Below are 72,089 nucleotides of genomic sequence, written 5' to 3' on the forward strand. Positions count from 1 at the left end.
GTGCAGGCAGATTACGGGCCTCACATAGCTGCTGCCAGGCCCCTAATCTGCCATGGGCCCCTATATACCGCCTCCTCATGCTGCTGCCAAGTCTAGAGTCTCTCATGGGTCCCTGTACGGCCTCCCATTGCTGCTGTCTCCATCGCCACACTCTGCTGCCATGTGCCACTTTCAGGTCTCTTCACACTGCTGGTGTGTTAAATTTTTTGACATAGGGTGCAGGCAGATTACGGGCCTCACATAGCTGCTGCCAGGCCCCTAATCTGCCATGGGCCCCTATATACCGCCTCCTCATGCTGCTGCCAAGTCTAGAGTCTGTCATGGGTCCCTGTACGGCCTCCCATTGCTGCTGTCTCCATCGCCACACTCTGCCATGTGCCACTTTCAGGTCTCTTCACACTGCTGGTGTGTTTAATTTTTTGACATAGGGTGCAGGCAGATTACGGGCCTCACATAGCTGCTGCCAGGCCCCTAATCTGCCATGGGCCCCTATATACCGCCTCCTCATGCTGCTGCCAAGTCCAGAGTCTCTCATGGGTCCCTGTACGGCCTCCCATTGTTGCTGTCTCCATCGCCACACTCTGCTGCCATGTGCCACTTTCAGGTCTCTTCACACTGCTGGTGTGTTTAATTTTTTGACATAGGGTGCAGGCAGATTACGGGCCTCACATAGCTGCTGCCAGGCCCCTAATCTGCCATGGGCCCCTATATACCGCCTCCTCATGCTGCTGCCAAGTCTAGAGTCTCTCATGGGTCCCTGTACGGCCTCCCATTGCTGCTGTCTCCATCGCCACACTCTGCTGCCATGTGCCACTTTCAGGTCTCTTCACACTGCTGGTGTGTTTAATTTTTTGACATAGGGTGCTGCAAGATAACGGGCCTCACATAGCTGCTGCCAGGCCCCTAATCTGCCATGGGCCCCTATATACCGCCTCCTCATGCTGCTGCCAAGTCCAGAGTCTCTCATGGGTCCCTGTACGGCCTCCCATTGCTGCTGTCTCCATCGCCACACTCTGCTGCCATGTGCCACTTTCAGGTCTCTTCACACTGCTGGTGTGTTAAATTTTTTGACATAGGGTGCAGGCAGATTACGGGCCTCACATAGCTGCTGCCAGGCCCCTAATCTGCCATGGGCCCCTATAAACCGCCTCCTCATGCTGCTGCCAAGTCTAGAGTCTGTCATGGGTCCCTGTACGGCCTCCCATTGCTGCTGTCTCCATCGCCACACTCTGCCATGTGCCACTTTCAGGTCTCTTCACACTGCTGGTGTGTTTAATTTTTTGACATAGGGTGCAGGCAGATTACGGGCCTCACATAGCTGCTGCCAGGCCCCTAATCTGCCATGGGCCCCTATATACCGCCTCCTCATGCTGCTGCCAAGTCTAGAGTCTGTCATGGGTCCCTGTACGGCCTCCCATTGCTGCTGTCTCCATCGCCACACTCTGCCATGTGCCACTTTCAGGTCTCTTCACACTGCTGGTGTGTTTAATTTTTTGACATAGGGTGCAGGCAGATTACGGGCCTCACATAGCTGCTGCCAGGCCCCTAATCTGCCATGGGCCCCTATATACCGCCTCCTCATGCTGCTGCCAAGTCCAGAGTCTCTCATGGGTCCCTGTACGGCCTCCCATTGTTGCTGTCTCCATCGCCACACTCTGCTGCCATGTGCCACTTTCAGGTCTCTTCACACTGCTGGTGTGTTTAATTTTTTGACATAGGGTGCAGGCAGATTACGGGCCTCACATAGCTGCTGCCAGGCCCCTAATCTGCCATGGGCCCCTATATACCGCCTCCTCATGCTGCTGCCAAGTCTAGAGTCTCTCATGGGTCCCTGTACGGCCTCCCATTGCTGCTGTCTCCATCGCCACACTCTGCTGCCATGTGCCACTTTCAGGTCTCTTCACACTGCTGGTGTGTTTAATTTTTTGACATAGGGTGCAGGCAGATTACGGGCCTCACATAGCTGCTGCCAGGCCCCTAATCTGCCATGGGCCCCTATATACCGCCTCCTCATGCTGCTGCCAAGTCTAGAGTCTGTCATGGGTCCCTGTACGGCCTCCCATTGCTGCTGTCTCCATCGCCACACTCTGCCATGTGCCACTTTCAGGTCTCTTCACACTGCTGGTGTGTTTAATTTTTTGACATAGGGTGCAGGCAGATTACGGGCCTCACATAGCTGCTGCCAGGCCCCTAATCTGCCATGGGCCCCTATATACCGCCTCCTCATGCTGCTGCCAAGTCCAGAGTCTCTCATGGGTCCCTGTACGGCCTCCCATTGTTGCTGTCTCCATCGCCACACTCTGCTGCCATGTGCCACTTTCAGGTCTCTTCACACTGCTGGTGTGTTTAATTTTTTGACATAGGGTGCAGGCAGATTACGGGCCTCACATAGCTGCTGCCAGGCCCCTAATCTGCCATGGGCCCCTATATACCGCCTCCTCATGCTGCTGCCAAGTCTAGAGTCTCTCATGGGTCCCTGTACGGCCTCCCATTGCTGCTGTCTCCATCGCCACACTCTGCTGCCATGTGCCACTTTCAGGTCTCTTCACACTGCTGGTGTGTTTAATTTTTTGACATAGGGTGCTGCAAGATAACGGGCCTCACATAGCTGCTGCCAGGCCCCTAATCTGCCATGGGCCCCTATATACCGCCTCCTCATGCTGCTGCCAAGTCCAGAGTCTCTCATGGGTCCCTGTACGGCCTCCCATTGCTGCTGTCTCCATCGCCACACTCTGCTGCCATGTGCCACTTTCAGGTCTCTTCACACTGCTGGTGTGTTTAATTTTTTGACATAGGGTGCAGGCAGATTACGGGCCTCACATAGCTGCTGCCAGGCCCCTAATCTGCCATGGGCCCCTATATACCGCCTCCTCATGCTGCTGCCAAGTCTAGAGTCTCTCATGGGTCCCTGTACGGCCTCCCATTGCTGCTGTCTCCATCGCCACACTCTGCTGCCATGTGCCACTTTCAGGTCTCTTCACACTGCTGGTGTGTTTAATTTTTTGACATAGGGTGCAGGCAGATTACGGGCCTCACATAGCTGCTGCCAGGCCCCTAATCTGCCATGGGCCCCTATATACCGCCTCCTCATGCTGCTGCCAAGTCCAGAGTCTCTCATGGGTCCCTGTACGGCCTCCCATTGCTGCTGTCTCCATCGCCACACTCTCCTGCCATGTGCCACTTTCAGGTCTCTTCACACTGCTGGTGTGTTAAATTTTTTGACATAGGGTGCTGGCAGATTACGGGCCTCCCATTGCTGCTGCCAGACATGTAATCTGCCATGGGCCCCCGTACCGACTCCTCATGCTGTGACGTTGCAACAAGGTGTAATTCAACCCTACATATGTTAGACCGCCTTTACGAACAGCTAAAGGCCATCACAGATTTCCTGATGTTAAAAGCGGATAAAGGTACTCCCTGTGTAACTTAGATGTCAGCCATTGTCAGCTCATGTGTGACACCTGCGCTTGCTCAGGCCCTTTGAGGAGGCCACGCTATTCGTGAGTCGGCAGGACTATGGGATGAATGAGGTCAAATCGGCCATGGGCCACCGTACCGCCTGTTCACGCTGATGCTGGTCCCACAGTGTGACCTGGGTCCCTGTACGGCCTCCCATTGCTTCCACTCTGCCATGTACCTCTTTGAAATCTCCTCACACTCCTGCGGTTGTCCATTTTGTCATAGGTTGCTGGCAGATTAGCGGCCTTCCATAGGTGCCGCCAGGCCCCATATCGACCATGGGCCCCCGTACCTCCTGGTCACGCTGCTGCTGAGCCCACAGTGTGACCTGGGTCCCTGTACGGCCTCCCATTGCTTCCACTCTGCCATGTGCCACTTTGAAATCTCCTCACACTCCTGCGGTTGTCCATTTTGTCATAGGTCGCTGGCAGATTACAGGCCTTCCATAGGTGCCACCAAGCCCCATATCGGCCATGGGCCCCCGTACCGCCTGGTCACGCTGCTGCTGGGCCCACAGTGTGACCTGGGTCCCTGTACCGCCTCCCATTGCTCCCACTCTGCCATGTGCCACTTTCAGGTCTCCTCACGCTCCTGCTGGTTTCCATTTTGTCATAGGTTGCTGTATGGCCTCCCATTGCTGCTGCCTCCACCGCCACACTGTGGCTCCAAACACTGGTTTTGGCCCCGTGACTGGCCAAAGGAGTGAAGTGTGCAGTGATTCTAAGATCGACGGCACTCATCTGCATGTCATACTGACAGACAGTATTATTTCTCTTCCCCAGCAGACTCCAAGGGCATTTAAATTAAAGGTACAGTGTTCTGCACTAATATTAAGTCTCTCTGAAGCCTAGAAACACCCTTTTTTAAGTTAAATTCACAGCGAATTTATTCGACTCGAATCGAATATTGTCCACGAATTCGCCGAATCAGTCGAATCGAATTTTTCATTTCTTCGCTCATCTCTAGTTGCAGCCATTGTTTTGTTGAATTACTTGTATGCTTTGGGTCATTGTCCTGTTGCATCACCCATCCTCTGCGGAGCTTCAGTTGGTGGACAGATGCAAAATGTCTTCTGATCGTAGGTCTTCTGAGAGCTCTTTTCTGCGAGGCATGGTTCACATCAGACAGTGCTTCTTGAAACCAGTAAACCCAAAACAGGTGTGTGTTTTTTAAGGGCAGGACAGCTGTCAGCAACACATCTAATATCATCACACTGATTGGAGTCAAGGTTGGCTCACTCCTGGCTCCAATTAGCTCTGGGAGAAGTCATTAAGCTAGGGCCTAACATACTTTTTCCTCCCTGCACTGTGAATGTTTACATGTTATGTGCAATTAAACCATGGCAACATCTAATGTTTGTGTAGTATTATGTTCAGCAGACTGTTCTATTGTTGTGACTTAGATGACGTTCAGAGCACATTTTATGCCCAATTCATGCAAAACTCCACGTAATCCCAAGGGGTTCACATACTTTTTCTTGCAACTGTATTTGCTGCTGCCCTTCATTTTCTAACCAAAAGCATGTAGTGAGGATGTGGCCAAAATTAATTGCTCAGTTGCAGAAGAGAAAAGTAAGGCTACGATCTGGCTAAGTCATTGGGTAAGGCTTTGCAAATTTCAGGATTGGCTAGATGAATCCCTTATTCAATTCTATGCCTAAATTAAACCATTAACCTAAATCTAAGTTCATTCCTTTTACAATGACAAACACTTCCTAAGAACAGATACTTATCTACAGTGCGAAAATTAAAACATTGAATTCCTACAGTCCTAGCAACAAGATCCTAAATTCTTACAGGATTTGTTTGGCAAGCCATATTATTCCTAAGATTTAGGCTACATTCACACCTGTGCATTTTCAGTACTTTGTGCTTTTTTACATGCATTACCACCATGTATTCCCATAGAAAATGTGTTTTATTAGATACCCCTGTAAAGGATAACCCAAGTGTGATTTTTGTAATGTACCACATTAAAGTGTAGAAATGTGAATGTAGTATAAAAAAACAACCTTTCTGCACATATCTATGATGATACTACCTTTGTAAAGTAATTTACTGATCTGTTAACTGTTCTTGATAAAAATTAGATAACATGCAATCCTGACTGGATAAAGTGATGAATTTGCTGTAAATACATTTCCTAAGGAACATATTAGTAATATCAGTATTTTGTTCTGCACCTGATGTCGGCCACTGGGATAAGGATTTTAATACCTTTCGTTATTGCGTGCACACCATCCGACCCTTGTGTATTTACAATAATTACAATTATACCAATATATTACAATTATTCCCATGGGCTCTGGGAATAATACCTTTGTATGAAAAAATTATAGGTCAGTAATTATACTGATTACCTTTAAATGCATGTTGGGGGAACATAGCTGTTGATAATGGAAGTGTTGAAGCATACCAGGAGGTATTGCGGAAATTCTCAGTGGAGCAGAGCCATAAAGGTCCTAAGTGACCATCCAAAATATAAATTCTACTCTGAACAGGACCCTGGATAGTTCATACTTTGATTGCACTGGAGGTTCGTTTTTCCTGTTGACGCGTGTTCCACAAGGCGAGTACTTTGTGTTCATTTTTTGTTTAGTTCCTAATGTCCAATAAACCTGTGGTAGATTAAAAAAAGGCAGTTATTATCAAGAATTATTACAACCTGCTTTGCTTTCCAAATAAGTATCTCTTCAAACAAGCGGTGTCCAGTCTACAAGTACAAATGTTCTAAATTGCACTCCAATTTTTTTCTTTTTTACAGGTTGAGAATACTGCTGCTGTGCCTTTGCCAGATTATCAACTATTAACACTGTAAGGACCAGGGACGAACTGACCATTTGGAAACTCGGGCACTGCCCGAGGGCCTGGGGTCAGTAGGGGGCCCCATAAGATGCCCCTGGTACCTTTTTCAGAGGCTTTTTTGAGTTTGGGCAAGGACACAGGGGCCCCATGTTCCCCTATTGCTCGGGGGCCCCATGAGTTGTCAGTCCGCCCCTGGTAAGGACTGAAAACAATGTATGGCTATGCTTTGGCATTGGTCTCTACAGAAACATCTACAACCACATGGTTGTTGGTGTACATACTTTACAGAAAACCTGTGCTGAGAGATATATGTTTAGGCTGTTATTATTGAATTCCTCCTACAAGTTATATTTGATAGCCTGTCTTGCTGATCCAGTGACTTCAGCACTTTCTAAAAACTCTCTCTTGGAACACATATGCAGATTCAGATTATGACTACCCTGAAAGAATACTTGTTTCTAGAGACAGTCAGAAACTAGAATTTTCAGAAGGGGGTCAGCATCCAATATTGCTCAAGAAAACAACATTAGAGCAATTGGGATTCTATAACTTAGAACTCAAGCCAAAGCTATTTTTTTTGTCCCTATTGGGGAGATCTACTTGTAAACCCTATTTGAAGAACATTTTGTTTGTGAGAGCCCTATGTAGCTTTAACAATGTCCTTTTTGTGTTAATAAAATACTTGTTCAGTAGGATCACCAGGTATTATTTTAAGGAAAGATGTGGAATTTAAAATATTGAAAATAACATTTAAAACTACATTAATATGCCAAAGCCAAAGTTTTTGTGATTTGTGTAAGTTTACAAGTACAATTTTGGTTGTTTCACCAGGACAGGAAGTGAGGACAATCTCCCGAGATCCAGAAACACCAGCAAAATTTTGACAAAAATGTTAATCCTTCAGAGCTATACAAATTATTAGTTTTGTATTGACAGGTAATGCAACCATAGACTTGGGGGGGGTTAAACTTTAGCAAAGGAAAATTTAAACCACAGATTTAACATAGCAATATTGTATAATTAATTAGAAAAAAATTGTACGTACCCAATGTACATGTCCAGGTGTAGCGATGACTTTGTGTGCAGTTTTATGTTGCGTTGGCTGACAAAGCTAGTGTGTGGAAGAAAGAGAATTGTAGCAAACCTCCTTGCAGGATCTTTAGTAGTTATAGGCACAAACTAGTGTAATTGCTGACAGTGCATACCCTAATTACAGGATCAGACCCTGTGTTGTTATAAAACAAAGTATATAATACCAGTGCACAGGTAGATCATCAACATTTAAACATTTATTTGAGAAGATCATATGCCTGACAAATGGGTTCTGCTTGGCCCTGAAACATTGCAACTTACTACTGTGATGTGATCTTCCCAAATACACGTTTGAACGTTGATGATCCACAGTGTGCTGGAGATCTATACATGATCTATGTTGTCACCAGTCTCCAGCTGGTATCTGCTTCAGCACCTGCTTACTCTACGCTTTTTCCAGGAACATGTGCCATTGGAATATTGCATGTTGACTGTGTTGTTATAGAAAAAATATTACTTTCATGTATCTTCAGCTCCTACATCCATCTAGCCCTTGAGCACCCTAGGCATAAATCTTGCCAAAGATGAGTGCAGTAAATCTATGGATGTTGCTGGGGATTCTTTAAATTATATCTCAAGCTCCGGGCAGGTACCTACCTAGGAAATCAATGAGCCATTCTCATGAGCAAGGAAGTCCTTTTTATGAGCAGAGCACAGTTGGCATGTTGATAAGGAAGATATTGCTGTTTATTTTTACAGCTATAGAAAATCACAGCCAAACCCTCTGTGTCTCTAACCCATTCTGTTCCTGAACACACAACCTTTAAACCAGGGGTCTTCTAACATTTAAAACAAATGGTCAGTTTACTGTCCTTCAAACATCAGGGAGGCCCGACTGTGGCAAGTAGGAGTAGAAAATGTCCTGGGCCCAATATCAGTGAGAATAAACATTGCCCCAGGGTTGAAGGTCAGATACATAGTGCCTGTGGTTAGTAGGAGGAGGAATAGTGCCCCATCATTGGTATCAGTGGGAGGAACAGTGCCCAATCATTGGTATCAGTGTAGGAACAGTGCCCCATCATTGGTATCAGTGTAGGAACAGTGCCCCATCATTAGTATCAGTGGAGGAACAGTGCCCCATCATTGGTATCATAGGAGGAACAGTGCCCCATCATTGGTATCAGTGGAGGAACAGTGCCCCATCATTGGTATCATAGGAGGAACAGTGCCCCATCATTGGTATCAGTGGAGGAACAGTGCCCCATCATTGGTATCAGTGGAGGAACAGTGCCCCATCATTGGCATCAGTGGAGGAACAGTGACCCATCATTGGCATCAGTGGAGGAACAGTGACCCATCATTGGTATCAGTGGAGGAACAGTGACCCATCATTGGTATCAGTGGAGGAACAGTGCCCCATCATTGGTATCAGTGGAGGAACAGTGCCCCATCATTGGTGTCCAAGGGAGGGATGATATTAGAATGATATTAGTGGAAGGAAAAGCTTCCCATCATTATTGCCAGTGGCAGGATTTATGCCTCACTGTTGGTGTCAGTGAGAGGAATAGTGTCTCATATCTGTGGGATGAATAGTGCTTCAAGGAGTGGATAAAGGCTATCAAAGGGGAGCATCTGGCCTTCGGGACACAGGTTGGAGATCACTACTTTAAACAAATGCCTAAGCTGTTATTCTTCCTTGGCCCCTAACACTTAAATCCCTAACTTAAAACTTAAATCTTAACCCCCCAACATTTAACTTTCACAATAACCCTAACACTAAATGGAAAGCTGTCATGAGATAAAAATGAAAGCTGACATTCCTGACCTCCTAGTCTGACTGTCATGCTGACCCATAGGATTTAGCTGTAAATGTTATGTCCCTATGTCATAAGACAGTTGAAGTTAACTCTGATGTATCCCATCACATTTTTTTTAACTTATTGTTTTAGCTGACCGTGGAAGACAGTACCAGCTTTTTTTCTACAAGATCAGCAAGGACACAAAAATAATTTTGCCATTGTAACCTGAAAGATAGAACACATTGAAGGGTAACTGGCCATTTTAATATTTTATTTATATATTTATTTAAAGGAAATCTGCTTAATGTAAAGTGTATCCATGCATGTTAATATTTTAAAATCCCTGTACAATTTGTATCTATATACTGTATGTACATGCAATGGAACAGAATAAAACAAATTTATAATTATGCATCTGTAAGAGTGAAACTTTGTCTCATCTTCAGTGATAAATCTATTGCATATGTTTGCAAATGTGTCCTAGTTGACTGCCCAGGGTTAAAGGCACAAGAATTGCAAATAATCAAGCAATAGTTGCAGAGGCCTTGCTACCCTTTAAATATTAGGGGGTCCAGACTGTGGCCAGTGGGAAAATGCCCCGGAAGTGGTGGGAGAAAACAATGCCATAGGCTTGGTGGTCAATGAGTTAAAAAATTACATTATTGGTATCAGTGGAAGAAATAGTATCCCTTCATTGGTGTCAGTTTGAGGAATAGTGTCCCATCGTTGGTGTCAGTTAGAGAATTAGTGCCCCATAACTGGTGACAGTGGGAGAATTAATTCCCCATTTCTGGTGTTCGTGGGAGGAATAATACACCATTGTTGGTGTCAGTGGGAGGACCCCATCATTGGTATTGGTTGGGAGGAATAGAGCTCCATCATTGGTGTCAGTGGGAGGAAAAGTGCCCCATCATTGGTGTCAGTGGGAGGAATAGTGCCCCATCATTGATGTCATTGGGAGGAATAGTTCTCCGACATTGGTGTCAGTGGGAGGACCCCATCATTGGTATTGGTTGGGAGGAATAGAGCTCCATCATTGGTGTCAGTGGGAGGAATAGTGCCCCATCATTGGTGTCAGTGGGAGGAATAGTGCCCCATCATTGATGTCATTGGGAGGAATAGTGCTCCGACATTGGTGTCAGTGGGAGGACCCCATCATTGGTATTGGTTGTGAGGAATAGAGCTCCATCATTGGTGTCAGTGAGAGGAATAGTGCCCCATCATTGGTGTCAGTGGGAGGAATAGTGCCCCGACATTGGCGTCAGCGGGGAAGAATAGTGCCCTATCTTTGCTGTCAGTGAAAGGAATTATGCCCCATCATTGGTGTCAGTGGAAGGAATAGTGCTTAGTATCAGTGAAAGGAATAGTGTCCCAAGGACCGGATAAGGGCAAGCAGAGGTCCACATCTAGTCCCCGGGCTACACTTTGGAGACTCCTGAGTTAGTGGAACTCAGTTTATGTGTTTTTTAAAATGAAAGAGAAAGGAACTTCTCTCAAAATAATATAGTGATTTTCTCTGTGCTCTGTTTTTTTGGGTCTATTTTCAGTTCAAGTGGGGAAAAAAGATTTACTTTTGGATAAAAACTTTGGCAAAAATCACAAAATCTCATGGGTGTTCTGTGCCAAAAGTGATAGTAACCTATTAGTAATTAGAGATCTATATCATACTTAATCCTATTTGTCAACTCAGAGCTTTTCATTGTATTATATATTTTTTGGAAGTTGTAATGTAAATGTATTAAATAGAATATTTTACTAGTCTGAACAGTGGGAAGAAAAGCGTGATAGCTACATAGTTACATAGCTAGTCTGGCTGAAAAAAGAGAAAAGTCCATGCAGTTCAACCATAGAAACCATAGAAAAAAAAAGTTATAATCCTATACCCACAGTTGATCCAGAGGAAGGCAAAAAACCCAGCAAAGCATGATCCAATTTGCTCCTCCTGGGAAAGAAAAATTCCTTCCTGATCCCCTGAGAGGCAATCAGATATTCCCTGGATCAACTTTACCTATAAATGTTAGTATCCAGTTATATTCTGTGTATCTAAGAAGCAATCCAGGTCTTTTTTAAGTAATCCACTGAATCCACATAGCGATTTGTCAGATAGTGACAACAAATCAATAGACTTTATATGAAGCTGGCTGCACACTTAAAACTGCCGGAAATTTTTTTTTTATGCTTCTGAGCACAGACACAGAAGGTGTTATTTACTAAAAACTGGGGAGTGCAAAATCAGATGCAACTTTGCATTGAAAAAAATCAGCTTCTGGGTTTTATTGCCAAATCTTAATTGAACAAGCTGAAATTAGAAATTGATGGGCTACCATGCACAGTTGTACCAGATTCTGAGTGCTCCAGTTTTAGACTGGATTCACACTAGCCCACATGCTGCAGGCTGGTTGCCGGTGTGGGAATCGATGCGATACCCATACCCTCAACCACCCACAGCTGCACCACGTTTCTCTTACGAGATGCGGGGGTGCCATTAATTTTGAACGGCATCCCCACTGTATCTCATCCCACAGCATGATTGTGGGTGGGGGAACAACACAGAAACTGCATGGTTTTTGAAAAGGTGCACCTTTTCCTTGCGTAAAACGCAGGCACAGCAGCACATTTAAATGAATGGGCCGTCATACCCGTGCAAACAAAGGCCGCACTAATGTGAACCAGGGGTAAGTAAATCTACCCTAAAGTATGAGGTGTTGTTTATTTAGCTGCAGAATAACTTCTCTCTATAACAGGGAAAAGAGGTAGCATTTTATCTTTATATTATTTAATTTTATCTCAATTGTTTCTGACAGGTTTATAATGGGACTATGGCTTGGGATGGTAACCATGGCTGCTCTTTTGTGCCGTGCAGGAGTCCGGTCTTCTGGCTGTCTCTTGTCCTCCTCTTCCATGTTAAATTATACCGAGGAAGGTCACATCTTATTAGGAATGATCGGCCCTGTAAATGCAGTTTCTGTTAAGTCTGTTATTACCTTCACTGATGAGCCACCTCCTCGTACATGTGACTTGTGAGTACCAATAAATACTGCCCTTCGTTTCCTTTATTTGTGAGTGGACAGATGACTGGCTCCCTACTAAAGGCTATCCATTAGGGATGGGATGTTGATTTTGTTGTAAATTTGCAGATATTGCATGTTGAGCGTCTTTGGCTGAAGATTCTTGAAACAAAAAGTTTATTTATTTATTTTAAGGATGTATTTATAAGCAGTTTGGTTTACATTATTTAGTGTTCTTTGTATTTGTGGTTTTTTTTTTACATTTTTGTGTATGTACCTCTAAAGTACATCTAAATGCTCATGTATCACTGTCTAAACATGTTCCAAATTCAGTTACTATGTGATGTACAAGCCTCAAAGTAAAACAAATACTTCTTCTACCCTGACTGAGCCAAATCCTCCTTCATTTGTGTCTGAGATGTCTCAATTGCTCGCCCTACCAGACACTGCAGCTCACAGTAGGAGGGTTTCAACAACAGAGATAGTGCTGTCAATCCAGAAAGCATTGGGAAAGATGACATGTTGCCAGGTGTTGAAAAGCTACAGTGTTGTGGATCAGCAGTGACAAAGGTGATAGCCAGGCCCCCTGTAACATCTTCTTATCCCACTATAATGCAAGCAGGCACAGCCTACATAAGAGAGGCAACTCTTTATGAGTTCTGGAGCATGGAGATATTGTTGTCACACCATCACAAAAAAGCTGCATTAGGTGAACAATCCTGTCAGGATAGATAGATATTTGTGAAACTATGTAGGGGGACTGGAGCTGAGGGCCAATTTACTCACATGCTCAGATGCAGGTATGGGCCCCTTTATTTCTTTATCCTACAACTCTGGGTTCCTGGACATGCCCAGGGGAGCTACGTTTCTCTGACACCCTTTCTTGGGCAGCTGTGCAGCTGCCCACTAGCACTGTAAAATAACATCTGGAACCAATAATTCGCTTCACGGCTATTGCATATTTAACTTGGAGTGCAGAGTTTAACAAGCGGCACCACTTGTAAACTCGCCCATTGAGTACAGTGGTGCAGAGCAGCAACCACGTGCAATGCACATGATTACAGCATAGAAGTGTAGCATTCAGGGGCGGACTGACCATTTGGAAACTCGGGCACTGCCCGAGGGCCCGGGGTCAGTAGGGGGCCCCATAAGATGACCCTGGTACCTTTTTCATAGGCTTTTTTGAGTTTGGGCATGGGGCGGGGTCAGTAGGGGGCCCCATAAGATGCCCCTGGTACCTTTTTCATAGGCTTTTTTGAGTTTGGGCAAGGACACAGGGGCCCCATGATCCCCTATTGCCCGGGGCCCCATGAGTTGTCAGTCCGCCCCTGGTAGCATTATAGGGTTAAATCAGGCAGTGAGAAGGTGCATGGCTCCATTGGTTTGCAGTGTGCATGCTCTAACACAGGAAAAACTTAGCTGGGTAGCAGAGTTGCAGGAGAGCATCAGGACATCTCCTAGGCAATGCTCTTCCACCAGAACCGAACCTCCCCTGTACAACCAGTTTTTGCGGCTCTCCACATGGACATCTGTCATCATATCTCCCTGAGCCTGTCAGTGAGGAAGCTGATAGGCTCGGAGAGGAGACTGACTTCCGCGTGGCAGTACTAGGGTCATTGGTTCGAATCCCAACCATGGCACCACCTGCCTGGAGTTTGCATGTTCTCCCTGTGCCTGTGTGGGTTTCCTCCCACATTCCAAAGACATGCTGGTAGGTGATTTGACTCCCGTGTAAATTGGCCCTAGTATGTGTATGTATGAATGTACGTTAGGGACCTTAGATTGTTCACCCCTTGAGGGTTAGGGACTGACGTGAATGTACAATATATATGTAAAGCTCTGCGTTAACTCATGGTGCTATTCAAGTACCTGAAATAAATAAATAAAAATGATATCATACAAAATACATTAAAAAAAAAAACAAAAGAGAGGAGACTGACAGTGGAGGCATTGCTGGCTGGACAGAAACAGTCAAAGGGCCGGATGTAGCCCTGGGCCACAACTTGTCCAGGTCTGGTTTAATTGAATTAGTAATTGTCATTCAGACTCGCTGAGGTTGATTTATGAAAGCTAAAGAGTGCAAAATCTGGTGTAGCTCTGCATGGAATCCAATCAGCTTCCAGGTTTTATTGTCAAAGCTTAACAGAACAAACTAAAGTTAGAAGCTGATTGGCTACCATGCACAGCTGCACTATATTTTGCACTCTCCAGTTTAGTAAATCAATCCCTCTGCTGTTATAGAGTCTTACAGAGACTATGCTTTGCAGTAACTTATTACTCTAACTGAGCAACGGAGACATTCATATGAAGAGTCCAGGGGTGGACTGACAACTCATGGGGCCCCCGGGCAATAGGGGATCATGGGGCCCCTGTGTCCTTGCCCAAACTCAAAAAAGCCTATGAAAAAAGTACCAGGGGCATCTCATGGGGCCCGCTAGTGACCCCGGGCCCTCGGCAGTGCCCGAGTTTCCAAATGGTCAGTCCGCCCCTGGAAGAGTCCATGTCTCTACAGCTTTTATTCTTTGTTGTGTGTATCCTAACTCTACAGTGTATGTATGCTATTTGCCATCTTGACCCTGCTTTACATTATTGGTACTACTTTGCACCTGTTTAGCAAACTGTAGGTTACAGTACTTCCCTGTCTGATCATTTAGATAATTATGCATCAACTCTCATTGTTGGGGGACCAAGAGAAAACAAGGGTGGATGCTCTTAAAGGAAGTTGGTGTCTGATGAGGAGCATAGGCATGCTCACAGGGTTTGCTGGGTGTGCCTGGGCACTCCCTAATTGCCCCATGTGCATTAAGCTGTATTCGATGGATTGAATCTCAGCCTGTTAAGCAGGGGCTATCCAAGACTCGATCAATCTATGTGCAGGATGAGTGTACTGAAATCCATTCATCATCGACTTCAGTACAACCAGCCTGTTAAGATTTTTTGCATGCGAACACTGTTGGCAGTTATAGTAGCCGGCAGTGATCATTGTGATCTGCTGGCAAGGAAGGCTCCCTGCTGGCAGAATACAATACAGCTGTAGGAGGGATTCTCCCATCAACACTGAATGCGTTGATGAGGGGATGAAGCTGTTTTCTTTCACCCGTGGCGAAGGTAAAAGAAAATTGTATAGTCTATGGCTTCCCTTATCATTATCACTGTGTGTGCTGGTTCGGAGATGGGAAAGATCTCCCTCTGACTGGCCTCCGCACTTCTCTTTTACTGTGCCGGGGGGGCGATGAATGTGGTGGCAAAATATACTGTATATATATATATATATATACACACACACACGCATGTGTATTTAAGGTTTGGAGTGCACACCCTAATGCAATAGGCTGGGCATACCTATGGGAAGGTGCTATGCTGGTGCAGATATTGCACATGGGGCGTCTATTGCATTCTTTATCAATACCAGTAGAAAACATTGCGGGGCCAAAGCTACTACCTTGTCTAGGGCCCATTCTGCCTTAATCTGCCTCTGAGCTATTTAAAGTCTATTGTATCCTTAAAACCACCCAAAAAACTATGGGAAAGCAGTAAGTCACAAAATGTCTCCAGACTGAATTATGTTTTTTTTCTAATCAAGAAGACAATAAAAAGGCTCTTGCATGTACAAAAAGGTCAACAATTATACAGCACTTTAATGACTAAAAAGGGACAATTTTTGGCCAAAAGCCAGTTAATAGAAGATTCTTTTGATTGGATGAGGAAATCAAGACACTTAGTTTAGGTCCCTGCAAACAAGGAGATTACATTGTTTCCAGACAACCATGCTATGCATTGCATCTCAAAGTTACTTTTAATGAGTAGTTTTTCTTGCATTATACATAACATGACATTTAATTTTCTGCAGGTTCAAGAGAGACCAGTACAAGTCCATTCTTGCTTTGCTTTTTGCAGCAGAGGAGATTAATAAAAAACATTTCCTGCCGAATATTACCCTGGGATTCTATATGTATGATTCCTGTTTCTCTGAGGCAACTGCTCTTAAGGCAACACTGCAAGTTGTGACAGGAGGTGGGAATCCTGTACCTAACTACAAGTGTGGTCTCCTACGTAGGGTGCCTGCTGTTATTGGGGATCCCTTATCTAACGCTATTGTGGCCATGTCAAGGGTGCTTGGACTGTGGAGGATACCACAGGTGAGCTTTTTTTTCTCTGTCTAATACATTAAAGATAATACAAAAGGAAGTAATGAACATAACAAAACAACTTACCTAAGGGAAAATGTTGCAAATAAATTGACTGTTATGCCTATATAACAGATGGATGAAACTGATACAAAAATATATTATAGATTCCCTTTCAGACTCTATTATCATTTTTTATAATATAGTTCATGTTTCAGAAAGAGCTTTGTCCTTTCCCTTCAACGTTGCTTCATGGGGATGGTGGGAGGTTAATGTTAGAATCTGCTGTCAGTATATTACCATCTGAGTAATATTAATGTTGAAATCAGAAAAGTTGAACTGTAATTGTTACTTGAGGCACGTGGGAGCCTTAGAAATTATGTCGCCAAAAATAAAACTTAACTGCAGACTTACAGCTCAGTTTAGATTTATTGGAAAAGCAGTGAGCCAGTCAAACAATTGGAAAGTAAGATTTGCAGTATCCTCATGTGCACATACGGCATGCAAAATACACCCACCCCCAGCTGGAGAAAGTAATCGTTTTGATAGCACTGAATTAAAACATGGCTTAAAGTGATTCTATTTATGTCCATTCATGAACGGAGCCATGGCTTAGCCTTGCCCCCTCTCTCTTCTCATTGGCTTACTGGCTGTGATTGACAGCAGTGGGAGCCAATAAGGAGAGGGAGTCCCAGGATAGCTGAGACTCCAGTGCACATCGCTGATTTGAGAGAAGACTTAGGTGAGTATTAAGGGGGCTGGGGGATGCTGCACAGAGAAGGTTTTTTACAACCACTTTAAATAGCTATTATAAATAGAGATTTTTTTTTTTCTGTGAAAGTGGAGATTTTCTTAAAAGTGGTTGTAAAGGTTGATTTTTTTTTCTAAAATAACAAACATGTTATACTTACCTGCTCTGTGCAATGGTTTTGTACAGAGCAGTCCTGATGCTCCTCCTCTCTGAGTGCCCCCATAGCAAGCCACCTCTTTTGGGGGCAGTTGTGCAGGCTCATCAAGCTGTGTGCATCTATTGACACACACAGTGCTGCTCAGCCCCACCCCCCTCTCCATGCTTCAAGGATATGATTGACAGCAGCAGGAGCGTGTGGCTCCTGCTTCTGCCAAGCCTTCTGTGAGAAATGGGAGGGAAGAGAAGCGCTGCTGCAGATGTGCACAGCGCTGGATCAAGATCAAGCTGAGATAAGTATTTAGGGGGGGCTGGGGGGAACGGTCATTGAAAGGTGTTTTACTTTAACCCAAAAAATGCTTTAAGGTAAAAACCTTTTTACCTTTACAACCACTTTAATTAATTATAAAGAATAAAAATGTGTTCCTTTAGTCTGTCATTTATATTACATATTCAAGTGCAGATTTTACTGGGAGAAGATGTACTGTAGGTGTAATATAAATCTAAATATAACACATTAATTCCACTGTGCTAGACAGAAAGAACAAAGAAAATTGATGAGGACTGAGATCAACCCTACTATTTTTCTGCAGGTGAGCTATGCTGCGACTCTCCCAAATTTGAGCAACAAACAAGAGTTTCCATCCTTCTTGAGGACAACAGTCAGTGTTAACAGCCAACCACAGGCCCTCGTTGACTTGTGTCAAACATTTGGGTGGACCTGGATAGGTATACTTATCTCCTCAACAGACTATGGTACGCAAGGTGGGATTTCCTTTAAAATAGAGGCCGCCAAGAATGAGGTTTGTATTGCCTTTTATGAAACCATTGCCTTGGATTCCAGCACAAAGAGGATGCCAAAGATTATAGAAAATGTTCGAAAGTCAACGGCCTCAGCAGTATTTCTGTTTGTCTCTCCTCCAGAGGCCAATGCCATATTAGTTGAGGTTCTCCTTCAAAACATTACTGGAAAAGTGTGGGTGGGCATCGAAACGTGGTACACATCTCCTGTGTTTTTTCAGACTGATTTTTGGAACATACTGAACAACACTATTGGGATTACAAAAAACAGACAGATCCTACCACATTTTTCAGACTTTCTCCAAAACCTTAATCCATCTGTTTACCCTAGAATGTTGTCTATTCGACAGTTCTGGGAGAGGACTTTTAACTGCAAATGGCCCATGGATAACAGCAGTTTATCTAGTGCAGTCTCCAGCACAGGGGCTTGTACTGGCTTCGAGAAGATAGTAACTGATGACATCACAGAATTCAATGACCCAACCTCCCAAGTCGTGTATATGGCCCACAATGCTCTCTATGTGGTTGCCCATGCTCTCCAAAATTTGCTATCCTGTAAGCCTGGAGAAGGTCCTTTCAGTGGAAAATCTTGTGCTGACAAACAAGATATCCAGCCCTGGCAGGTAACAGAACAAAACTGAAGCCCAACTCAGTGCTTAACAGTAAGCATAGTTAGATTGTGAATTATTTAAGGTAAGGGTGGAGAGTAAACTGAAAAGTCATTAGTTTAAGTAGTTAGGGTATCCTTTTCTATGACTCTGTCCTGTAGAAAAGTAGTCAGATAAGGAATTCTGTACCAGCAGAGTTGTCAAACTGCAGACTGCTTGCCACAAAAACAGTCAGACTGTAAATTCCTGGGGGGACAGGACTAGGTATTCTTTAGTGTAAGAACATGACACATGAAATAATAACTTTTTTTTTACTCTGTTAGCTCTTGTATTACATGAAGAGAGTTCATTTTGTTAACACCGCAGGAGAGGAGGTGTCATTTGATGATAAAGGAGATATCCATGGGTACTTTGACATTTTAAACTGGAAACTAATTGGAAACAAAGGTCAACATAAACAAGTTGGAACCTACAATGAGTACATTAGCAGTGGCCCAAAACTTTTCATTAACACCACTGCTATCCAGTGGCCGGGAGGACTAGGAAAGGTAAATATCTTTTTCATTTTCTTATAATTTAGAACAGAGGTCTCCAAACTTTTCAAACAAAGGGCCAGATTACTGTCCTTTAGTGTTTAGGAGGCCTGGATTGTGGCCAGTGGGGGTAGAAAATGTCCCGGGTCAAGCATCAGTGAAAATAAACATGGCCTCAGGGTTGGCGGTCAGTCAGTGGAAGAGTAGTGCCCCATTGTTGGTATTGATGGGAAGAATAGTACCCAATCATTGGTGTGAGTGAAAGAAATAGTGCCCCATTTTTGGTGTCAGTGCCTCATATCATTGGGAGGAATAGTGCCCCAAAGGCCAGATAAAGGCAAACAAAGGGCCACATCCAGCCCTCGGGATACAGTTTGGAGACCCCTGATTTTGAACATACAGGAGAAACTGTATTGGGTTTGGGCCAACTTTATTTTAATTTTAAAAATATTTTCCATTGTATATAGAGAGAGCAGAAGAACCTGTATGATGCCATATTCCTTACTCATTTAGCCATGTGTAATTTATGAATATTTTCCTAACTAGAAAAAACTGAAAAAATATCAAAACAACTTGTTGGTCTTCAAGATAATAAATAAAAAACATATTGTCAGGGCTGGGTTCCTGCTACTTAACGAGCAGCTCTTTTTTTCAGTGCTCAGAAGCTGCTCAGCTGTCAGTTAATTACCAGCCACTCATTATCTCCACAGTGACTCACCTGGATACCATTACCTGCGTCATTAGTCCTGCCTACAGCCAGCTTTTCTTGCTATTTTAGCAGCTTAGCTCATTTCCTCTTTGCCCTTGCTTGGTCTACGATCTACAGTGTTTTCCTGCCTATGTCCCTGTGTACAATTGAGCCTGGCTGACTTCTCTTCTGGTTCCTGTTCCTGATTTTTGGCTCCTGACTAAATTGATGTTTGGTTTCTTGACCTTGGCTCATCTGATTACCCATACTAGCATCCAAAACCCTGGCTTCTGTTCTGACTATGTTCCTGATCTATGTTATATTTGCTATTTCATTAAAGGTGTGATTTTAACTGCACTTTCTGTCTCTGCCTGGTTTATGGTTCCTGACACTACGCAAGGGCCATGAATTCAGAAGATGCAGGCAATCCACCTAGTCATAATATTTTTTCTAGATTTGACGAGCAGGACCACCGCTTGGATCAGTTTTCCATAGCATTACAAACACTCCTAATCCAAATTGCTACCTCCTACCCCTGCTGCTCCGGTACAACCAGTGTTGCAAGGCATCCCTGCTGCTGCTCCACAGCCGATTCTGATGCTACCACTGTAAGAGGTATGACTGGTGCTGCTCCACTTCCCTAGCGGTTTGGGGATGATCCAGCTCACTGTAGAGGGTTTCTCAATATGGTTGGAATATATTTTGAGATGGTGCCCCAGGCGTTCCCTATGGACAGAGGCAAAGTAGGGTTCCTTATTTCTTTGCTTTCTGACAAAGCCTTGGCTAGGGCAAACTCTCTATGGGAGACTCAAAAACCCATTGTTTAGAATTACCCTGAGTTTGTGGCCTCCTTTAAAAGGATATTTGATATTCCTGCTCACTCCACCTCTGCTGCAAAGAGCCTCATGTCCATTAAACAGAGTATGAGAACTGTTGCCGACTACGCTATTGAATTCCGTACCCTGGCAGCAGAGGTTGGTTGGAACAATGAGGCTCTCGTGGCTGCATTTTCCCATGGCCTCTGATAACATTAAAAATTAGATTGCACCTTGAGATATACCTGAGAATCTTGAGGAGTTGATCTCGTTTGCCATTCTTATTGATACTAGACTCCAAGAGAGACCTTCCTTTAAGGAGCTCTTGCAGAAGCCTCCTGCATGTTTGGATTCCCACCCATGCTTCTCTCACCTCCCATGCTTCCTGGGCCTGAGTCATTCAGTGAAGTAGAGCCCATGCAGCTGAGCTTCACATGTCTCTCTGCCGAAGAGAGGGTTTTTAGAAGTAGGGAAGTAGGGAGAGATTGTGGCTTTACTGTGGCCAAGCAGGTCACTTATTGAAGTCTTGTCCAATCTGTCTGGGAAATGCCCACAGCTGAGGTCCTGTAGGGGACAGACCTTAGGTGGCGTCTTTGCGTCCCCAGCTATCCTAAACATAAACCTCTAATTCCGGTTACTCTTTTCTGGTCTGAGTTTTCCATCGACACCCAGGCACTAATCGATTCTGGGGCTGCAGATTTGTGCATGGATAGTGCCTTCATGTTGAAGCACTCAACAACACTGCAGCCTCGTGCCTCCCCACTTGCCATTGGGGCTATTGATGGGAGACCTCTACAATCTATCCATGTGACTCATGAAACCGCTCCATTGACCATGGCTGTAGGGGCTCTTCACCATGAGATAATCCAATTCCAAGTCATTTCCTTACCTCTTTACTCAGTTGACATTGGTTATCCTTGGTTACAGAAGCACAATCCTTCATTGGATAGGCATAGAACCGAGGTTCTGTCATGGTTGCCACAATGCACTAATACTTGTTTTCAGAAATTGAGTAGTTTTGTGCATGTCTTCAGTCTCTTCTTTGCCAGAGGAGTACCGGGAAGTCTCTGATGTCTTTGACAAAGGTCAGGCTGGTATTTTGCCACTACATTGGCCTTATGACTGCACAATTGATCTTCAACCTGGTGCCATTCCTCCTTGTGGCCGGGTTTACCCTCTGTCTGTCATGGAAGATAAGGCTACAAAGGAGTATGTTGTGGATTCACTATCTTGGAGGTTCATCCGCAAATCCTCTTCTCTTGCCGGCGCTGGTTGTTTTTTTTGTGAAAAAGTAGAGTGGTGAACTGAGACCCTGTATCGATTATAGGGTCTCAGTACCATTACTATTAAAAATGTTTCTCTGATCCCATTGATAACGGAATTATTTAATTGCCTCAAGGGAGCAATGGTCTTCACTAAGCTCGACTTGAGAGGGGCATACAATTTTGTAAGGACTAAAGAGGGTGATGAATGGAAAACTGCATTTAATACTAGGAGCAGACACTGTGAATACCTCGTAATGTGATACCTCTGGACCGCATTTTGGCCACTATTCTCCTTTGGATGAGAGAATTCTGGTTTCTCAGATCCATTCTCCTCCTGGAAAACCTCATGAGTGCTGCTTTGTCCCCAAGAATCTCCACACTGTTTTGCTCCAGACCTATCATTCATCCAAGGCAGCTGGGCACCCAGGGAAAAATCAACTTATATGGTCTGTCTGAACAATTCTAGTCTCCATGCTGATGTAACTTCCTTTGTAGTTGCTTGTCCCATGTGTGCTCAGAATTAAACACCCCAACACCTTCCAGTAGGCCTTCTACAACCCATACACAGTGGAGAGAGGCCTTGGACCAACTTGTCTAATAATTTTATTGTGGATTTACTGAATGCCCAGGGCAATACAAGTATTCTTATAGTGGCTGACTGATTTTCAAAAATGTCACATTGCATTCCGCTAAAGAAATTGCCTATGTCCAAAAAGCTAGCATCAATATTCGCTTGGGAGGTCTTTCGGTTACATGGGTTACCTAAAGTTATCATCTCAGACAGGGGTAGCCAGTTTGTGTCCAGGTTTTGGCGAGCTTTTTGTGCACAGTTGGGAATTCAGATTTCGGCATAACACCCGCAGTCCAATGGGGCCGCAGAACAGGCCAACCAAGCCTTGGAACAGTTCTACATTGCTATATTTCAGACCACCATAACAACTAGTCAGACCTGTTACCTTGAGTTTGCTCACAATAACGCCATAAATGCCACCTCCCGATTATCTCTGTTTGTGGAGAACTAAGGGTCCAAGCCATCCATGTCGCCTGATATATTCGTTCTGCAGGGAATTCCTGCATTAGAAGAAAATCTTTGAGAATTCTGTTCTATTCAGGTGAAGATCCAAGAATACTTGCAACATTCCAGAGAGAGGTACAAACTCCATGCTGACTGCTGATGCCTACCTGCACCTTCCTACCAAGTTGGGGAGAGGGTCTGGCTATCTTCTCGTAACCTCTGACTCTGTGTTCCCTCATTAAAACTGGCACTTCAGTATATTGGACCTTTCTGCATACTCCATAGGGTTAACCCAGTGGCATATGCATTAGATCTTCCTTCCAACATGCGTATTTGCAACGATTCCATATTTCCTTATTAAAAACTTTGGTGTGTAACCGCTATACCACCTCAATACCATGTTCTCACCCAGTTCAGGTTGACAGCCATCAGGAATATAAGATACAATCTATCATTGACTCCGGTAGGTTTTGTGGATGCATACAATATCTAGTTCACTGGAGAGGTTACAGTCTAGAGGAACGCTCTTTGGTTTCATACTCAGACATACATGCACCTGCCCTCATCCATTTATGCTTTCCCCTCAAGCCTGGTGCCCCCCTGAGGAAGAGGGGTTGTCAAGGAGGGGGTACTGTCAGAGCTGGGCTCCTGCTACTTATTTAGCAGCTCTTTTCTTTCATTGCTCAGAAACTGCTCAGCTGTCGGTTAATTACCAGCCATTCGTTGTTTCCACAGTGACTCACCTGGATACCATTACCTGCCTCATTAGTCCAGCCTACAGTCATCCCTTTTTGCTAATTTAGCAGCTTAGCTCATATTCTCTTTGCCCTTGCATGGTTTATGATCTCCAGTGTGTTCCTGCCTGTGTTCCTGTGTAGAACTGGGTTTGGCTGACTTCTCTTCCAGTTCCTGTTCCTAATTTTTGGCTTCTGACTATGCTAACTTTTGGTTTCCTGACCCTGGCCAGTCTGATTACCCTAACTGGCATCCAAACCCTGGCTTCTGTTTTGACTACGTTCCTGATCTATGTTATATTTGCTATTTCATTAACCTCCCTAGCGGTATTCCCGAGTGTAGCTCGGGGTAAAGTTTCAGTACTAAAAGCGGTAACCCCGAGCTACACTCGGGCTTATCATGCAGCGTTGCATAGGGAGTCCCTTCAGCGCTTACCTTGTCCTTCGCTCCCGCGATGTGTCCCCTGCAGCATCCCCGGCCATCTCCTCCGGCCGATGCTGGCATCCGGCTTTCATGCTCCTGTCCCTGTGACGTCGGGACGTACGGGCGGCAAATTTGAAATATTTTTAAAAAATTCATTTTTTTAAAAATGATTATTACATAGTAAATCATTGCTGTTTCAAAACATTTCACATACATTTTGTCCCTACTGCTTTGTCCTGTCCCCTGCCTGCATTTTGACTGTTCTTTCTGCCTGGAAACTTAGAAAAGTCCATGGTGTCCGAAAAGCATCCCTTTCTGTCAAAAGCGGTTTTAGACCAGATAGAGAACAGTGAAGGTAAATCAGGACCACTTGCAGAATTGAGTGATAAGGATTTGTGGGGAAATTCGTCATCAGACACTGAAAACGATTCTGCAACTTTGCTCAGTGATGTGCGAACTTGGCGTTATATTTCAAATTTCAGTGTTTTTGGTTTGATTATATTATTTAATTAAATTATTATATTATTATTTTTTATGATTATTTATTAAATTATAATTTATGATTTTGTGTTTCAAGTTTTATCATATCCGGAATGTTTACTAGACTCTTGTTCAGACAGATTTCAGTGAGTTATTCCTAAATTACAGGCCTACAATAAAAAAAATACATATTTCCATGCAAAAAATGGTACCGCTTTCAGCACCAAAAATCTGAAATAATCATACCGCTAGGGAGGTTAAAAGTGTGATTTTACTTGCACTTTCTGTCTCCGCCTGGTTTATGGTTCCTAACACATATAAACAAAACACTACAGCCCCATTAAGAATCTCTGATCCTTAAAGCAGAATTTCACTCTCTCGAATCAACATTGACACTTTTTAATCCTGCTAGCATTAGTAAATAGATGGGAAGGTATATCAAGTTTAGTTGTTTTAAACATTTTTTACATTTTATTTCTTCAGTTACTTCCTGGTTTCCAGGCCTAGGCAAATGATGTCACACATCTCGGGAGTCTTAAGGAGGGGAGGAAGGGCTTTCCCACCTAAGCACACCCTCCTGCCTGCATGCCTGAGCAAAAGGAAATGGATTCCAGGAAGTAAATGCTACATGAATCATCTGCCCTTATTCAAGATGGTCATGGCCAGAAATGCTAGGGGGTGGTTTTCAACGTGATTTCTCAGCAAAGTAAAAGCATAGAGACTTGGATGGATGGGTGAGTTTGCTTGAACATTAAAAATTAATGACATAGCATTTTTGGTTTGTGGTGCTCAGATGCAGTGTAGTTCTGCTTTAAATTACAGCTATGACACACATGGATGCAGGGGCGGACTGGCAACTCATGGGGCCCCCGGGCAATAGGGGATCATGGGGCCCCAGTGTCCTTGCCCAAACTCAAAAAAGCCTATGAAAAAGGTACCAGGGGCATCTCATGGGGCCCCCTACTGACCCCAGGCCCTCGGGCAGTACCCGAGTTTCCAAATGGTCAGTTCACCTGTATTTGAAACTATGCACATTTTTGGAAGTTGTAATTCTTATTGTTTCATATAAAGCTTTCCTATAATCCAGCAATCTGAATTGCTACACCTAGAGAAGAAACTGGGTAAGGGATGTGAGAAAAGTTTATAATAGTATGTTAACAATCCTTACCCACATATAAATACCATTGTTTACAGTAAATAGGCCTACATGTGGTAAAAAAATAATCCAGACTAATATTTTATTTATATACGCAACTTTATTTCAGGATTTACACAATTTTCAATGTAATCCAATTAGAGAGGTGTGGATCATGGCTGAAAGTTGTATTAATCTTGTGTGAAAACATTTTGAACAGACCCCTTATAGTACATAGTATATAGCACCACATTAAACATTTAAAGCCTAAAGTTACCTATAGAAAAATTACAAAATAAGCACAAGGGGTATTCCCTACCTTTTAGTGTGATGTGTCCCTTGTGTTTCTGTCTTCTAGTTCAGTAGCAATCTTCCTTCTCCGATGCCCCTCACTCCTGCTGTTGTAATCTTCTGGTGTGATGATCTATGTATGGAGGAGGAAGACCATAAATCATCCCCCCAAACCTCCATTCATAGATCGTGTTTCATTCATAGAAGCTACAGTACAGCTTAATGGTGGAGTTGGGCAGAAAGGGCAGGCATAGTTGGGCACTTTTGATGAGAGCCTGTGACAGCTCCTCAGTTCTAATTACTCCCCACCATACTGAAAGATTAAAGTGGCATGGGGATATATACTACTAAACTAGAAGACAGAAGCACAAGGGTCAAATCACACTGAAGGTAAATCATGTCCCTTGTGCTTATTCTGGGTTTTTTTTTGGTTTATGGTAAACTTAGGCTTTAATATTTTCCGGTAGTCCACTAGCAAAAACACGATGTTCACTGGATGTTCAAAACTGTGTCTCAAATCAAAACAATTTACTGGGAAATTCAAGTGATTTAGGGTCACTGAACATCAAAGTATTAAAACTGGACATGAATAGATCACTCTTGTAAAAGATATGTTGCTGCAGAGCTTGGTTGGATCCACCACTTTGTTCACCTCCGGGATCTTATCCAGACCTCATGAGGAAAAAAGTATTACAGAGATTGTATAGTAAGATTACCTTAAGCCTATAGCAAGATCTAAATCCAATCATTGGGCTGCTATTCATTTCATTGTGTTAAGTCTTTTATCTTTTAACCCCAAAGATGCCACGCTCTGTCTGCAGTGATAACTGTCCTCCTGGCTACAGGAAGGCACCACAGAGTGGTCAGCCTGTTTGCTGCTTTGACTGCGTGCTATGTCCGGAAGGCATGATTTCCAATGAGACAAGTAAGTGACAGAGATGAGAATGAATGTCATTTAAGCTGAACTAAAGGGAAATAACTAAATACACATATGTAAACTGTCTTACCTGCCAAAAGATTTGTAATTCTGTCTTGCTTGATTCCTACATTCTTTGTCAAAGTTAATGCATATCAAAACCCAATAACAAAAATGTTGCAAAAAGTTGCATTTTACAAGTTCTGACTGGGCAATGAAGGGGCAGGAACCCACTGATTGGCTCTCAGTGATGCTCTTCCCTCTGTGAAGAGGATGACAGATGGCTAATATGAAGCTATAGGTCTTCATAGTAGCCTCTTGTCATCCCCTGTGCAGTCATTTTATTTTTTTATGCCTAGAGTTTACATTTCATTAAAGTGTTACTAAACTCACAACAGTACAGTCACTCTGTATATGCAGAAAAGCATGCTTGTTATACTCACTGTGGAACCTAAGGGGTTAATCCTCCACATTGTTTAAAAAGGCTGTCCTGTCTTCTGTGATCCTGTCTTCTCTGATCCTCCCCTTCTTCTACTGTCCCCAATCCATCTACTGACAGAACAGAGCCTTGGGGGCAAGCTACACATGCTCAATCTGGTGTGTATGGCTGGACAGTTTTATTTTCTTGGGAGAGTGCATGTGATCAGCCCAGGGCCAATCAGCGCTCTCCAGACAGAGGGTCAGGGATTCTGCAGCCTCATAGGACAATCAGGGGAGAATGAAAAAAACTCCTCCTATAAGCTTTAACCAGTGCTCTGCTGGGCACTGAAGTCACAAAACTACTCTAACTGCTGATGAAAAAAGGTATTTAGCAGTTTATATTTACTAAACTGGTTGCATTTCCATGTTCTGTGTACTGTGGGAGACCAGATATAGTGAATGAAGAGTCCTTGGTTAAGTAACACTTTAACCACTTGAGCTCCTGAAGATTTACCCCCCTTAATGACCAGGCCTTTTATTGCTGTTTGGCGCTGCACTAATTCAAATGATAATTGCGCGGTCATGCAATGCTGTACCCAAACCAAATTTACGTCCTTTTTTTCACACAAATAGAGCTTTCTTTTGGTGGTATTTTATCACCTGTGCGCTTTTTATTTTTTGCGCTATAAACAAAAAAACACAAAAATTTTGAAAAAAAACTATATTTTCTACTTTCAGCTATAAAAAATATATCGTAAACTCAAAGTTAGTCATAAATTTAAGCCAAAATGTATTCTGCTACATGTTTTTGGTAAAAAAAATCCCGTGCATTAGCGGGCAAACTGGCGCTATATGGGAGGGGCGCTAACACTAACGGAAGTCACCAGTGACACTAATACAGTGATCAGTAAAAATCTGTTCACTGTAATCATTGAAACTGGTGACAGGGCAGTGAAGGGGTTAACTGGGGAAGGGGGGTGATCAAGGGGTTAAATGGGATTACTGGTGTACTGGCGGGCAAACTGGCGCTATCTGGGAGGGGCGCTAACACTATTGGAAGTCGCCAGCGACACCGATACAGTGATCAGTAAAAATCTGTTCACTGATCAATGACACTGGTGACAGGGCAGTGAAGGGGTTGACTCGGGGGGGGGGGCGATCAAGGGGTTAGACGGGATTACTGGTGTATTAGCGGGAAATCTGGCGCTATCTGGGAGGGGCGCTAACACTATCGAAAGTCGCCAGCGACACTGATACAGTGATCAGTAAAAATCGGTTCACTGATCAGTGACACTGGTGACAGGGCAGTGAAGGGGTTAACTGGGGGAGGGGGGAGAGATTGAGGGGTTAAATGGGATTACTGGTGTACTAGCGGGCAAACTGGCGCTATCTGGGAGGGGCACTAACACTATCGGAAGTCGCCAGTGACACTGATACAGTGATCAGTAAAAATCGGTTCACTGATCAGTGACACTGGTGACAGGGCAGTGAAGGGGTTAACTGGGGGGGCCGATCAAGGGGTTAAATGGGATTACTGGTGTACTAGCGGGCAAACTGGCGCTATCTAGGAGGGGCGCTAATGTTATCGGAAGTCGCCAGCGACACTGATACAGTGATCAGTAAAAATCGATTCACTGATCAGTGACACTGGTGACAGGGCAGTGAAGGGGTTAACTGGGGGGGGCGATCAAGGGGTTAAAGGGGATTACTGGTGTACTGGCGGGCAATCTGGCGCTATCTGGGAGGGGCGCTAACACTATCGGAAGTCGCCAGCGACACTGATACAGTGATCAGTAAAAATCGATTCACTGATCAGTGACACTGGTGACAGGGCAGTGAAGGGGTTAACTGGGGGGGGCGATCAGGGGGTTAAATGTGTCCTAGGTGTGTTCTAACTGTGGGTATGTGCTGTTTTACTCACTGTTAGTATGTCTTCTCTGTCTGGAACGGAATGTGTCCAGGCAGAGAAGAATGACATCATATCCTGTCCTGTGTATATGTCAACACAGGACAGGATAGGACAGGGACCGATCATCTGATTTCAGCCAGACATCACTGGCTGAAATCGAATGATTGATCCCTCCAGAATCAAATGGTGTCACCCGCGGTTCTGTGGGAGCGCGCATGCGCGCCCCCTGCCGGCGAAAACGTCGGGAGCGCGGAACCCGTTTTAAAACGTGGTTTTGCACCCCAGTGCCGCCCTGCACACATATATATACAGTGGCAGGGCGGCAAGAGGTTATTGTCAGTGGTGGAGAACCTGATGATACAATTACCCTAAACATGAAATAACTTTAGAATTTGTCAGGTGCATTCTTGTGACTTGGAACATTGTGTTGTTAAAGAAAGATGTAACCTGTGAGTCAGGTGACCCATAAGACCACCCTGTGATCCACAAAATTCAGCAAGTGGTAAGTTAGGTAAAGTTTGAGAGAAAAGAAGAAGGACCCTGGGGAAAGAAACAGAAAGAGTTGGTGAGAAAAAAAAGAGAAGACATGAGCATGGGGAGGAAAAAGGTGAAGGTGGGGCAAGAAAAGGAAGAATTGTCTATCTCTCTGAAGCATCCCCTGTGACACCCACAGAGCTGCCAGGGTAGGAAAAACAGTGAATTCTATGTACAGGTTAGCTGTGTAGCCAACCCTCAAAGAGAAGTAAACGTGTGGCGGTAACACATGTAAACACATGTAAAGATAATGGAACTTTTTCGACAGGTTGGCTGTTTAGGCCTGGTGAAACACATTTAAGGGACACGTGCTTATAATTCTATTTGTATAAAGCATTGAAAAAAATGTAGCTGTCAGGAAAAAAAATAAAGACCACTTTCAGGCAAAATATTTGGTTGCATAAGGATTAAGGGTGAATTCATACATTGCAGAATGCCTGTCACCACAAGGGCACACAGAAAACAGTTGTCTGTGTGTCCCATTAACACTGCAATGCAGCCTTGAGGTGCACTGCAGCGTGCTGCAATGTAATGCAGATATGCTGCATTTTATCAACAAGTTTGTACAAGAAAATAAAGGGAGCTGTATGTAATGCTCTGAATCACGCATCACACTGCCCCCTACCAAAGTTAGCAACAGAGAGCTACAGAAGTAAAAGAGTGAGAATTCGCCCTAAAACTTTGAATGTGTAATGCAAAAGTTCCCCTTACTTTTGGTGTCCCAATGGTTTCAGCAAGACAGGAACTGAGGAAAATGTTTTCAGTGGACAAAGGACAGAAAAGAAAGCACTTTGAGAGGAATTTGGCATCACAGGATCAGAAAGCCACGGGTTGCAAGTACTTAAAAGAGAAGTATGGACTTTAAAAAAAAAAATATTTATAATCACTTAGGTGGATGCAGTATTGAGCCACTGCATGCTGCATCTGTCCCCTGCCGGGTCTGCAGTGAGAACTGAGTGATCAAGCACTATTGATCACTCAACTCTCCTCCTGCTCTGAGCAGAGAGTTATGACTCAGTCTCTTGCTCTCAGTTCTGCCCCTCTACGGTTCACTGGAGCACTGGACTGTGAAGGGAGCTGGAGGGGCTGACTCAGGCTCTCAACAGATCATTGAGAGGCTGAGCCAGGCAGAGCCGGTACTTCCACTAGGCAAACTAGGTGGCTGCCTAGGGCGCACTGCCACCTAGGGATGCCTGGGCGCAGCACAGGCCGGCACTCTCTCTGTGTGGGACGCAGCCATATCATAAACGATCCTTTAGCTGAGAGGTGGGGTGGCAGAGGAGAGGAAGAAAGGACAGAGGAAGATGCCAGGTGTCTGGGGCCAGTGTAGCAGCTGAGCTGCCACTCTTTCCAGTGTTTCTTTTAGACTCAGTTCCTTACTGCAAGCCGGCTGGCGGCTGCTGATCACTGTGGAGTTCCAGCCCTTCTCTTACCATTTATTAGTTGAGGTGGAGCTATGCCTTTGGAGGAAGGTAATGTCTGACTCTGATGTCTCATGTCTGTGTGAGTGTGATCTGGCTGGCTGGACATCCATCACATTTGCAACGTGTCAGTGAAAGATGACATCATCACGATCTCACAGCCTGCTCTTACACTGCCTGCTGGGCATGCTGATCTGTGTCAGTGTTGGCGGTGATGTGTTGTTTCGGATCTGTCACTGTGTGGAATTGCTCAGTTCAGCTGCCTGCTGTCACTGCATTTGATCTTCCCTCATTGTCTGGGGAATTCCAGCCTGGGATCCATCATCCTCCACTCACTGCAACTGTCACCCTGCCACTGCCAGCCACAGATACTTTGCATCTGTGACACTGATTTTGGCTTTAATATTGGTGCTGGTGGCATCTTATGGCACTTATGTTTGCAAATAAAATGAAATTTATCAGGTTCATGTTTTGTTGAGTTACCGTATATACTCCGAGTATAAGCCGAGTTTTTCAGCACATTTTTTGTGCTGAAAAACGCCCCCCTCGGCTTATACTCGAGTCAACATCTGCAGATAGTGGGGCTCCGTCAAGGGGGGCACGTACAGGGGTGGGCAGAGGGCTGCTGTCTCTTACCTGGCTCCCACGATGATCCATCCAGGAAGCGCTGCTCCTACCGTCACTCCGGCCACTCCCTCACTCCTGCCGCTCGGCTCCGCCTCCTCACCGGTGATTGGCCGCCAGAACTGTAGCTCAGGAAAGGTACACAGGCGGCCAATCACAGGCGAGGAGGCGGAGCCGAGCGGACCTGCGAAAATCGAGTGAGGGAAAAGCCGGTAAGTGTGCAGTGCAGAGGTGCTGCTGCAACCACATATGCTGGCTGCAGCAGCACCATACTGCAACAGGGGTCAGCAAGTGTCATTGGTGTCAGTGGGAGGAATAGTGCCGCATCATTGGTGTCACTGATACTAATGATGGGGCATTATTCCTCCCACTGACACCAACGATGGGGCACTATTCCTCCCCCCCCCCACTGACACCAATGATGGGGCACTATTCCTCCCACTGACACCAACGATGGGGCACTATTCCTCCCAGTGATACCAATGATGGGGCATTATTCCTCCCACTGACACCAACGATGGGGCACTATTCCTCCCACTGACACCAATGATGGGGCACTATTCCTCTCACTGATACTAATGATGGGGCATTATTCCTCCCACTGACACCAAGGATGGGGCACTATTCCTCCCAGTGATACCAATGATGGGGCACTATTCCTCCCACTGACACCAATGATGGGGCACTATTCCTCCCACTGACACCAATTTTGTACATTGACTAGTAGGTGCCTCATTTCCCACCCTCGGCTTATACTCGAGTCAATAGTTTTTCCCAGTTTTTTGTGGTAAAATTAGGTACCTCGGCTTATATTCGGGTCAGCTTATACTCGAGTATATATGGTAATATTTTCTACTGTTTTTAAAAATGTTTATTTTAGGGAGGGGGGGCAGCGTAAGTAGCTGGTCTTGCCTAAGGCGCAAAATAGTCTATCATAGGGCCTGCAGCCAGGTGCCGGTCCAGGCTTCTGGGTGGATCAGGATGGCTTCTGGGTGAGTGTTGTCACCGGACAGTGGACTTTGGCCCACCTGTAGGCAAGTTGAAATTAGTTATATAGGTGCTGCTTAGGAAGGGAAAGTAAGGATTAATGCCTTTGAGGGTTCTTTGGCTTTTGTCGAGATCTCTGGGTCCAACCCACTGGTCCTGTGGATATAAAAGGGACAGTGGGCCAAGTGGAAGAGTCTTGCCTTTTCCCCAGTTCCCCAGTAGAAGTTTGAGAGACTTGAGGCTGGCAGTGTTCCATGAGGAATTCAGGCATTGTGGTGCCTGAAAGCATGTGAGAGCCATCCAACCTGGGGTTCGCCTCAAAAGATACCAGATACTGGAGAAAGCCACCATTGGATCTTGCTTTACACGGACTCTACCTTTTCAGGTATGCTGGGGCAGCACATAACCTGGTTAGGAGTAGGGACTGGGGAATTACGGATGTCGCCTGCTTTACTGAAGTTCTACTGGACTGTCTTGTCTGCTTTGGACTGTTTTGTAATGTTGCACTTTAATTCAGTAAAGTGGCCTTCTGCCTGGTCTGAAAGCCTTTAAAAGAGGTGCACTGAAAGTAACCGTCTCTACTGGACACTTAGCCTACAGTTTGGGACATTAGCACATGGGGTATGAAGAGTGAATATGTTAAGATGTTAAGAGTCACCTTAATGCAAGTTTTGTGGCTACCATGAGCCATGGAAGGTACAATCAGCGAACAGCCTGTCAAAACATGTGCCTGTTATAAGTGGAATTGACGAGATGTTGTCGGCACTCCCTACACCGCATTCCATCTACCTTAGCAACTGGAGCAGAACTGCACTGCAGAGGTCCCCATACTGTACAGAGGTATAGACGTTTAAGAGTTAAAAGTAAAGTGCATGATGAAGCCTGTGCTATGTGCATGGCAGGGTACCATGCTGCCACTGGGACTAGTAGTGGGAAACACAGGACAGGTAGCTGTGGTCAGTGTTCGGCCTGACCTGCCTAATTGCAAGCTACAGTGGGAAGACGTACATGTACATGGGGACCCGAGAGTAACTGTAGGATATTTGTACAAGTGTACACAGTGTATTGGTCATCTCTAAAGTCAGAGGTCCACTTTGAGGTTAAGTATTCCCCCACTGCAGACTCAACCTTGTTCCAAGGCATTTATGAAATGGCATTTTAGTAAAGGTACCCCATGTGTAGGAGAGTGATCCTGTCTCAGGTACCCTAGCATAGCGCAGATGATCCCATCCTGGAGGTCGGCCTTTTAATGTGACCAATGAGTTAATTGGGATCATGGAGGAAGTACCACCCACCTGCCCTACACGCCATTGACTGAAAATGGGTCACAATAGTTCAGAACAAACTGCACTCCTGTGACTTACAGAAGAAGTGTAGCCAAAATAGCTTTGACTATACTTCTCCTTTAATCTATTAGTTCATTACAATATTTCACTTTTAACTATTAACAAACCATCCACATAGTTTGAAATATTGAATGAGGTACTCAGTAGTCAACTTGGTTGGAATGATCATTGATTTTAATTACTTTGCAGATTCTGCTGATTGTCAAGCATGTCCAGAAGACCAGTGGCCAAACAGCAAAAGAAACAAATGCATCGCCAAAGTCATTGAGTTCCTTTCTTATGAGGAACCACTTGGTCTAGTGATGGCTTCATTCTCCATTTTATTCTTTGTCATCGCTGTGATGGTGCTGTGCATATTTTTTATTTTTCGGGATACGCCCATGGTAAAAGCCAACAATAGGAATCTCAGCTACCTTCTCCTTTTGTCCCTAAAGTTTTGCTTTCTTTGCTCACTGATGTTCATTGGTTACCCCACTAGAATGACTTGTACTGTTAGACAATCTCTTTTTGGAATTACATTCTCATTTTGTGTTTCCTGCATCTTGGCAAAAACCATCATAGTTGTCATTGCATTTAAAGCCACCAAACCAGGGAGCAATCTGAGGGTGTGGGTTGGTTTCAAAACAGCCATCTTTGTTGTTACTGTCTCCACCTCCTTCCAGATGGTCATTATCTTGGTATGGTTGGCTAAATTTCCACCTTTTCTTGAACATAATCACCATGTCTTGGTTGGCACCATCCTTCTAGAATGCAATGAGGGTTCAGTAGTTATGTTTTACTGCACAATAGGGTACTTGGGTGTCTTGGCTGCCATAAGTTTTGTGGTTGCTTTCCTAGCCAAGAACTTACCAGACAGCTTTAACGAAGCGAAATACATTACCTTCAGCATGTTGACCTTCCTAAGTGTTTGGTCAACTTTTATTCCAGCTTATCTTAGCACAAAGGGTAAATATATTGTTGCAGTTGAGATTTTTGCCATTTTGTTGTCAAGTCTTGGAGTCTTGTGTTGTATATTTGCTCCAAAATGTTATATAATCCTTTTAAAACCTTCGATGAATACAAGAGAGTATTTAATGTCTAAAAATAAATAAAATGTGGACTTGTTCTTGCACTAGAGCTAATCATCTTTTTGTTTCATATTTGTTACAGTTTCTATAGTTCCGTTAACATTTTACAAACCTGTATAAAAAAATAATAAACTATCGATGTAATTCTTAGCAAATCAAATATATTGTATACTTTTATTTCCTTACTTTAATCAGGGAATCTGCTTATCTTTTTTATTTTTTTTTATCTACAAACAAAATGTGGGCTCTTTATACAATTTATACTGGTTATAGTATTAGGAGTTAATTGGAGATGATTGTGTTGTCAGTTGACAATATTCATATTAAAAAATTACATTCTAAGCATATAGGGAATGCAGATATAGTATATAGATTTAAAGGTTTTAATACTATAAAAACAATATTTAAAAAAATTCTCAAATTGTGTTATGAAATCTTTAAAAGAAAAAATACAGTGTCTTTTCAATGAGTACATTAGTAAATGATTGTTGCAGCTTTTACCTTAAGACCATTTTGATTACTATTTTTTTTCATTTGTTTTATTTGTTATTACATTTAATAATTTATAGACTGGACAATAGAGGGAGGTTATATTATTCCAACCTGTCTGTGTCCCACCAAAGCGATTTTCCATCAGTTCCTGTTCTGACATAAAATGGAAATAATCTTTCCAACTGCAGACCACACAAAGAAAACCAAGCAGATGTTCCATTCCTTACCTACTCTGAAAGCATCCAAAATGTTGGGTACATTCACAATCTGTAAGATTACATCTTGCATTGAAATCTTGCTTAGGTCAAGCACCATGGTGGTCTTGTGGATTGATTTTTCCTCTGAACCCCTTCATGTATTAAAGCCTACCTAATCCCTATCTTTGTTGCTTTCACATAGGACTTGAAGGTGCTTTAATTAAAAAAGACATGAATGAAATTACAATGTTGTAAATAGTTGAAGAAATTCATATTTTAACCTTCAATTCCAAAGCTGGCCATATACTAGTAGAATTTGTATGAAATGTATGCTTTCAAAATATTTGTTCAATATTCTAATTCATAATTCATTAATTCAAATGGTCATTCATAATTCATTCATTCAGGTCAAACCCATGTTCATTTTTGACTATAGTGTCAGAAAATTTGAAGGAGCAGGATAGAATGTTTTCTTCAACTAATGCAATTCTTACTGCGAATAAAGTTTTTGTTCCAAAAAAAATCAAACAAAAAATTGAACATAATGTAATGAAAAATGTCTCAACTAAATTTTAAAGCCATTCAAACAAATTTAATTGATTCAGTGATGGCAAGAAAGAAAATTCCAAGGATATCCTGATGAGAATTTTTGTAGGAAAGTTTGTATGAAATTCTACTAGAGTTTGGCCAGCTTAGATCTGCCAAGAAATACTATTTTACAGCTGCTGGTTTCTTCTCTTTTTTTTAATGATCAGTAGCTGGGCTAAATATAAAAGCAAATTAAAAAGACTGAGATGTAGTTCTTATTTTTGTTTTAACCAAAGAAACAGTTAGCTCTTTTTGATATTTGGGGATGTGGTTGATAGGAGGAAAAAAACACTGAGCCTCAAAACCCCAGGAGGAACCAACTGCCTGGTTAGGATATATGGTTTGCCAGAAATTAGTGAACTGCAAACACACAGACACACTTCACAAATAGCATTGGAGTCAGTGGACTAGGCACAATTGAAATGTATGTGAACCTAAAAAAATTACTTAAATTTATTGTAAACTTCATTATGTGCATGGTTTATCCAATGTGGCTGCCAAAAAATCCAAAATACCAGTTGGACCAGCAAGTCTTTGGTATTCTGCCTAGCTTCCCTTTTAATGACCATACAACCTGTGGGATCAGACTCATGGTAGCGTTGACAGACATGTGCAGTAACCCCCATCCCCGCTTGCCTCCCCTTTACTCTCAGCACAGATACTATGGGGGACAAACGTGCAGAATGAACAGCAAGACACGAAAGGGATGATCAGACCTTGTGATTAAATAAAACAAAAACAAAGTGAGCGCTTTCAGCATCAGCAGCTATGCACTACAGGTAACCAAATAAAACCTCAGTCAAATCAATAAGTAAAGTGCAGCGCTATAAAAGGTGAACAATTGGTAATAATGTCCATAAAGATAAACATTCATAAGGTGACAATCCGTTGGTAGAGTGCCCACTATGGCGGTACTTCAGTGCTTGTGTTTTTAAAGGTGGGGTGAGAATACGCACTCACCAGATGTGTAAAGATAATACGCATATAAATCAATCATCCGAGGTCCCCTTTTAAGGAAGCAGGTTAAGCCAGGTTTAGAGATGTCCTCCCTCTGGATGGGTGGTGCGTTAGGCACTTCTGGGTGATATATGGATCCAGTAACCAGAGGTCCCCTTTAAGAGATGAGTGGGTGTAGCAGCCTGTGTAGCAGGAACTCCCTCCTCTGTGCAATATGATGGATCTGGATGCAGGGGTGGGCTCTGCTCTCCCGTGTGCCGCTCTCCTCGGTGAGCACTGTGTGTACCGTGTAGCCGGTAAAGACCTCTCCAAGCCCCGGTGTGTAACTCTGCAGGCTCAGGCCCCGGTGCCCAGGCTGCCACCACAGCCACACTCCCTCTGTGTCTCTAGTCTCAGGTTGCGGTTGTCAAGCGGATCTGCCGGTACCCAATCAGAATCCACAACGTTGATAGCTGATAACTGAAATCTCATCTGGATACAGCTGGGGGGGTTGGGGGGTGGAGTTACTTGAAACAGACAAAAGGAGAGCCAAGAAACTTCACAATACCAAAGACCTAGCAATACTTTTAAATAGGCTTTAGCAAAACAAACAAAGTGGTGCTAGGGACTTGCGGCTCCATGGGATAATACTTGAGCCCTAACAAAAATCACCTCACTCGCACTGGCTGAATGCTGCAGACTGGGGTGACAAATATGCAGAGGAACAATTAAGGATGATATTATTCAATGTGATTTTATTATGTAGCACCCCTCAGGTTTAGCTAGGGGGAGATAGTTTTTTAGGCAGAGGTAGCAGCCTGGGATGAGTCAGCCAGCTTACTTAGTCAGGACTGAGGGCTCTGCAGGTCAGTTCCCTAATACCTCCCCCTGCTCTGAAAGCTTGAGAAGTTTCTACAAGGCAGTGGGCAGGGGCGAGGAAGGGCTGTATCTGCATGCTCAAGGGACTCTGACCAATCCCCAAACAGGAAGCTTGGCATGGGGTCAGGGTAGCCCCTAAGTATGAGAGAGCCTGATCAGCAGGGGCCAGTGTGTGTTGGGTGGAAGATGGAGTGAAGGCTGGCATGTGGGGCCTAGGAGGGGGCCCAAGGAAGGGGCCTACCTACAGGCAGGAGCTGTAAAGGAGAGTATCTATGCCTCATCATCCCCAGAGACAGGACAGCCTATGGAGCAGGGAAGCAGCCAGCCCAGCGTAAGGCCTGAAGGCAGCCACCAACCTACCAAGCTCATAGGAGAGACAGAATGAGTACTCTTGCAACCCCTGGGCTGGATAAGGGGAGAGGGCAGTCAGGTGCAAGACCCAACTAGCTTCTCATCTGGGTCTGCTTTACTAAGTGGCAATTTCTGGGTCCCCTTGCCCGTGGATACCCTCAGGCTTCTGGGTGAAGAGGAGGATTCATTGTAGGTCTGAGGTGGTTCAAAGGAGAGACTTACTTTTTGTCCACGGACTTGTACATAGTTGCTAAGGAGCTCGTCCTTGCAGTTCACAGTTCCCTTGGGCATCCCATGCATCCCTCAACCTCATCCAAGTTCAATACCACTTAAGAAAACAGCAAAACCAAGCTCAAGGACTGTTTACTGACTCCAGTGTGCGAGTGTGGAAGAAAATGTGTGTTGCCTGGCTATGCTGAGCTGTAGGGGACCCAAAACTCGGCAACTCCTATGGAGATAGTGCTACATTATATTAGGTTGTATTATATCACACCACTGCCCCACTCGAGTTTACTAAACATGCATAGTAAAACTTTCAGAATGAACAACAGGAGACAATTATGTCACTGGCTCTGAATGGAGCCATGGAGGTTTATATCAGCAGGGTTACTGCAGAACAATTGCTGCATTATGACTGCTTTACATAAATCTTATAAAAAGGTATTTACATCCATCAAAATACAGGAAAACATTAGGCTAATTTGAAAGTGGTTCTAAAGGCTCAAGGTTTTTTACCTTCTTGTATTTTATGCATGAAGGTAAAAAACCCTCTTGATCCAGCGATGCACTGGAGTCTCGGCTATCCCAGGACTCCCACTTCTCATTGGCTGAGAAAGAAGTGGGAGCCATTGGCTTCCACTGCTGTCAATTGCAGCCAGTTAGCCAATGAGAAGAGAGAGGGGCGGGGCTGAGCCACGGCTCCATGTGTGAATGGACACACGAAGCAGCAGGTGCTGTTTGCTGTGGGGGCACCCGACAGGAGGGAACATCGGCCGTTTGTGTGTTCACCGAACACAAGAACAGTAAGGGAGTTTGGCTGGCTGTTTGCCCACCCAGCGCCCCACAATGCATTGCGCTCTCACAGTGCATTGTGAGAACCATGATTCTCCAAAGCAATGCACATGACTACAGGTCAGGTTCAATGGCCAAGCATAGCACAGCACTGTGAGAGCCATAAATGGCCAAAGTTATGGTGATTATGGGGGCCCACGCTGTGTTTTTTTGTCAGTCCTGCTGCAGCAGGTTCTATATATTGTACAGATTTACTTTAAAAAATTAAAAATAACTGCCCATTTAACCACTTGCTCTCCAGAGGATTTGACCAGGCCATTTTTTGTGATATGGCGCTGTGTTACTTTAACTGGCAATCTGACAATTGCGCGGTCATGCAATACTGTATATAAATGTATATAAATTAAATTTATATCCTTTTTTACCCACAAATAATAGCGTTCTTTCAGTGGTATTTGATCACCTGTGCATTTTTGGGTTTATTTTGCGCTATAAACAAAAAAAGACCAACAATTTTGAAAAAAAAACCCAATATTTTTGACTTTTTGCTATAAGACGATCCAGTAAATAAAAATGTAAAAATAAAATTTCTTCAGAAATTTAGGCCAAAACGTATTCTGCTACATGTCTTTGCTAAAAAAAAAAACTTCAATACTGGGTGGGAACTGACTAACTGCCACTGCCATCCCCAGTGACACCAATACAGCAATCAGTGCTCATAAAAAGCACTGACACTGTACTAATGACACTGGGCAGGAGGGGGTTAACATCTGACCATCTGGGGCGATCAAAGGGTTAACTGTGTGCTGTGTTGTTTTTTACATAGTGTGCTGTGTGTGTTTTACTATGTAGACAAGCTGCTTTGTTTTGCTCTGCAGTGCAGAGCAACACAAAGCATCATGTTCGTGCTAGCAGGGGAGAGATCTGCTTTGTTTACACACAGACCTCTCCCCTCTTAGTTCCACCGATGATCAATGAGACCCGGCTGAGAAATGGCAGCCGGGACCCAGTGATTGACATACCAAGGAGCCAATAGCGGCGCGGTTAGGGAGCATGCGTGCGCCCCCTACCCAGAAATACAAAATCGCTTATATATACACATGATTTTGCACATCCATGCCACCCTATAGCAGTACTTCTGCTATAGGGTGGCCGGGAAATGGTTAAAAATTGTCCTTTTTTTAAAAAAACTTTTTCATGGATTCATGTCCCTCAGGGCAGTATCCGAGTCCCCATACCCCTTTTATGGCCAATAACTTGCATATAAGCCTTCAAAATGGGCACATTTGAATTTACAAGTTCAAGTCCCATAGACTTGCATTGAGTTTGACGTTTGCGGTCGAAAGTTCATTTGGTTTGCACGTTCGACTGCGAACCAAACACGGGAGTGTTCAGGCCATCACTACTCATTCACTACTGCTAATTAACCTTAATATCTGTGAGATAGACAGTAGTATTAATAATGCTCCCTACAAGTCCTAAGAAGTAAAATAATAATATACATATAATATAATAAAAAGGTTTTTTGTAACTGCTCAATATCTTAATATTTACCCAACTTAGAGAACTTGTATCACTTTTTAAATATTATTAATTGCATAATTCAGAGAAACTAAAGGGCTCTTTGGGCCCTTTAGAATTTTTTTGATTAAGCTAGATTTATTTTTGTTTGTTCCTTATTTTGGAGGAAAGCAACACAAGGATACTTTGGTTGGTTTATTTTAATGAATTCTTAGTAGTTGAGGCAGAAGGCGAATGTTTGTCTGAGTGTATGAGTGGATGAATCTTGTTGGTTTATTTAACTTCTTTTTGCTTTTATAGGGAGTCTAACTGGCAAAGTCTATAGGCAAAAAAGGTCTTTTGGTGCTTTTTCCGAGGACTGTATTTTCTTGTAATCTGTTCTTGGTTACATGTTATTTTGGACATTATGATGTTTGTTTAACTTAGATATTACAACTATAATAATATATCTGATATATTTTGCAAATATGAACATTTGCTATTAAATATATTAACAATATATATAATAAAAGCAACAACATTTTTAAAAAAATAATATACTTATTAGATACTAAAATCCAATTATAGCATGGAAGGTAATATGTCCAAAATGTTCTGCAAACCCTGTGAAACCCAGTGGAACCCTGTGGAGTCACAGGCAGAAATAGAAACCCAGGAAAACAAAAAATGGTTGAAGTTTAACAAAAAGTAGGGTTGTCTTAAATGTTGAGTTCCCTGATAGTGGTAACCTCTCTGTATATCATGTAGATATTTACAGTGTGATGTCAAATACCTTGGCATTGCTTTTGTCAATACCAATGATAATTTACAGTAAAATGTAATGATTATAATGATACTAAAAAGCTTGCATTATAATTGTTCCCAAATGTAATTTCAGTGAGAAGAGGAATATATGGAATAACCTCTAGATGTGTAATTTTTTTAAATACAAATAATTAAAACAAAGAACAGAACTCATACAAATGTTCACAGGACATCCCAATTAAAAATTACAATGGCTTTTCTAAATACTAGGTAGCATGATGATTTTGGCAGGATGTAACCATACAGTAAACAAAAGTCACTGAGAACTCCAGGCTTCCACAAAAGTAGAGGGTAAAAACCGGCTGTAAAATGAGTAGTGGTATACTGTCTCCCAAGGGGGGCATAGGCAGGAGCAACATCTCTAAAGGAGATAGGAAATTATGCACAAAACATAAGGGCAAGGATTCAAGGATGACCCTCCTGGATCCGTAATAGTGTGCTATAGCTGCTGTCCATAATCGCATAAAATATATGACAGACTGCTTGTGCCCAAGTTGTACAACAATCAACTTAGGTGCAACCAGCCTGCCCATAGATGGTTTGAATCTCAGCCGGTTCCTGCTGAACCTGTCGAGATTCAAACCATCTTGGCCAGCTTTAATTATCAGAAGGCACTGTCATCTTGCTCATTTAATTCAGGCTGATTTATGACTCAGGATTGACAGAGATTAAGTGACTGCATAGCAGAAGCTGTTTCTAAATGAAACTACTACAAAATCATCTGAAAAAAAGCAAGCAGGGAGGAGGAGTAAGGAAAACAGACACTGCCCCAGCAATCAAGTTTTGGGAGTGAACTGCAACTTAGCAGCAGCTATTTAGCCTCTACTTTTTCAAGACAGGAACTAATGAAAGTTGGGACAATATGTGAAAAAGAAAATAGAGCTTTACTTTCTGAATATAATATATTTTTTTTTCAAAATTGCCTGTGTGTGGGGAGGGGCTGGGAAAAGTAACAAGCTGTATTTGTTGAGTCAGGAAAGGAGAAAGGCATGGAGCTTTTGGAGCTTTTTGTGAACAGACCCCTTAATCAAAGCCCTTTTTTTGGAAGAGAAGTATGGTGTTCTTCAGTGCTCCTATGATTTGTTGGTTCCTAAAGCTGTATATGATGGGATTGAGCATGGGAATCATGATGGCATATATCATGGAAATTATGGAGTCTATCTTCTGGGAAGATGTCTTATGAGGTAGAACATACATAAAGGAGAGTGCTCCAAAGTACAGGGCCACCACTGTCATGTGAGAAGCACAGGTCGATAAGGTTTTCTGCCTGCTTATCTTTGAGGGGATCCTAAAAATGGCCACCAGGATAAAAACGTAGGATGTGAGAATGAAGATCAGACAGCCAACTCCAAATAAAGTTCCCCCAATTGAGTTAAGAACATCGATGATATATGTATTGGAACATGCAAGATGTATTATGGGCTGGGTTTCACACCATAGGCTCTCTATGGAGTTAGGTCCACAAAAATAAAGATCAGAAGCAGCAGTGGTATTAAAGGCTGAGTTTAAAGTCCCACTCAACCAAGAAAGAATTGCCAGATAAAGACACACTGTCCTACTGACAATGGCCCTGTAACGTAGTGGATGACAGATTGCCACATAGCGGTCATAAGCCATAACAGCCAATAAGATACATTCTGTACTGGCACAAACAGTGAACAGTCCAAGCTGGACAAAACAACCAGTGAAAGAGATGGTGTTCCTGTTATTGATAATAGCAGACAATATATTAGGTATTGTAATTGAGGTATAGCAGATGTCTAGAAAGGACAAATTTGATAGGAAGAAATACATAGGTGTGTGCAGCTGAATGCTCAATCTAATGGATGAAATAATTAAACTGTTTCCCAAGATGGTCAAAATAAACATCATCAAAAACACAGTAAACATGACTGCTCTACAGTTGGAGAAAGAAGCAATACTCAGAAGTATAACTTCTGTTATTGCTGTCAAGTTGGTTATTGTCAAGGAGTTATCACTCTCTTCCATTTTATAGGTCAATATGGTATACACAGTTCTAAAATAGGTGACAACACCAAGAGACTCATTTCAAGAGCTTTCAATTCATCAACAAATATTATATTTTTCATGAAAGATTGTATCCTGAAAAAAATATCAATATGATTAGCATATACAAAATATTTTAGATTTACTAAGTAGTGCATGGTCACTTTGCATGTGAATTTTCATGTACCTTAGTGAATGTGGTGAAAATTCAGTTTGCAATGAATACCATATCATGTGCAAAGAAAATAAAAATAAAACAGAATTTTTGCTTTCATGTGATTGGATGAAAGAAGTCACCTCATTCACTAAGCTGAGAGAAAATTCCCTTGCAAAGTGAAAATTCGGTATGTATTTTGTAGCCAATTGTCATTATTTTACAAAACCAAATACGTTGTTCGCTCCAGACTTCAGGTCTACTTACTTCAAGGCTACACAAACAATAAAAATGGCTTCTGTGCTGTTCAATTCTTTGGATAAGATTCAATCTGTTGCTTCTTTACAAAAGCAAAACAAAGAACATTAGGGTACTAAATATTTACTGATCAACTAGTTTTTGTTCCCTTCCTACACAGCTCAGGCTGCTATATAAACTATGGTGGAAACTGAGACTTTAATACAGAATATTATTGAAGTTGTGACATACTTTGAATATATAACAGTAAAGATTCTTCTAAAAATGTGTATTTTTTTATTAAATTATATTTTAAAATTTAAAAAAATATTTTCTCCTTCAGAATATAAAATATAAATATAAAATAATTAACCACTTCAACTATAACATGTATAACCTCTAAAGACCAGAACAATTTTTTAAATTTCTACTATATGTACTTGTGTACAACCAATCTGTCAGGTTTTTCCTGAACGATCAGCGCCATGAGCTATAGTCGGTAATACTGATCAGTATATTCTGATGTCAGAATACAATACAGCAGCAGGAATTATTCTCCCATCCCCAAAAAATATGTGGATGGGGGAATATGATTTTTTTTTCCACTCAACCATTGGGTTGAACAAAAAAAAAGATCTATGTATGGGCTACCTAAGACCAGTTGGCACAAGAACAGGTTCCCCCTCTGGAAGATTTCTCCTTACTACCTATTTTATTGACAAATGGACAAATACTTTTTGTCCTGGGGACCACTGTCAAATAGAGAAGCTGGAATTCCCCAGTGTGGAGAATAATACAAACAGAGGTTTATCCCTTCATCACTCTACCCAAAATTTGGGTAGATTTTCTTTAAAGTCGTAGTAAACGGTGAAAAAAAAAGCAAACTGTTTCCCCGGCGGGGGTACTAGCACATTATAACAGATTTACCTAAAAAATGGATCCTTCAAGCAGCTCGCTGTCGCCGGTGACAGGAAATCAATCTTCCCCAGGTCTTCCTTTCAGGTTCGCAGGCTCCAGCCATTTGAGTGTCCGAGACAAGAAAACGTAATTCCCATGCATGCATGCAGGATTGCAGCCAGGGCCATCTCTAATATTGATTGGACCCTGGGCAAAAATTTTCTTGCCCCCTCCCCCATGCAATTTCACTCTCCACCTGCTCCGAGACATACAATAAATAGCAGCTAGACTCAAAATCAGTTTATTTAGCAGATCCGGCAGCAAATGCAATTGGTTGCTGGAGGTTTCAGCATATCATTACAGCACACTGACTATTTGGAAAAGGTTACAGCACTCATTACAGTTCACTGATTAGTTGCTAGAGGTTACTACATAGGATTTCTGCACACTGGTTGTTAGAGGTTACTGCACATCATTACTGGTCACTGATTGGTTGCTAGAGGTTAGTGCACATTATTACTGCTCACTAATTGGTTGCTGTTGGTTACTGTGCATCATTACTACTTACTTATTGATTGCTAGAGGTTACAGCTCATCATTAAAGCTCACTGATTGGTTGCCAGAGGTTACAGCACTTAATTATGTCTCACTGATTGGTTGCTGAAAGTTACAGCACATTGTCTCCTCACTGCCTGCACAGCATGTACTGGGAAGGTGATGGGACCCACTAATAGACATAAAACTCCTAGGGATTCTAGGACTCCTGGAATCAGTGACAGTGCTGGGGGGAGTGTGTGATCAGTGGCAGTGCTGGGGAGTTGATGGGATCAGTGGCAGTGGTGGGGGGGTGGTATCAGTGCCAGTGGTGGGGAGATGGGATAAGTGGAAGTGCTGGGGGATGGGATGAGTGACAATGCTCATGGGGGGATGGGATCAGTGGCAGTCCTTGGGGGTATGGGATTAATGGCAGTGCTTGGGGTGTATGGGATCAGTGGCAGTTTTGGATGGGGATAGGAGGTGACAGTTTTTCACTGTAAAACCACCAATGTAAGAGGAGATTTACATTGACCACCAGTGTAAGGGCAATTCTACACTTACCACCAATACAAAGGGAAATTCACACTGACCACCAATGTAATGGTAAATTTTCACTGATGACCAATGTAATGAAAAATTAAACCTGACAACCAATGTACTGGGGGATTTACACCAGCAACCGGTAAATCTCTACACTGGCCACAAATTTAAGGGGGGCTCCTACATGGACCACCAATGTAAAGGAGGATTCGACACTGACCACAAATAGTCAGTTCCCACCCAGTGTCAGAATGCCCGTCGCAGTCCCGCAGTAAGTGGCTGGTCGCCACCATTACTAGTATAAAAAAATAAACAAATAAAAATTCCAATATATATACCGCCATTTGTTGATGCTATAACTTTCATGTAAAGCAATATACACTTATTGGGATTTTTTAAGCAAAGACATGTAGCAGAATACATTTTGGCATAAATTTACAAAGAAGTTTTATTTTTTTAATTTTTTAATTGGCTATGTTTTATAGCAAAAAGCCAAAAATATTATTTTATTTTTTCAAAACTATAAGTGTTTTTCTTGTTTACAACGCAAAAAATAAAAAACGCAGAGGTGATCGAATGCCACAAAAAGAAAGTTATATTTGTGGGAAAAAATGACATAAATTTAATTTATGTACAGCATTCCATGACCGCCAATTGTCAGTTAAAGTAATGCAGCACCATATTGCAAAAAATTGCCAGGTCAGGAAGGGGGGTAAATCTTCTGGAGGTCAAGTGGTCAAAGAGGGCCCTGACCACAGCACAGCTTTCTCAATGGTATGCCATCCATTGAAAGTGTATCACAACTCACAAACAAAAATGTAAAGTATCTCAGCTTATCACTCATTATATGTGGTGGCTGCAATTTTTTTTTTTTGGGGGGGGATTTTTTCTTTTACTTTCACCTGGTGATCCTGCAAGTAAAACACAACCTGGGCTCCCAGTCAATGGGTTGAATGACAGGGGGTGTCATTCAACTTGGAGGAGGACCAGCAGGGTAGGACGGAGTGCCTGTAGGAGACATCAAATGGGATAAAGTCAGTATTGCAGCGAAATCTGCATTATTGCTGCCTGAAGGTGTTAGGGATTTGGGATTATTTTATTGGCAAAACCTTGTGTCAGTTTTTGCTTGACTAGATTATTGGTAAGGATAATAAAAACATTCCAGCTTTAGAAGGATAATGAAAAACCCAGCTTTATTAATAAAACTCTTGCAGGTGAAATGCACCTTTTTTCATTTGTTAATGTAATTTGTTCATTATATGTTGTCTACTTGGCAATGTAAATTTTAAAGACACAATCCAAACTATCAATTTACCTGCAAGCAATACTATGTTCCTGTGTATGAAAAAGGTAAAGTAAGGTAAAGGTTTATATGAAGAATGGTATAGGCTATGCAGACTCCCATTGGAGCCCTTTGATCCCTTCTGAATATATCTGTGATAATACCACAATACACAGTATAATTAAAGTAACGCATCCCATTGTTACATATTTAATCCTTTTTCAGAAAGACAATAGGGATTAATAGACACATATCTACATACATAGAAATACTCCTAATTTCAAAGGTTTTGCCTACCCATAAATGGTATTTTAGTTAGGAGAGGAAGCTGGAGGGCAGAGTAATCACCTGACTTCTCATATGTTTTGGATACTCTAACAGTGCATTATCCCTGCCACAACTGACTGCTACATTCTCCATAATATAAAATAAAAAATCCTCCAACAAGCAAAGCGGAAGCCCTTCGTGAAAAAGGTTTTCAGATTTGGGAAGAGGCAGAGATCTCATCAATAGAGTCCCTGAGAAACAGAGAAACTACCAGGTGTTTTGACTCATCAACATTTACCAAAAATTTGAATATCAGTCTTCAGTGGACTGACCATTTAAATAAACACAAAAAAGTGATTAGTTTATGTAAATAATCTTATCAGTGATTTTTTTTTCTAAAAACCTTTGTAGCCCTCTATTAGGGAGGAGGTTATGATAAATGGCCCTCCCAAAACAGGATATTGCGCATAAACTGTAGGTAAATAAGAGCACCAGAACCTTCGCTAAGTGGAAGACTGGGCTTGATAATAAAGTTGGCAGCGCCTCCACCCAGGACAGGGCCTCTGTCCACAAAGTGGATCTCCTTCTGGGGAAATTAATCAGTAACCTAATGTTTTATCATATCATCACAATTTAGAACCAACCCTCCTTAGTTGAGTGAGTTATGGAAATGGGCAATATTGAGAGGATGGAATCCCTTCTGGCTTGTGAACTGGATACTTATGAACAATGCCACCAACTTTGGCTCTCTTGGAAGATGTTTTGTGAATCCTCTGAGCTAAGAGAGTTCCTTGCCCTAGTTTACAGACCTGTGACATTTTATCTAGATGACTACTCCTGGCTGCATAAGTACTTCTCTTCTTCTCTCCTCCATTCTTCTGTTTCTTCTTTTTCTTTTTGTCCTCCCCCCCCCCTTTTTTTTCTCCCTCCCTACCCCACTGCATTAGCTTGGGGTTCCAGGACTGATTTTATGGTCCATACCTAATGGTGCATTTCTGTACCCCTTAACCATTGGTGTCCTTGCTGAGTAGCTCCCTGTTGCTGTTGATTGCCTTCTCAGCTGCTAATATACTTCTTATACCTGGGTACATTCATATATAATCTCCTTGTTCCCAGCATTATCTAACTTATGTTCTGTGTGGGGGTCAGAGTATCTTGCGCGCTCACACGTTTGTGGTGCATGTGTTCCTTTTCTTATTTGTCATATTTTTCTTTGTTTTTGTTACCCTGTATGGTATAATTGTACATTTTCTGTTGAACCTTATAGTCCTGTTTTGTATTTGAAAACTTTAATTAAACTAAAATGACTTCGACTGCTATAAGGCAAAGGAATATGCTAAGCCAAGAAGACAGTAGCTAAAAAATAGAAGAAATCACTTTCTATATCTAGTATGAGCAAATGCAAACACAAAAAGGTTCCTTTTATGTTAAAACTATTGTTTTCATAAGATTGGTGTACAGTTCAGTCTAAATTTATCATGTTCTTGCCTCTCATGTCTACCAGAAACTCCACTGGTGAGTCTGTCAACAAGTATAAAATGAATATGTAAGCAAGCGCAAAATAGAGAACAAATATGAATATAAATATATAGGCAGTTGCTGGCACTCAGGGTGTAGGCAACAGTCCCAATATAAATGTGTGTAAATAAAGTGCAGCGCTATAAACGCACAAACTGTATGAAAGTATTCATACGGTAATTCTCATAAAATATATAATCAAGAGGTATATGAAAAAGAATAAAGTGCAAATCAGTGCGGTTGTACATATAAGTGAATCAATTAATGTCCATAATATAACTATAAATCAATCAGCAAATATTGAACAATAATAGTCCTCAAATTAATTGCAATGCATGAAACTGAAAAATTGCAGATGTACAAGTATCCACAAAGGGAATCCACCACCTCGGACGGATGTACACTCACCAGAAATTAAACATTAGTAGGCATCTGTTATAATCTGTCACATCTGGAGGTGCAGAGACAAAGAGGCAGTTTAGGGGTTAATCCTACAGCTTCATCCGTATGCAAATGGGGAGAGTATCCCTTGTCCTGGGAAAGATAGCTTAACAGGAGCCAGAAATGCTAATATAGTGTAGTATTTATTAATAATATATATAGTTCACAAGCAGTTAAAACATTCCACGTGGAGTAAGGTAAAAATCAGATACCAAGATGGCCGCCCCTCTGTTCCTCGGCAGCGGTGGCGTGACGTCAGCAATGTAGGCTCCACCCAAGATCACTTCCTTCACCTCATGTGTAACTAATAAGACCTACCAAATAGATGCATTTATCTCCTGCAACATCAAACACATAGTATATATACTTGAATATTTATGCCATAAGCAATATATTGGGAGAACTACAAGGCGCATGAGATATAGAATGTGAGAACATATCTAAAACATTAAAAAGGGATATAAAGAACATTCTCTGTCAAAACATTTAAGGGACTTTCCTCATAGAGATCCATATGACATCACATTTGTAGGCATAGATATACTTAACCCACACTGGAGAGGTTGTAATAAAAGAAGGGCAATATCTCAACTTGAGACAAAATGGATATATGAGATGAAATCCTTAACTCCCCCGGGCCACAACGTAGACATAGACATTAATTGTTTTATCGAGAGAAGTTGAGGTTGGGCAGAGATGTTGTACAGAAGTCAATCTACCGATTGACATCTGTACAACTGCCCTGACGTTTCTTTGTGACATTTCTCCTCCATGTGGTGCCATTGCTGACAGCATGAAATGGGAAGGGGTTTTCTTTGTTACATAATGCCCTTTTTTATTCAACTGTCTGCTGGACCCCAGTTTAATTAAGCATTAGACTCACCTGTAGTTGAATTCTTTTGATTTCTAAAATTTAGCTTTGCTCCTAAGACTTTCATTGGAGTGTATTCATTTTTGCAACATGGTCTTGAATGAATTTAGGAAAAATACTTTTTTGTGTGTGCAAAAGAACAAATCTTGTTTGCAATCAATGGCCTGCATTTGTGGGAGTATTTTGTAGTATAGTGTCCCGTAGAAAATGTTGATGAGCACGGTATATATACACAAGGGGCGTTCAAATCAAGCCAGGACTTTTAATTTTACAGCTAGCGCGGTGGTACTACAAGCAGTAGTAAGTGGAAAGTGTGTCCTAATACTGATAGGCGGAGCACATGTTGCAGGCCAGTCCAGAGACTGCCAATCAAGATGGCAGACATCAGTGTTAATGTGTGCTTGAAACAGTGTGTGGTGGTGAAGTTTCTTGTGAACAAAGGTGTAAAACCTGCGGATATCTACAGAAGACATCAAGCACAGTACGATGATAAGACGCACAGCTGTATTAAGACATTGCGTATGCAGGCAAAGTTTTGGCAAGTGTTTTCTGGAACAAACATGGCGCTATCCATGTAGATTTTTTACCCCATGGTGCCACTATCAACAGTGAATATTACTTTTGTGTTCTGAGTGATATGCATATACATCTGCAAAAATAACAGCCTGGTTTGATCACTAAGGCGTCCTGTTTCTCTAGGACAACGCACAAGCTCAAACTGCTCATTGCACTACATGCACATTACAGCAACTCCGATGGGAGGTATTGCCACATCCCCTTTACAGCCCGGACCTCACTTCAAGTGATTTCCATCTGTTTGGGACCCTAAAAGAGTTCCTTGGAGGTCAGCATTTCAGCATTGATGACGAAGTGAAGCAGGCTGTCCTAGGATGGTTCAGGCGTACTGACAAATGTTTCTATGCCGAAGCTTTTCAGGTGTCTAGCTGGGAATGGTCACAGCGATCACGTGCACAAGCTGGGCCAATCACAGCCCAGCTGTGTCCTGTGATTAGCCGTGGCCAAATCACAGCTAAGCACAAAAAAAAACCCTGAATGAATCGATGTCATTCAGGTAAATGCTTGCTTATAGGAAAGTAATTATTTGCTATAAGCAAATTGTGTAAAAAAAAAAAAATACTCATCACTTCCCCAAAGTAGTACAATGTTACTATGGTAAAAGTGAAATATGAAAAAAAAATCTTAAAAAAAGAAAAAAAGTAATAAAAAATTAAAACTGTCACCAGTCAGTGTCCCTGATCACCGCCATGCCAGTTATATGATGACACTGTACTGCACTGGTGACAGTATGTATAAAAAAATTAAAAAAAATTACAGAAAAATTACAACTTCAAAAAACTCGCCATGCCTCTTATGAAGTACGTCGGACTGTCTACTTTGCAAAAAGTGGTAATTTGGGGGTTATCTGTACTGTCCTGACATTTGGGGGATATCTGTACTGTTCTGACATTCTTGGACCTCAAGAAATTAGATTGGCCATCAGTACTTCAGGATTGATCAATATTCAGATATAGGTCAAACTTTATAGAGATGTCCTCCTGCGCTCCACAGAGTAACTAAACAAGACCAGCAGCTATCATCTATACCCTATACCTCGGGATGAAAGAAATATCTAATAGTGAATGAAGCGCTCAGCCATGAGGGTAATGAACTAATTAAACTAAATGGATAAATAAAAATAAATACATAATAAATAATATATATATATATATATATATATATATAATAAAGTGACCAGTGCTCCAACTAAATGTGCAAACAAGAATTAATAAAAATATATAAAGAATTCTAATACATAAATATTTATAAAGTGAAGGTGACTGGTGCTTCAAATCAATCAATGTGTAAAACCAAAACAAACAACCAGTCTGCCACCCAGTGGCTTAAAACTGGTACTAAATATACACACACTAAGTGTATAAAAAGTGACAAGTGACCAGAAAACTAAATATATATATATATATATATATAAAAAATACACACTTAATCATGTATATTAAATATATAAAAAAATGTGAATAAATACAAAAGTGAATAATCACTGCCTAAAGTGACAAGTGAAATAAAAAATAAATCCAAACTAGAGTGCAACAATCGTGCTATCACTCTTATAATGTGAAGCTGAATAAATGCTTTTCCACTTCAAAATCTTGTGCTCAAAAACAAGGAGTGACACTCTCATGCATATATCCTCCAGTGGCTAGAGTGCCTCCTCACCTCCTTTATTCGACCCCTAAGGGCCACAAATCATGTAATCCAATATTCCACCCTGATTCACTTCCGATAATATTGATGTTTTCACAACAGCTTATCTATCCTTCCAATATCCACTCCAAATGTATTGGGCATAGAGAGACTCAGCAATATAGTATCAGGGTCATAGAGGAGTAAGCAAAAAGAATACTTCCAATCGGCAAACTTCAGGCTTTGTCTGCAGTGCGCAGCAAGCCACTATCTGATCTCCAACTGTTCACAGAAGCAGCTGTCATACAAAGAAGGGGAGCCTTCTTCTCACTCTTAGGTCAGCTTCCTAAGGGCCCGGGGTCAGTAGGGGGCCCCATGAGATGCCCCTGGTACCTTTTTCATAGGCTTTTTTGAGTTTGGGCAAGGACACAGGGGCCCCATGATCCCCTATTGCCCGGGGGCCCCATGAGTTGTCAGTCCGCCCCTGTACTGAATATATTATTTTATTTAGTATTAAAGCTCTTAACACACAATAATATAGTATTTTCTAACTCTTAAGCACTTATGGAAAACTATTGAATACAAAATTAAATTTGGGGGAAATTTTTTTTTTTAAATTGAGGCATGTTTTAACAATGCTGAAACCATAGAATGTAAGAAAATCCCAATGATAGTTTTTATTTTTCATGGACTTCATTTTTTAAAGTAGAAAAATTAAATAACTGCATGAATAGTGTAGAACTAAAACTTAATGTGTGTATTTAATATTTGCACATTTTATGTAAATAATTAATAATTTATTTAATCTCTTTTCAAAAATAGAAATGAAGAATTTAAAAGAATTTATTTAAAGTAGAAATTAAATGAGTGCATTCACATTAGACTCATATATTATAAAATTAATTATTTAACATGTATTTTTTGTTATTACTTGTTTTTATAGAAATTATATAATTATTTAAAATGAGAAATTAATAATTTAAAAGCAAATATACTGGCAGTTGTAGTGGAAATACAGTAATAATATTAAAACTGGACACATTACTGAATATATTATTGTATTTAGTATTAAAGCTCTTAACACACAATAATACTATAGTATTTTCTAACTCTTAAGCACTTACGGAAAACTATTGAATAAAACATTAAATTTGGGGAAACATTTTTTTCATTGAGGCATGTTTTAACAATGCTGAAACCATAGAATAAAAGAAAATCCCAATGATAGTTTTTATTTTTCATGGTTCATGGACTGCATTTTTTAAAGTAGAAAAATTAAATAACTGCATGAATAGTGTAGAACTAAAACTTAATATGTGTATTTAATAATTGCACATTTTATGTAAATATTTAATACTTTATTCAATCTCTTTTCAAAAATAGAATAAAGAATTTAAGAGAATTTATTTAAAGTAGAAATTAAATGAGTGAATTTACATTAGACTCATATATTATAAAATTATTTATTTAACATGTATTTTTGGTAATTACTTGTTTTTATAGAAATTATATAATTATTTAAAATGAGAAATTAATAATATAAAAGCAAATATACTGGCAGTTGTAATGGAAAAACAGTAATAATATTAAAACTGGACACATTACTGAATATATTATTTTATTTCGTTTTAAAGGTCTTAACACACAATAATGCTATAGTATTTTCTAACTCTTAAGCACTTATGGAAAATTCTTGACTAAAAAATTAAATTTGGGGGGAAAAAAAGTAAATTGAGGCATGTTTTAACAATGCTGAAACCATAGAATATAAGAAAATCCCAATGATAGTTTTTATTTTTCATTTTTTAAAGTAGAAAAATTAAATAACTGCATGAATAGTGTAGAACTAAAACTTAATATGTGTATTTAATAATTGCACATTCTATGTAAATATTTAATACTTTATTCAATCTCTTTTCAAAAATAGAAATAAAGAATTTAAAAGCAAATACATTTAAAGAAAATACTTAAAGCATTTTCTAGCTGTAAAATACTAGCACTTCTGGAAAACTATTGAATAAAAAATTAAATTCGGGGGGGGGGACAAATTTAAATTGAGGCATGTTTTAACAATGCTGAAACCATAGAATACAAGAAAATCACACAGATAGTTTTTATTCTGCATGGATTGTATTTTTTAAAGTAGAAAAATTAAATAACTGCATGAATAGTGTAGAACTAAAACTTAATACGTGTATTTAATAATTGCACACACATTTTATGTAAATATTTAATACTTTATTCAATATCTTTTCAAAAATAGAAATAAAGAATTTAAAATCAAATATATTTATAGAAAATACTTAAATAAAACATTTTGTAGCTGTAAAATACTAGCACTTTGTAAATTTAAGTAGTAATAGAAGTACAACAATAATATTAACTTTTATACATTATTTAAAATTAAAGCTCTAAACACTCCAAATTATTTCTCAAATTTTAAAAAAGAGTAAATTGATTTAAATTTAGATATATACATAATTACAAGGCTAAGCTAAAAAAAAAAAAAGATAAGAAATGCACACAAATAAGTTTTATTTTTATAAACTGTACTAAAGTAGAAAATGTAAATGACTGGTCACGTAGTATAATTACTCAGGTGTCCAACATAATACATACTATATAATTTATATATAATAATTTTAATGGTTTATTCAAACTATTTTCAAAAAGTGGGAATTTAAGATTTCAAAAGTAATATGGTTCAAGAAAAAGCATTTTTAAATAATGTGGTTTCTAACTGGAAAAACGGAACACTTTGTAATCTTAAGTGTAACCACCAGCAGCTGTTGTGTTTAGATTTTGGATAAGTCTGTGTTTAACCAACCGCAACAAATGAACCACAATGGTGTTGTGCTAACCCTATGGAAGAGATTTGGAATTTGAAAGTCCTATAAATAAATTCACATTAATATCGTTAACTGCTTACTTCTGCTTTTTTCTTTTATTAATTCATAAAAATTTGCCCTGACTTTGTCTTAAAAAAAAGGTTATCAAAATATTATGACCAGTTTGCATTTACATTCTTTTTATGTGAACAACTAAAAAAGTACACCCAACAACTGAGGCTGAATGGCACTTTAAAGAGTCTTAACTGCCCCGATCTACTTATTAAATCACTACTTGTCCGGCCTAGTTGTAAAGAAATGGTTTTTGAAACACTCCACGTTTACCTCTGGTTTATCCTTTAAAAATTGTGCTGCACGTTTTTTACTTCACATGTGTCTTAGACATTTCAGTGCTTCTAAAACCTGGTTGTTCCTCAAGCTGTAAATGATAGGGTTCAACATGGGGGTTACTGTTGAGTAGATCATGGAGACTGCAGAATCCAGCTTTTCTGAAGAACCATTGTTGGGTAGAAGGTACATGAATATGAGGGCTCCAAAGTATAATACAACAACTGTAATATGGGAAGCACAAGTGGAGAAAGTCTTCTTTCTGCTGGACCTACTTGGGATCTTGAATATGGTCACCAAAATAAAAACGTAGGAGGTGAGAATGAAAATGAGGCAGGTGGCACCAAACACAGCACCTGAAAGTGTAGCTAGGATGTAATTTATGTGGGTATCAGAACAGGAGAGACGAATAAGAGGTTGAACCTCACAGTAGAGGCGTTCTATTGAGTTTGCACCACAAAACCAAAGACCTGCTGTGACCACAGTGTTGATCGTTGCGTTTAGAATTCCACTCAGCCAAGCAAGTGCTGCCAAACAAAGGCACACCACCCTGTTGATGATGACTGTGTAGTGTAAGGGCCGACAGATGGCCACGTAGCGGTCACAAGCCATACATGCAAGAAGAATGCATTCAGTAGTGGCACACAATGTAAATAGGTAGACTTGGATGATGCAGCCATTGAAAGAGATCACGTTGGTTCCTCTTGCTAATGAGAATACTATATTGGGTATTGTGATAGATGTATAACACATCTCTAGGACTGACAGGTTTGATAAGAAAAAATACATGGGAGTTTGGAGCTTACAGTTTATTCTGACTGCCAAAATAATAAGACTGTTTCCTACAACAGTCATAAGAAAGATGATCAGAAAGACCACAAGCATCACCGTGTTCCACTTAGAGAAATATGAAAGTCCAAGAAGGATGAAGTCATTCACCGTGGTCAGGTTGTGCATTACTAATAAATTATATAAAAACTTCCACCCTGTAACAATTTAATTTATGAAAATAGGTAACATTTGTTTAACCTGAGAGATCATATTTGTGGAGTGGTTTTGTACATATGTATATGTTACAGGCAGAAATAAAATACGGTACAATCTTTTTTTTTTCTTTTTCTAGCCAGGTAAATAAGAAATATTGCACATTAATATTTTAACATTCTTGGAAGCCAGGCTTTTGACTTTTACACCTTTGTTTACAGACTATATAGCTCAAGCTGAACCTTACATCTAGAAGTGAATAACTCATGAGCAGTCAGAGAAATTGAGCCTCTTGACATCAATCAGTTTTGCACATAATATATTCAACTCACGTTAAGTACCTTGTTTTCCAACAAAACCCTACCCTCAGGCTAGGTTCACACTGATGCGGTGCGGAATTTGCAGTATTTTCTGTGCGAATTTCACACCGCATCAGAAACGCACCCCGTTCATGCAAACCCATGTTGGTGCCACTTCCCGTCAGGCCCGTGTAAATAAACTGCTGGACGGTGGCAGTGCAGGGGCGGGTTGCCGTTCATAAATGGCGCCCAACATTTTGGTTTGTGCATGCTTCCTAGGAGCGCGCAGCACCGCAATTCGGTGCCTGTGCGAGCTCCCTGGTAGCGTGCGGCACCAATCGCTGTGCGGGACCTCTGTGTGAGGTTCTGATCCTGTGATCACTGATTGGCCAATCAGTGATCACATAAATAGGAGTAGGCAAGATGTCACTTCTGCTATCACTATGTGTGAAATCTGTGAATGATCACCGATGTCACATGGTACCAGGGGCGGACTGACAAATCATGGGGCCCCCGGGCAATAGGGGATGAGGGGGCCCCTGTGTCCTTGCCCAAACGCAAAAAAGCCTATGAAAAAGGTACCAGGGGCATCTCATGGGGCCCCCTACTGACCCCGGGCCCTTGGGCAGTGCCCAAGTTTCCAAATGGTCAGTCCGCCCCTGCATGGTACAAAACTATTCACAACAGCCTTGTACCATGTGACAAGCTGTGACCAATCACAGCTCTCATAGTATTTCTCAATGGCTGTTAGAATGCAGCCAGAGAGAATAACAAATGATTGCTTTTACAGCCTTTATGAGTGTAAAAGCAATCAGTGTTAAAAAAAAAAAAAAAATCTTCATCACCCCTCACAAGTAGTACAGTGTCACTATGGTGACACTGTACTGCTAGGGTGACAGTATGTTAAAAAAGAAATAATAATATAACAAAATAAATTAAAATGTAAACATTTTTTTTTTAATTATAATTTTTGGTTAAAACTAATTTGGGTTATTTTTTTTTTTACTAAAAAGATAGATGAATACATTTTGGCCAAGATTTATGAAGAAAGATTATTTATTTGCAAAATGTTATATGAAAAACTTTTTTTTCAAAATTTTTGGACATTTTAATTTATATAGCAAAAAAAATAAAAATCCCAGTGGTGAATAAATACCACCAAAATAAAGTTTTATCTGTCTCAAAAAAATGCTAAAAAATTTATATGGGTACAGTGTTGCATGACCGCGCAATTGTCAATCAAAGTGTGATAGCGCTGAAAGCTGAAACTTGGCCTGGACAGGAAGGGGGTAAAAGTGTCTGGTCTTGAAGTGGTTAATTTAACACCTCAAGATCAGTCCACAAAATGCGGTGCGATGTGCAAAATCAGATCCCTTAGGTGTGAATACCCATGCGATTCTAGTGCGGACCCAAAAAAGGATCCTGCACCTTTTTGGTGCGAGTGCGGTGCAATTTGAGCCATACAAAATGTATGGCTTTAATCGCACCCCACACAAATCGCATGTGATTTGCACAGGAGTTCTGTGCGGTTCTTGTGCGAATCAAATGCGATGCACCGCATTAGTGTGAACGTAGCTTCAATCTCTCTTGTGTGCTCAAAGGAATATTGTGGATGTTTCACATCATAACAGACTGCATACAGTTTAATCAATTGTTTCCAAAAAGTGAGACTGTCTAGTAAAACTGCAGTAAACTGAGAGGTTAGCCAGTGCAAACAATGTGCACTAATCCTGGAAGGAGCAAAGCCTGCATATGAAATGATACAATATTCCAGTGCACGTATACATGTATACAGTATATACAAACTATTTAAAATAATTTTTAGTACATTATCATACATTGATAAGATTATTTGCATAGGACAAAAAATTGAGTTTTCCTTAATCATGATGATAATGATAATATTTTTCTGTACTACGTGTACTTCTTAAGTACATGTCAAAAAAAGAGGAACCTAATTAACATTTTTACATTTTTTTGTGTGTGTAAAGGTGTTACTAAAATAAATTCTCTATTAATGAAAATATATCTCAAATTCTTTCTAAATAATACAAGACTAGCCTAGATGTAAATATATGATCCTGGTTGTACACTTCTGTTAGGATCCCATTTAAATTTTGAATAAAAATATGTCATTGTGAATGATAGAAACTTCCTGGCCAAACCCATACAAAATATTATAATAAACGACACAACATTAAAACCTCACCTGCTTTTAACAGAAAAGCAACACAACTGAGACTGCTGGAGAGAGAGGTTTATGTAAAGAATATTGGAGACTTGGAAGATTCCCATTAGACCCCCAGAGTCCCTCCTGAATATGTACATCTTAACTTTATAATTGTAAATAAGACAATGCATAACACAAATAATTGAATGCATTTTATTCAGTCTAATACTGGCCATAGATGGGCAGATATCCCACTGGTATAGGACAGTGCCATCCCACCAGCAATCCTATCTCTAGTTTAATAAGTGGGTGGATGTGGTGCATGGCCAGGGACTAGCCATCTTTTTCCCCCCCAAGTATAAAAGGGGATTCTTGTCTGATGCGTGTACAATCATTTTTTAACATGCTGGAACAGTTTTGTGTGTGTGAGAAAAGTGGTCATGATTGAATGGCCAAAACAATCTTTATCAACCCCCAAGAATACTCTACTTGACACAGTCCCCACCTGATCAACCAAGGTCATTATTTACATGGATTGGTACAGGAACCCTATTACCACAGGAACTAATATATTTTTCTTCAAGTAATGGTGTGCTTCTGGTAAATGAAAATAAATATTATGTAATGGAGAAAATGCCTTCAAATATATTTTGGAAACATTTCAGTAGAATGCCAACCAAGTTCAAGATAAAAGCTGTCATGACCAACATCATTTAAATGTATCTTATGTCTATCATAAGTTGTTAGTCTCAATGCTCCAAACAGCAGCAAAATTGCATCCAGGCAATTATATTGTACTACAGTATTGTAACTACTGTAGCAGAAAAAAAAATCTCTCCTTTTTGGAACTTTTCTGTAAAGTAAACCTGTCAATTAAATGGATAAGATAATCTTAATGAGTTTAATCAAGGGTCAACCAAACCAAAAAGAGCTCTAAAACAGGAAAGCATATAACTTTATTGATCTTCCATGGTGCCTTGAGAGCCACCAAGTCCAATTAGTCTGTCATGGCAACTTTCTGCTCTAAAGAGGAGGTCCTCAATCTGTACCTCCATTGCAATATGCTAAGCCTCTGAAGGAGGAGCATGAGACACAGCTCCAACCCAAGCTCCTGTTTGTTTTTGTGTATAGCCTCTTGCTGGGCTCAGTAGCTCCCAAAGGAGCATGGCAGAAAAAATACGTGTGGCAACTATTGGTGCCTGGTTGTCCAGTGCTATGTGTACATTGCACTAATGAAGAGGGATGTGAGAGTATAGTATAGTATAGTCTACACCAGTGGTCACTAAATGGTGGACCGCCGGACAGTCCCATCTGGACTGCAGCCATGCCAACACTGGGTGCCCTCCCCTGGGCCCCCCACCCAGCCACCGATGCCATCCCCACAGCAGGCGGGGTGCAAGGAGCTGCAGATCGGGTCCGAGGGGTAGGAGCTGCCCAAGTCATCATGTCAATAAGTGGGCGACCGCCCGTTCCACCTACATGAAAAGACTCCCGCCCCCCACCTCAAGCCGCAGAGAGCGGAAGTCCCCACACACCAACAAGCCGGGCAATCACTAGCTCCCGCCCCCCTGTCCCAACCCGCAGCCCCCCACAACTCTCCCACTGCGATGACGACACCGAAGGCCAGGCAGGAGGCTCAGAAGAGGACACCCAGCAATAGCAGCAGCACAACCGTAATCCGGACAGGACCGTCCCTCAGTGGGTGGGGCATGAGGAGCTGCAGATCAGAGCTGAGGGACAAGAATCAGTGACCGCCCAGGCAATCAACATGCAAAGACCTCTCTTCTCTGCAGCTCGAGACAGAAAGTGGGAACCCCCCCACACCTGCAAGCCAGGCAATTGCCCACCTGCCCACACAACAACCTAGGCAGTTCCTGCCCCCCACACCCCGCCCACCATGAGGAGGACACCAGTGGTTTTCCTACCGCACTTATTCACTTGGTTCTATCTAAGAATATGAATGTAATAAGTGATTACAACCTTTTGTCTATACATGAAGTTAGCCAATCCTCATGTGGCTATTACCAATAATGTTAATAGCAAAGGATAACAACTGGGCAAAAAATAAAGATCTAATTTATTTACACAGCAAAGAAGCTGACTACTAATCAATTATGACAAAATAAATAGTAGCCGGTATAACTTTAAAAGTAGTAATATTACAATGCAAATACAGAATGTTACCAATACAAAGAAAGATGACTATAGGACAGAAATACGGAAAAGAAACAGAATAATACATTGCGCAGACATCCTGATGACTGGTCTTCCAAAGAAGCAAGGGACAAAGAGGCAGAAATGTGAGCAATGGCATACTTTATACCCGCTCCCCCCTCCATTTCAGGTAGTCACACCCTTCATTAGGTTCCAGTATTTTGCCATTTCTGTTCAAAGGGGGTTCTGTGATTTGTGAAAGATATTGGCCAACTGTAGTTCATCAGATGGAATTTAGGATAGGCCAATGTCCAGCGAAGCATTCCTCCTTTGAAACCAGTTCCTACAGGAAACTCCCTAGGAGGTGTTAAAAATGATGTCTCCAGGGCTTATTCAGCCAGATGGCCCTACTGTCATAAACCTCTACAGGAAACCTTCTAAGGGGGGTGTTGAGGTGATGCAACAGATGGTAAATAAGTTACAGGAATTGAGACCCCTATCAGAAGTTCAAAATAATGTTAAAAATTATTGTAGGCCCAAAATATCTATCACAAGGCACTGTGTTGTGTTAGATGTGCTGTGTGTTTTAGGGGCACTGTTGTGTTAGGGGTGCTGTGTTGTTAGGGGTGCTGTGTTGTGTTAGGTGTGCTGTGTATTTTAGGGGTGCTGCATTATGTTAGGGGAGCTGTGTTATGGTAGGGGTGCTGTGTTGTGTTAAGGGATGCTGTGTTGTGTAAGGGGCGCTGTGTTATGTTAAGGGGTGCTGTGTTATGTTAATGGGCATTGTGTTGTGTTAAGGAGTGCTGTGTTATGGTAGGGGTGCTGTGTTATGTTAGAGGCGCTCTGTTGTGTTAGGGGCGCTGTGTTATGGTAGGGGTGCTGTGTTGTGTTAAGGGATGCTGTGATGTGTAAGGGGCGCTGTGTTATGTTAAGGGGTGCTGTGTTGTGTTAAGGGACACTATGTTATGTTAAGGGGCACAGTGTTGTGTTAAGGGGTGCTGTGTTGTGTTAGAGGCGATGTGTTGTGTTAAGGGGTGCTGTGCTATGTTAAGGGGCACTGTGTTGTGTTAAGGGGTGCTGTGTTGTGTTAAGGGGTGCTGTGTTGTGTTAATGGGTGCTGTGTTCTGATAAGGGGCGCTGTGTTATGTTAAGGGGCACTGTGTTGTGTTAAGGGGTGTTGTGTTAAGCGGTGCTGTGTTATGTTAAGGGCACTGTGTTGTGTTAGGGGTCCTGTGTTGTGTTAGGAGATGCTTTGTTTTGTTAAGGGGCACTGTGATGTAAAGGGGGCAGTGATGTGAAGGGAAAAGAGGACACTGTGGGACTTCTTTAAAGAGGGGACTGTGATGAAGAGGGGTCTACAGTGTGAAAGGTACGCTAAAGATCATAATGTACACAGGGGACTGTGATGTGTTATATCACTAACGAGATCTGGACCTCTGCTGGAAGGAAATTTTGCTGACCGGACCTCTGTAAATTTTAATTCAAGACCCCTAGTCTACACTATAGGTCATTAGTTACATTATGCCAATCAGTAGATAGTGAGCCAGTCAGGAAGTCAGGTAGCTCTGGTGATAGTTATAAGACAGTTAGGTTGAATTCACACCAGTACAATTTAATGCATGTTTAAAATAAATATAAAATGTTTGATGGCATTTGAGGCACCACTCTTCTGAATGGAACCGTTCTCATCTTCACTTTTTAGTGTCGTTTGTTAAAATGTAGCTTGTAACATTCAAAGTGTGTTATCAAGTGTGGTATCAATTGCATGTTGTATAACATTGGATAACACATACAAATATGTAAAAAGACTTTAAGGGGGCACCAGACCAAATATTCATTAGCAAGGCAGCTGCCCCTTTAAGTGCAAGAAACACTACCAGATATGCAAAAATAAAATAAAGGTAGGCGCTGGCCCTTTAAACTATGAGACATAAATAGTGAATCAATAAAAACTGAAACACACACACAAAATAAGTGAATATAAAAAATAAGTAAATGTACATGAACTAAATCAGTGCAAATAAATAATGTGCAAAGGTGCACTGGATATTGCCAATCACCGTGTACAAATCACTCTATTCAGTGACATTGATTTTTAAGTGCCACAAAGGTGCTGCACCATGTGTAAATATATTCCACACTGACCAGACCAATGCGGCTGTCAAAGCATACAAAAAGGGGGATTTGTGAAAAGAGATTCACAGAAAAGCGGCTACATTATGAACAGAATGTGACACTCAGAAAAATTTCCAAAAATTATGCTTTATTACACTTATAAATATGACATGTGGGCAGTCGCCCTGGTTTACCATCACCTCAGAATGAGACAATACACACAGACCTAAAACCTTTAAAATAACACCAAGACCGGTCTGAATGCATGTGCAACAGAGAAAATGACTACAAGAGTCTAATGTCCCTGTGACACAGACACATAGGTAAACACTTCCCAAAGGAGGTGTATCCAAAAATTATACCATAGGTATACCATAATACATGTTATAATCTTAGAAATTCGGCTATTGCCGTAATGGTAATATCCCAAACAGGGAATCCAAAAATTATACTATGGATATGGAAATCACATGTATGCAATACAGCAAGCACAATATGCGTCAAGAAGAGAACAACATGCCTCAGGCCTGTATGAAAAAAGACAAAAAAGTCATATGTATAATGCAATACATTCCTGTGCCGGCACAAGTGGTTGGGGCCCATTCATCTGTATAAACAGCTGTTTCCTAGAGCTCTTAAATGAAAATATGCCCCATTTATTCCCAGGATGGAAGAAAAGATGCAAACAGCAGCACTCTGCTTGAAATGGTTTCTTCACCACTACATGTGGACTACACACCACTTTCTGTAAGAAAAACAAGACACATCCCAAAAGATCTTCTGCCTGTTGAAATGCATGTGGTATATCTTGTTTCCCATAAAAAGCACCATGATGTCCCCATCCTGTAGTAAAACAAACAATATGTGGAAGAGTCACTGACAGAGCTTACACTCTATGTAGGATATACAGGTCATGTAAATCACAGAGGACCATATATCTAATGTCCTGTAACAGTCCACTCACCACCTGTGCAATGGATAATAGGAACGGAAAGAATGTCCTTCATGGGTACTGCCATACAAGGCCAAAGAGGCCAGGGAACCACCGCTGACATCCGCCGATATACCGCGGGTTCCAGCCCCTTCTTGGCGCCTGTGCTGCTTAGGCTTGCCTCATGGCATGTGAAGATGGCTTCCTCCTTATGGGTCAGCGTGCGTTCCACCTAGTGCGCATGACCGGAAGTGACGTATCTGACGTTTGACGTCAACGCGTTTCGCCGATGGGCGTATCTCACTCAGCTTCGTCAGGACCGAAGCTGAGTGAGATAGTGATGATCAGTTGCGTTAGAGGGGGACCAGGATGTGAGAAGGGAAGGCTCGTAGTGCCGGTGTTGAGGCTTCGGGGATGTGCGGAGGTAGCCGGCAGTGTGACAGCTGACACCAGGTCTTATTGCTGAGCCCCTGAGATGATCTCCTGATATGAAAGCACACCAATCCTGGCGATAGAGGATATAAAGTGATTTCGTGTTGCTGTAAAGAGGCGCACTCCCCCTGGTGGTAGGAGACGGCAAGAGTGGTGCACTGGTGTTCCTGAGGGCTTCACGCTGAGGACCATCTGGCTGTGACCAGGAGTAGGTCATTATACTCCAATGCGCATGTACTTGCGCTATCTGGTTAGTGCCTTATACAGTTATTCCCCTATCACGGAAGTCACGGATTTGTTTGGACACATCACAGAACTTATGATTTTAACATCACCATCACTATATGCACCTTGATTAGTCGGATAGATCTTCATCACTTATCTGATTACTGTTTACAACAATTTAAGAGTGTGGAATCTGGTGCATATCGAAATATGAACATTTAAATCTGCTATTCATGTTAATTCCCTGTATTATACACTCAAGCGCTGCAATTTTTTGTATTGGACTTTTGATGAAGGGGGTATACGAGGTTTACCTATATGCTAGCAGCTTGAATCCTGTCATATCCAGCGCTCGTTCCTCTCTTCATATATTAATGTTAACAACTCATTGCTGACCTGGTACTGGTTTTGGTAACTCCAAGTTATATATTTGCTTCCCAAGCTAATCTGGACCTTTTACAACTGAAATTCTCAGGCTGCAACCTAACTTTGCATTGAGTAAGACACTTCAGAATTAACAGAATCTAGCATGCACTACAATATGGGATCCTGCCCACTAAAAGATGCAGGAGAAATGGTACTTAGACATAACATCATTAGGTGATGAGGACTCGGATGATGCATGGGAACATGCTATTCAGCATCTAGTCTCATCTAGACACCACCTTATTCAGTACAAAATAATCCATTTGCTACATATTACATCAGGTTGATTGGGCAGGATCTTCACATCTTCAACAACAGTGGGAAGGTGCTCCCACTCACTTGCAGACTTCATGTACATCTTCTTTAGGTGCCTACATCAATGTGCCTTCCATAACTCCAGGTGACCATGCATCCTTTGAATTTGTAATCAGTGCATGCAGAAAGTCCCAGCTTTCTGCAAGGCTTAGGAAATTCCAAAATACTATACTTCTCTCCTCCCCTCAATCTTCCCTAAGAAATACTCTGACACATAAGAAATCTTACTTTCCCATATCTCTCTTCATGTTCTTCCCCACAGCTGTTTGAATAAAGCTGCATAGTTTCTGGGGTATTTGTTCTATCATGTGCTCATGGTGCCATGATCAATGTTTCCACAGTCACAGTTGTTGTCAAGGGCAAGGGTGGTGATGATCCATGGCCGTAGTGGAGAGTGTCACATGACAATGGAAGGCACCAGTAACTTTAGTATTTTCCATGTTTTATTGCTCTGACTCACAGGGAGAGAGGGTTAGGTCTCCAGTAGCAACAAGGGTTTCCAGACTCCATAAATGCAAGGGAGGGCCAGGATCCTCTGAGGGTGGACATCAACTTCCCTCCAGCAGACATCCATCCAGATCTTCCACCTTGAAAGCCATGCTCTCCTCAACCAGGCAGGGAATCTTGACGAAGTCTGTGCTAGGTCCCATAGGAATCAGGCCTACACAGCACACACATTTGCATGCATCCTTCCCAGGCCACAGCCTGGGGGAATGTGAGCACACTACACCACTCCCCAAGCCTTTATAGCCTTCCCCAGCATGCCCCACTGACAGGAAGCTACACAATGTAGCTAGAAAGGACATAAAAGCTCAAAAGCACAAAACCTGCTGATGTCCAATAACTATTGCCCTAAGAGCTCGTGACACCTAGTTGCAGCAGTGAGGTACTGCAGCAATCCCAAATGGGAGAAACCAAATTGTTCTAGGCAAACTACCACCCATGAAAGGTAAATTTACTGAATACCAATGAAGACACAGTGGCTACACTAGGAATGCCTACTCCTCCGGTCTGACATCCACCCATCAATATATTATGATATTTGCATAACATTTCACTAGAGCCAACCTGCTGCTTTCATCAAGGCCGAGGACGCTTGGCAAGAGTGCTGTTGTGATGTTTTTAGAAAACTATGTGCAGCACTCTGTGATTTTTAAGGGCAGGACAGCTGTCAGCAACACATCCAATATCATCACACTGATTGGAGTCAAGGTTGGCTCACTCCTGGCTCCAATTAGCTCTGGGAGAAGTCATTAAGCTAGGGCCTCACATACTTTTTCCTCCCTGCACTGTGAATGTTTACATGTTATGTGCAATTAAACCATGGCAACATCTAATGTTTGTGTAGTATTATGTTCAGCAGACTGTGTTCTTCTATTGTTGTGACTTAGATGACGTTCAGAGCACATTTTATGCCCACTTCATGCAAAACTCCACGTAATCCCAAGGGGTTCACATACTTTTTCTTGCAACTGTATATTTAACAGCCACTAAAATCCTATAAAAGCAGCAAAGAAGTTAGCTACTCGGATTTGCTTAATATTACCGTTTTTTTTGTTTTTTTTAATAATTTTTAACTTTTTTTCTTTTGCTCCTAAAATAACAAAACAAAAAGATAATACAAAACTTTCTTGGATTCAAAATGTTCTACTTCAGGTGACGTGTTCTGTGAACCCAGCTGCATATATTTACTGTCTTCTAATGTTATTCTGTATTTTGTTTTATTTTAATAAAATGCAATATTTCTCCAATAGCTTCTCTATTACTATAAAATAGTTCATTTTGTCAATACTGCTTTCAGTGGAGACATCTCTGAGCATTTTGGCATTCTGAACTAGCACATGGAGGGGAACCAAGGACATTAGGTGAATGATGAGTCATTTAGTAAGTTTTCCAGTGCTAGCAACAAATTCTCCATGAGTAAATCTTTAATCATCTGATCTGAATCACCAAATAAGACAATAAATGGTTAGACAATAGCGAGAAGTAGATTACAACCAGATAAACAACAGAGGAAAAGAATAATAAGCGAGTTCTACTGCAAAGATTAAACAATTGGAGAAACAGGCTGCAATGATTAAATAAGGGCAAAAATGTGCTGCCATCACAATGATAGGTATAAAACACAACCCCTTCCGTTGTCTATTTTGGGTAACCCTAACTGAGGGGAAGATATAATATTCAGCTCAGCAGTCAGTAGTAGCCTAACCTACTCCGTCTGCTGGCCAGCTCTTTGAGGTTCAAAATGTCATGTTGGAGAACTTGCAGTAGTGTTCCTTTAAGAAGTGTTGCTTTGCAGGCAACTCCATCCCTCTGTTACAGAGGTGAAGTGCAAGGCTGGCCAGCGGCCTCTCACCAGCTCCCTGTCAGCATCAGGCAAGGTGTCCCCTTCTGTACATAGCATCCGGCTCCTTAGCTAACAAGCAGGCTCCCCAGCAGGGTTCAAAATCGGTGCTTGGGAAAATTCCCCCCAAAAAACAATCAAAACACTCCAGCAGCTGTAAAAACCCTATTACTCCAAATAGGTCCCCAAATTTAAGCAATATATTCCCAGCTCTTAGAGACCCACTCCCCTGACAGCTACAGGAGGATGTGACATCATAACTGGAACCAGACGTTGTGGATCCACCATCTTTAATGTGGTAGAAATGCCATTGGAACTGCTTTTTTGCATGAAGGCAAAGCCCAATTCAACCCCCCTTCCCCCCAATTACCTGTCCTAGCACAAAGAGCTACCCAACTTAAATTTATAGGTGGGAAATCACAGTCAGGAGGAGGTGTGCTGGGCTGGGAAATCAGTGGGCCTGTCTGCAAGAACATAAGTTGGGCTCACTGCTTGGTAAAAAAAAATGTTGTTTGCTTAGTGTACCACAGTGAAGAGTGGGGATGGTTTTCTTTGTGCCAGGGGTCTTACTAGAATTGTAAAAGACCTGGCACATCTTTTGCCACAAAAAGTAGAAGAGAAATGTGGCACGCTGCTCATGTCGCAGCAAAAAGTTGGTGTGGCCAAATTGCACTAATGGTGGAAGGGGCTTAAGGGGGCATGATTAAATAAAACAAAAAGTCTTCTTGTACCCTTAAAATATGCTTAAATTGCTGTGTCCCCCAGTATAATATACTCCCAGGTCAGTCTGTCCCCCAGCATAATCACCCTCAGGTTATTCCTTCTGACAGTATAATCCCCCAGTTCAGTCTGTCCCCCAGTATAATCCCCTCAGGTCATTCCTTCTCACAGTATAATATACTCCCAGGTCATTCTGTCCCCCAGTATAATTACCCTCAGGTCAATCTTTCTCGCAGTATAATCCCCCAGGTCAGTCTGCGCCCTAGTATAATTCCCCCCATGTGAGTCTGTCCCCTACAGTAGTATAATTCCCCCATGTCAATCTGCCTCCCAGTATAATTCCCCAAGATCAGTCAGACTGACCTAGGGGGATTATACTGGGGGACAGACTGACGTAGGAAAATACTGGAGGATAGATTGACTTGGGGAATTATATTGAGGGGAGACTGACCTGGGGAGTGACTTATACTTGGGGACCAACTGACATGGGGATAGGGGTATTTCCTCCTCCAAGTAAGTCTGTCCCCCAGTACAAACCCCCCTTGAATCAGCCTGTCAGAGTGAGCCAAAAGCACACACATTAGCATGTCATAGTGTGCACAGCCACAATTCCCCCCCCCCACTTCCCGAGATTAGCATGTCACTGTCACAGTGTGCACAAACACACCCCTACCCCAAATTCACATACCTAAGTGGCATGGGGATTTCTTTCTCTCAGGCTCTTGCAGGCCTAGTTTGAATGGCATCATTGCCCTTTCCTCCACCCCCCCTTCTCACCACTGATGCCGATCCAGCCCCTAGACAGCCATGGTCAGCACCCAGAAAGCAGCAGGAAACTGTGATAAGAAGCAAGTAGTGTCTCAGCAGGCAGTATCAGAACTGGAATACAGTACCTCACACATATTCTGCTGTCTGGAGGCTATCACAATTCTCCTCCATGTGTGCATTGAGTGAGCACAACCGAGCACACCACCATCCTAAATTGGGTGAGAGTTCGGAGGGCTGAGAGAGAGCACAGGGGCCTGGGGGCAGCAGAGGGAAGCTGGATAGGAGGCACGGCAGCCAATAGAGGAATTAATTCCCTCCATCTTCCTCCTGTAGCCGCTGAATGCCTGTGGGAGGAAGAGGAGGAAAATCAGGCATTCAGCAGCTGCAAGAGGAAGATGGAGGGGATCGGTTCCTCTAAAAGCTGCTGCTCCTCCTATTCGGGTGTACGGGGGGGGGGTTGCACGGACTCCCTGGAGCCTGTGGCTGGGTAGCAATTGCAACCCCTGTAACTACGCACCTGTTTTTAGCAATAACATGGTGGTTGTGCATGGTGCAAAATCTGGTGAAGCTCTTCATATATACCAATCAGCTGCCAGGTTTTATTGTCAAAGCTTAATTGAACAAGATGAAGTTAGAAGTTATTGGCTACCATGCACAGCTGCACCAGATTCGGAGTGCACCAATTTTAGTAAATCCCCCCCTAAAACTGGTGCTCACAGAATCCACAGAGAGGTCGGAATCCATTGGGATGTCCAATGGAACAAGGCAAGGATGTCCATTGTCCCCCTTACTGTATGTTTTGACATTGGAACCTCTGTTATCAATAATAAGGAATAGTGGAGCGGTAAAGGGAATACAGATAGAAAATATAGAACATAAAGTAGCGGCCTTTGCAGACGACCTACTGTTTTATGTGGGCAACCCCCGAATAACACTACCAGATATAATGAAGATCTTGAAGGACTATGGTGAACTATCAAATCTAAAAATTAACCCAACAAAAACAGAGATTCTGAACATTAATATACCAAAGAGCGAAAAAGAAAAGCTACAAAAAGAATTCCCCTTTATCTGGAGAGAAAAAGATATAAAATACCTAGGAATAAAACTTGCTACCTCATATAAACAACTGTATAGATTAAACTATATTTCTCTGACAAATGAGATTAAGGATGAACTAAAAAGATTAGAAGGAGGAAATCCATCATGGTTAGGACGTATAAACCTAATTAAAATGGTAATTATACCTAAAATACATATAGATTTCAAATGATCCCAATCAAACTCCCAGAGGCGTTTTTTAAGATAATGAGAAAAATGTTAACAAGATATATATGGAGGAATAAAAAACCAAGAATATCATATGAAACACTAAGTAGGACTAAAGAGAAAGGGGGGATGGGACTACCTGATGTCAAGAGATATTACAAAGCAGTAATGTTAGCAAGAATTTATGATTGGACTTTTAACCATAAGGGGAAAAGTTGGGTAAAAATAGAAAATGAACTGAGTGGAATTAATTTGAGTAAGATGATATGGGTTCCAGCACATTATAGAAGAATTAAAGAAAACACAAGCACTTACACTTTAAATGTTTTAAGGATATGGGATAATTTACATAAGCACATGAAATGGGAATTCAACTCTATATTAATGCCTCTTGCAAACACAGAGTATTTCCCTCCAGGAAAAGATGAGATATCAGGGAGATGGATTAAAAAGGAAGATATCCAATTGAGAGACGTATTGGTAGATGGGGAATTGAGAACATTTAAAGAATTAAAAGAGAGGGGAGGAGATATGTTTACTAAAATAGATGAGTTGAAATATCATCAATTAAAATGTTTTGTTGGAACTCTCCCAAAACCCTTGAGATTAAAAAAGGAGTAAAATATGTTTGAAAGGCTATTAGAAACACGTAGAGATGGGAAACACGGTGTTACAAAAATGTATAGAATACTCACAGAACTGGACACAGACACAAAGTTAATCTTTATAACAAATTGGCAAAGAGATATGGGGGTGGCGATAGATGAAGATCAACAGAATAAGATATTTAGATTAGTTCACGAGAATGTTAGTATGAGAGACGTTGAGATTAATTATAAATGTTTGACACGATGGCATATTACACCAAGCACTGAGCACA

The 72,089-nt window shown here is 41.8% G+C and overlaps 3 protein-coding genes across 3 annotated transcripts; 1 reads left to right on the forward strand and 2 right to left on the reverse strand.

The window, feature by feature from the left end:
- Nucleotides 1-11,932: 11,932 nt before the first annotated feature.
- LOC149463594 (extracellular calcium-sensing receptor-like) lies at nt 11,933-35,405 on the forward strand. The gene is made up of 7 exons (XM_089675322.1): nt 11,933-12,114; nt 15,953-16,241; nt 17,730-18,560; nt 18,869-19,093; nt 21,633-21,644; nt 26,727-26,850; nt 34,272-35,405. The coding sequence occupies exons 1-7, from the start codon at nt 11,933-11,935 to the stop codon at nt 35,171-35,173; spliced, it is 2,565 nt and encodes an 854-aa protein (XP_089531448.1). The 3' UTR covers nt 35,174-35,405.
- A 7,546-nt stretch (nt 35,406-42,951) lies between these two features.
- Nucleotides 42,952-43,917, reverse strand: LOC149463595 (olfactory receptor 5F1-like). The gene has a single exon (XM_089675323.1). It carries the CDS (start codon nt 43,915-43,917, stop codon nt 42,952-42,954), a length of 966 nt encoding a protein of 321 aa, XP_089531449.1.
- Nucleotides 43,918-56,096: 12,179 nt separating this feature from the next.
- Nucleotides 56,097-57,014, reverse strand: LOC149463596 (olfactory receptor 5V1-like). Its single transcript, XM_089675367.1, has one exon. It carries the CDS (start codon nt 57,012-57,014, stop codon nt 56,097-56,099), a length of 918 nt encoding a protein of 305 aa, XP_089531493.1.
- Nucleotides 57,015-72,089: the final 15,075 nt, after the last annotated feature.

Source organism: Staurois parvus, unplaced genomic scaffold (genome assembly GCF_062004578.1).
Source record: "Staurois parvus isolate SC_StPar_1 unplaced genomic scaffold, SC_StPar_1.0 ptg000154l, whole genome shotgun sequence".
NCBI lineage: Eukaryota > Metazoa > Chordata > Amphibia > Anura > Ranidae > Staurois > Staurois parvus.

Excerpts from the sequence above, each read along its gene's own strand:
- LOC149463594 (XM_089675322.1), top strand. The coding sequence starts at position 11,933 with ATGGCTGCTCTTTTGTGCCGTGCAGGAGTCCGGTCTTCTGGCTGTCTC. Across the intron at positions 12,115-15,952 it reads CCTCCTCGTACATGTGACTT|GTTCAAGAGAGACCAGTACA; the intron begins GTGAGTACCAAT and ends AATTTTCTGCAG. Across the intron at positions 26,851-34,271 it reads CATGATTTCCAATGAGACAA|ATTCTGCTGATTGTCAAGCA; the intron begins GTAAGTGACAGA and ends ATTACTTTGCAG.
- LOC149463595 (XM_089675323.1), bottom strand. The coding sequence starts at position 43,917 with ATGGAAGAGAGTGATAACTCCTTGACAATAACCAACTTGACAGCAATA.
- LOC149463596 (XM_089675367.1), bottom strand. The coding sequence starts at position 57,014 with ATGCACAACCTGACCACGGTGAATGACTTCATCCTTCTTGGACTTTCA.